The following is a 60,239-nucleotide window of genomic DNA, read 5'->3' on the forward strand; positions in this document are numbered from 1 at the left end:
AATACTCAACATCCTTAGATGCAAATCAAAACAACTCTGAGATTCCATCTTATACCTGTAAGAATTGCAAAGATCAAAATCATTGATGACAACTTATGCTGGAGAGGTTGTGGGGTAAAAGGAATACTCCTGCATTGCTGGTGGGAGTGCAAGATGATACAACCCCTTTGGATGTCAGTGGTGGTGATTTCTCAGAAAATTAGAAAACAACCTTCCTCAGGGCCCAGCAGTACCACTTTTGATTATATACCCAAAGAATGCTCAATCATACCACAAGGACATGTGTTCAGCTATGTTCATAACAGCATTGTTTGTCATAGCCAGAACCTGGAAACAACTTAAATGCCCCTCTACTGAAGAATGGATAAGGAAAATTTGATACATTTACACAATGGAGTACTACACAGCAGAAAAGAATGACGACATCTTGAAATTTGCAGGAAAATGGATGGAACTAGAAAACATCATTTTGAGTGAGGTAACCCAGACCCAGAAAGACAATAATCATATGTACTCATTCATAAGTGGTTTTTAGACATAAAGCAAAGAAAACTAGCCTACAAATCACAATCCCAGAGAACCTACATAACAATGAGGACCCTAAGAGAGACTCACATAGATCTAATCTACATGGGAAGTAGAAAAAGACAAGATCTCCTAAGTAAATTGGAAGCATGGGGACCATGGTAGAGGGTTGAAGGGAGCAGAGAAAAATGTATATATCAAGAAAATAAAATAAAAAAAATGGCAAAACCTCTTAGCTGTCAAACTGCATCAGAGATCTTTGAGATGGATAAAATTTTCCTTAAGGAGTTATTAATTTAAAAAATGACAGAAAACTTACTTGGTTGCTACCTTAAGCCATTCCTCAGGGTCCTCCATGGTCACTGAAGGTCATATTTTTCTTTTGCTGTTTAGCACAGAGTCTGCCAGGCTTTGGAAGATCCTGTAGACTAAGAAATCAGTAGGAAGAAAAGCCTACCTTGACCTGAGCAGCAAGGCTGTCGATTCCAGCAATTCTGTCCACTGTCTGGTGATCTTTAGTTTGGATGAAAGGCAGTTTTGCCCAGTGGTCAGTGTTTGGTAGTTGAAACAAATTGCAGATGAACATTTTTTTGTGCCCATCTGTCTTCTGTCTTCTGTCTTCTTGGGAGGAAGTAGAATGCCGCTGCTAGGAGCCAAACTGTCTCTTTTTGTTATGGAAAGTATTTTAATAATTAAGCATTTAAATGCCATATTCCCCAGATCTCTGAGCAGTTAAGGGCTGTTTACCGGGTATAGATGAGTTATATCTACAGTATAGAATCTGCCTGGAGAGCTGGGTCCAAGCTTGACTATACTGACTCTCAACAGGTAAAGCAGGGTTGGATTAAGAGACTTAAAAGCATATACCAATTTAAAACATGAGACATATTGCTTTGTAGTCTGGAATGAAATACAATGAACAGACAATTATAGCATTTAACAGTAAACATACATGCATTTAATATACATGTATGCACACACACAGAGTGAACAGGAATTGGGTGAAGTGGATGCTTTTGGTGGGCCCTACCAAACGCATGCCACTGCACAAAACACACATGCAACAGAGTCAGCACCGGGGAATTAGGCAGGGATACCTCAGTAAAGATGGCGGGACTTGGTCACCTGACTTCAGTCAAGATGGCAGCAGTAACATGTTGTATGGAAAACCCACGGTTTTTGAGCCACAGGAGTTCTAAATATAATAACAAGACAGAACTAGAGGCAAGATCCCCACTGTTGCCAAGCCACTGCACCACATGCCACAAGCCACAGTGGGGGAGGGGAAATGACTGGAATTGAAAACAGCTACCTCGTGGATTCGACTAATCTTGTAAGTTCCACGGCATCAGCAGTAGTGGTGGCAGGGATAGTTTGAGGAAAAGTGGAGCTGGTGGGAGAGCAGCAGAGCATTCACAGGCGGGTGGCTGATGGTTTGAGGGTTTATACCCTAGCTGAAAACGTGAAAACCCGTGAAAACAACAAATGAACACTGCAGGACATCTCTTCTCTACAGGCAGGGTATTAATGAAACAGTGACACCGCAAAGCCTATAAGAAAAGTCTCTTCTCTACAGGTGGGGTGAGAATGAAGCCTGACTGACTCCCAGTCCGGGCGGCTCAGAAGCCAGAGGATAGAGGCCACTCCAAGTGGTCTTTCACAGCGGGGAGCAATTGCAAGTGGTTCAAAAGAAAAGAGAAAAAAGAAATATCTAGGGGACCCCAGGCCCTAAATCAAATGCACCACACAGCATGTACAGTGCTAGCATGTGAAGACTAACGTGGTTAGTCCAGTTTTTAGCTATGGGAAGCAACCAGAGATGAATGTCAGCAAAGGGCTCAACCATAGCCGTGAAGGCTGTGGTTTGGGACTGTAAGGGGAAAACTCACCACTGAAGCCAATGGTGTGAGTGGAGGTCAGCATTTAGGCAGATAGAATGCAGAAATGTTGTAAAGGAACCTGGTTCCGGAGCACAGGGTTCCATGTTTCCTCAGCCGGTCTGCTTCGGACGAAAAGAAACATGGAAAGAGCATGGCTGAGTCACGGCACCAATTGTTATGGTAAAAATAAAATGGCGCTGTTCCCCAAGTGGCTGTAGCGGACAGCAGGCCACAAGGAGCTGTGGTGGGAAAATGTGGTTCCTTGAGTGACTGCCGGTGGGTCCTAGACAGGAAGTCGGGTGGTGGGTGAGAAACCAAGGCAGATAGTCACACCATGCAGAGAAAATGGGTATTTATTTAGTGGGTTATGGAAGAGAAAGGGGTTAAGGGGAAAAGGGAAAAGAGCAGAGAGAGGCAAAGAGACCAAGAGAAAGAGAAACAGAGGAGGGGGAGGAGAGGAGCCAAGGCAGCAGCTACCTCTTCGGGAGAGAGACAAAAAGTAAAGGAACTCAGGCTGGAAGCAGAAGGAATATCGGCTTGCCAAAGTGGAGGGGGTGGGACAGGGCTTTTTTCTGAAAGGAACAAGACATGACACTGCAGAGCAGTGGTGGTACTCACGTTTAGACCCAGCACTCAGGAGGCTGAGGCAGGTGGATCTCTGAGTTCCAGGCCAGCCTGGTCTACAGAATTCCAGGAAGCTAGGATTACATAGTGAGACCCTGTCTCAGAACCAAACAACCAACCACACAGCAACAACCACAAACAGTAGTGAGGCTGGATGGGGTGAGTGGTGCAGGAGGCAAGAGGCAGTCAGATTTCTGTGATTTGAGGGCCAGCCTGGTCTGCAATAAGTTCTAAGCCACTTATGGCTACATAGTGGGAACTTGTCTCAAAAACAAAACAAGGGCTAGAGAGCTCAGTGGCTAAAACACTGGCTGCTCTTGCAGGGGACCTGGGTTTGGTCCCAGCATCCATACAGTGATACACAGGCATCTGCAACTCCAGTTCCAGGGGATCCATTGCCTTCTATTACCTCAGAGGGTACCAGACACACGCATGCTACACAGACATGCATACCAGACACACGCATGCTACACAGACATGCATACAGACAAACCACTCCAACACAGAAATAATAGATATTTTTAAGGTCAAAACAGATGTGAGTCAGTACTTGAGACTGACTCCTGTCAGTCTTGTGGCCTGGCTCCTCTCACAGACGTAAACCTAAAGTTTTCCAGGGCTGTCACAAACAAGACTCAGTTTTATTCATAGAAAACAGCTCTTCTTGTGCAACCCTGTGACCTGAGTCTTTACATCATGCTGAGATCCACCCAGTTCAAGTCAGGAATTTCAGACAAGCTCCTCGGCAGTTTCTTGAATTTGTTTTTGTTTGTATGTTTGTTCTTTTTGAGATGGGTTTTCCTGTATCAAGGCTGATAGCCGTGAGGACCCTTAACTTCTGACCTTGCTGCCACCTCTTCCCTACTGCTGAGGTTACAGATGGACACAGCCATATCTGGATTATATAGTGCCAGGGATGGGAAGCAGGGCTAGTGCCTGCCGGGTAAGCACTCTGCCACCTGAGCTACATCCCCAGTCCTAAATATAAAATAAAAGAATAAAAATAAATAAACTTAAAAATAAAATTGTCCTTAGTTTTATTCCTCAAACCCCAATCCTCTGCAGGCACCTAGGCATTTTGTTCAGTCCCGTTCCTTCAGTGTGAGTGTTCCTTCATCCACCTATACTACCCAGAAAAGTCAAGAAGATATGGAAACGTCATTTTCTTTCACTAGGTATGGAATTTATTTGGATAATTTTTCTCTTTGCCTGCCATTGTTCATAAGTATCCCAGAAGATCTGAATTTATGGAACAGTGGACATTCTGAAAAACCCTTCACCAAGGCATGCTGTTCCCTCACCTCTAGAATCCTGTATCCCCTACTCTGAAGAGTCCGGAGTCAGTGGCATCTGCCCTTCCCTCAGCCCAGGTACCCAGCTCAGTTCCAGCCCTGGGCAGCCTCCCCCACCTCCCCCACCACCCTATCACCCCACCCCCACCCCAGAGGCACTGAAGCCTTCTGTGTGCAGCAGAGGGTAGGCTCTTTCTTCTAGAGAAGTCTGTCCCATTACAACGTCCCAGAGTGGAATCCAGGGCATATAAGGGGATGAGAAGGACGGCTGTCCTGAGTCAGGGAATGAATGCCCTGCAGACACACCTGCCTACTCCTTCCTGTTCCCTGGAGATATCTCTGCCAACCAAGCCAATGGGTCAATGGTTCCACACCCCTCCTCCAGTCTGCCCTTTTCTCTAGCTTGGACACTCCTTGGACGGCTCTTCTTCCTTCTTTATCATAAGTTCCAAGCTGACTTCCAGAGTCCAACGCACACAACCTCTGGTCAGCCTTCCCAGGAGCTGATGAAATTCGGCTTGGAACTTGGAGGATGAGAAGTAGAAGACAAGAGGGTCTATGCAAGAGTTGAGAGTGCTGAGGAGGATCACATAGCTCCGCCAGGATGGACTCTCACCCCGGACATAGCCCACCACATGGGACATATTGTAGGGGCCAAAGCAGACGAAGAAGATGAGCAGTGTGGCTGCTAGGAGCCCCATCACCCTCTTACGCCTGCGCCGGCTGGCTCCTCGGCTAAGAATCCACATCATGCGACTGTAGCAATAACTTGTGATACACAGGGGCACCATGAAAAGGACCACAGCTGCCTCTAGTCGCACAGGCAGCAGCACGGCCAGCTGGTCCTCCCGGAATTCCAGGTAGCAGGTTCCATTGGTCCCCTGGCTGTAGGTGGCATTTCCCCAGTATTCAGTGACATAAATCACACTACACTGAGATGATGCCAGGAACCAGCAGATACCACTGACCACAGCAGCCTGGGCCAGCCGTGGCCGGGTCTTGTACCACAGTGGGTAAGCCACACTCAGAAAACGTTCGATGCTCACAGCCGTCAGGAAGAGGGAGGTGAGGTAGATGGTAGTGAAGAAAAGGAACCCGGAAAGGGGGCAGAAGATGAAGGGCAGGAGCCATCTCATGCCACAGGCTGCCTCCACCATGCGAAACGGCAGGAACAGTAGCAGGAGCAGGTCCGAAAGGGTCAGGTTTAGCAAAAGTAAGTCCACGGCCACCGGGCGGCGGCGCAGCTTGCCCACGAAGACCACTAGGGCCATCAAGTTGAGGGGCAGTCCCACGAGGAAAACAAACAGGTACACGGAAAAGAAAAGCCAGTGATTGCCGGGAGAGAAGCTAGCCGCCATGTTTATGGGTGCTAGTGAGACAGAGATGAACAGGGGGATAGTGTGGGGAGTCAGGAAGTCTCCTGTTCCCCCACCAGGAGACTTACCCACCAGGCTGGAGTGTTGCCATCACTGTCCACCCCCACCACCCGGTCACTACATACTCTTCCCTGCAGGGTCATCCTTCCTGCCTTCCTGCCTTTCCTATCCCCAACCCAGTGCAGACATCACCAAGATGTCTCCCCCTGGAACCCCCAGGCCCATACTCACCAGCTTATTGGAAAACCGGCGCTCTGCTGCCCTGCACCTCGCGGGCTCCTCCAGCACTGGGCGATGAGCTAGTTGTCCAGCGAGATGATAAAGATTTAGTGGTGCTTGTGACGTCACTCATTGCAGAACTGCACAAAAGATGCTTTGAGCTCTGCTAGCTGGGCTATGCAAAAAAAAAAAAAAAAAATTAAAGATGTGTGCATGGCTGCATGTATACAGTCTTAACTGGGACCTTCCTTCCCCCTACTTTGAATTCATCTACTCCACTTGGGCTTTGTTATGCTTCTTTAGAATGGACATATCGAGGGCTCCTCAGAGTGGGAGACAGGCTGATTGGAGTGAGGGCTGGGCTCTGCAGCTGGCTATTTCTTGCTAACTCTGTGACTTGGGACAAATGAGAACAGCTCTGTGTGTCCTATTCTATAACACAGAGGTAACAACACAGTTTCACAGATGAAAACCTACACTGGTCCAGTTAGGTAGCTCAGTAGCAGGAGCACTTAGACTGAGCCGTAGCTCAGTTGGTAGAGCACTTGCCTTTCATTCATGAAGTCAGATTGTGATGGGCCGGTGATGGACCAGTGACAGACACAAACACACTTGGGACCAAAACTGCTTAGTTACACAGACCTCTTGCCTTCTATTTAGACCTAAACCTCAGGCAGGACCCGTAAGAAGATGGACATGGGGCATCATGGGTCCCCTTTATTCTTCTTACCAATGTAACCACACTGAATAAACAGCCTTTCTCTGCTTTTTGCTGTCACTTGTGGCTTGGGCTGGCCCATGGTGGGTGAATGGCAGGCTCTGGTTGGGTGGGGCTGCCGGGTTCTAGGTTTTCACCCTAAGAGCTGATAGCATTAGCTGTGCTGCTTGGTTATTGTCAGCTTGACACTTATGTAGATGTGTGTGGGAAGAGGAACCTCAACTGAGAATATGCCTTCATGGGCCATTCTGTGAGGTCATTTTATTGACTAATGATTGACGTGAGAGGCCCAGCATACTGTGGGTGTACCATCACTGGGCCCATGTTTCAGGGTTCTATAAGAAAGCGGGCTTAACAAGTCATGGGGAGCGAGCCAGTAAGCAAGCAAGCAGTATTCCTCCATGACGTCTGCTTCCGCTCCTGCTCCTGGTTCCTCTCTTGAGCTCCTGTCCTGATATCCTTCTGTGAGGGTCTGGGACATAGAAGTGAAAGCCAAATAAACTTTTCCTCCCCAAGTTGCTTTTGGTCATGATGCTTCTCTCAGCAATAGAAACCCTAACCAAGATGTTAACTGTGGATATTTATGCTTGCCTTTAACTGCATTGGGTTATGTGTATAAACTGTAGTTTCTGTCCAACCCAGTCCTGCAGCCATTCAGTTCTAAATAAATACACAGTGACTTATATTAATTATAAACTGTCTGATCTATTACTCAGGCGTATTACTAACTAGTTCTTATAACTTAAATTAACCCTTAATTCTTGTCTATGTTTAGTTACGTGGGTTGTTACCTTTTCTCAGTAAGGCATTCTTATCTTGCTTCTTCTGTATCTGACTTGCGACTGCATCTCTATTTTTCCTCTTCCCAGAATTCTCCTAATCTGGTTGCACTGCCTATACTTTCTGTCCGGCTACTGGCCAATTAGCATGTTATTAAACCAATATGATTGGCAAATCTTTACAGTGTACAAGAGCATTATCCTACATCATACATGTGTGTTTAGATTTATTTTTTTTTAAAAAATCTATGTGTGTGTGTGTATGTATGTGTGTGTGTGTGTATGTGTGTGTGTGTGTATGTGTGTGTGTGTGTATGTGTGTGTGTGTGTATGTGTGTGTGTGTGTGTATGTATGTGTGCTACACCTCTCCCATCATGTGCCATGAAGAAGGAGAGAGGGGGCTCATGAAACAGCAAACCTTTAATAACTGACCACATAAGCAGGTCACTTTCCAATCAGGGCTGCAGGACAAGGACTCAGGAGCCTCATTTCTCCTAACATCCCTGAGCTGGGGCAGAAGCAAGGTTTATAAGCACAAAAACCCACACACATTTGTTGCCAAGTTACAGTTACATTTTTTCACGGACCAGAAGTCAGGGGTTAGGGCTTTCCTTCTGTGCTCCGTCATTGTTAGCCGACACAAATGCAAGCTTTTCAGTCCAACCAATCAGATTCATTTGTTCCATCATGTTGTTAGGAACTGCCATGATGTTTCAGAAAACTAGATACATAATGACTATCTCCATGGTTTAGGGAGGGGGTTGATCAGCTATTGGAAAGTTCTCAGCTCCCCAGGGTTTGAGAACCTGAACTTTATTTCACCTTTCAGGTAAAATGGAGTCTGAAGTCAAAATGGCTGTGCTTAGCACAAGGTCTTTTGCCTGCCCCCATCATGTGTACATGCATATAGGTGCCCTTGGAGGCCAAAGACGGTGTTTGTTCCCCTGGAGCTAGACTAACAGGCAACTGGGAGTCACTGGATGCGGATGCTGAGAACTGATCTCAGGTCTCAATTATGGAGCAACTTCATCTCCCCAGTCCGGGTGGGTGTTGGAATATATCTTATACATGTATATATGCATCCTCAGAATTTTTTTTCTTTAGAAAAATATTCTGGGCAGAAGTGGCACAAGGCTTTAATCCCAGTACTCCAGAGGCAGAGGCAAGCCTCTGAGTTCGAGGTCAGTCTGGACTACAGAGTGATAGATAGCCCATGCAGAGAGATAGATAGTCCATGCAGAGAGAGCTGAAGTAAAGAGTTTGTTTAGTGAGTTATTGAGAGGGAAGAGAAGAGGAAAGGGAGAAAGGGAAAAGAGGAGAAGAAGAGAGAGAAAGGCAGAAACTGCCTCTTCAGAAGAAGGGCAGCTGGAGAGAGAGAGAGAGAGAGAGAGAGAGAGAGAGAGAGAGAGAGAGAGAGAGAGAGAAGAAAGAAGGAAGGGGGAGATTGGGAGAACGCAGGACCTGCCAGCTCCATAAGATCCTGTGAGTTAGAAGATCTGTATGAAGGCAAACCTACCTTGACCTGAACAGCTAAGTTGTCGATTCCAGTGATTCTCTCCATGTCTGGAAATCTTTAGGAGTTTAGATGAAAGGCAGTTTTTCCCAGTGGTTAGCGCTCTCACTTGATGAAGCGAATTGCGGGTGGACGTTGTTCAGTGCCCATCTGTCTTCTTTGGAGGAAATACAGCACTGCTGCTAGGAGCCAACCTGCCTCTCTGTTATGAAAAGTCTTTTAATAATTAAACATTTAAATGCCATATTCCCCAGATCTCTGAGCAGTTGAGGGCTGTTTATCGGGTATAGATAAGTTATAACTACAGTATAGAATCTGCCTGGAGAGCTGGGTCCAGGGTTGACCGTACTGGTTTTTAACAGGTAAGATTCATTCTTGTGAAAGACAAAGAAGAAAACGCTGTTTACACTAGAAGCTTAAGGGCAGAAATGGCAATAGTGGAGAACAGCTCAATATATTTTAAATCCATATATTTAAATACATACACAGTATTTTTGTAAGAGTCTTAAAAGTACATACAAATTTAAAACATGAAACTTATTGCTTTCTTAGTCTGGAATAAGATTTAATAAACTTAAAACATTTACCATTAAGTGTACAGACATTTACACACAGTTGAATTTAAGTTCCACATAAAGCTAAATGAAAAGTGAGTGAGAGGAAGCTGGCTTTTTTTATCATGAAAGTAGGGTCTTTCTCTACTGAAAGCTGAGAGGTTTTGTCAGTTTAAAAGGACAGTCTCACCAAACAACTTTCATAGTCTTAAGATATACAAATGCAAGTTATTGAGGTGTGTATCTGCAAGTTATAAAGGTGTGAGGGCAAATATAAGTTATCAAATCTCTCTCATGCTGCCTTTCAGTCTTAAAGATACTTTTTATTGTACAAAAACATCTGTGACGGTCATTCTGACATAAACATGCTGCTGATTATACAATGTATGCATCTAAAACTTATGTTTTCACAAACTCAAGAAATTCTTGTGAGTTCCGGGGAGCCAAATTAAAGGGTCCACCTTAATCAGATCAGATACACTCCCTCTCAATTCCCTGGTCCAGAAGTTTTTTTTCTTCCTAAATTTAACTTTTCCTCTGCTCTGCCAACACCTTGCCACGTCCAAGAGACAACGGACAGTTCCACACCTCAAATCCTGGATAGGAGTAAAGCAATCAGCTACCCCAGGATGTGACCAGCACCCACCTATCTCAGTCCCCCTAGGAAAGACTTCAACACCCAAAAATAAGGAAGAAGCAGTCTTGAGAATCTGCTGTCCCAATTCCTTGAACCTGCTATGCCTAACTCCACATCTTTTTATTATAAGAAAAAAGATGGGAATGTTGTAATCTGCTGGCCTGTTCTGTCACCTGGGTTTCCTGTTTCTTTAGGAGACAGGCCCTACCCACTCCCAACCTCCCCCTTCTCTCTCTCTCTCTCTTTCTCTCTCTCTCTCTCTCTCTCTCTCTCTCTCCTTCTGGAGAGGCAGCTTCTGCCTTTCTCTTTTCTCTCTCCCTTCTCCCTGTCCCTCTCTCCCTTTTCCCACCTCCACAACCCACTCAATAAACTCTAAACCCAAACTCTCTCTGCTTGGCATATCTATCTCTTTGTCACCCACCGAGGCCTCAGGCCACCTGCCAGGGGACCAGTTGAGGCCTCAGCTGATCTGCTGCCACCCCTCGTGGGACTGGTCCCCTACCACCTCTTTCTAAATGATAACACTGATGATACCACAATGTGTAGGCCTGCCAAGCGCCTCCCATGATGCAGCACTGCACAGGCCTGACAAGCACCCTCCCATGATGCAGCACTGCACAGGCCTGCCAAGCAGCCTCCCATGATGCAGCACTGCACAGGCCTGACAAGCAGCCTCCCATGATGCAGCACTGCACAGGCCTGACAAGCACCCTCCCATGATGCAGCACTGCACAGGCCTGCCAAGCAGCCTCCCATGATGCAGCACTGCACAGGCCTGACAAGCAGCCTCCCATGATGCAGCACTGCACAGGCCTGACAAGCAGCCTCCCATGATGCAGCACTGCACAGGCCTGACAAGCAGCCTCCCATGATACAGCACTGCACAGGCCTGCCAAGCGCCTCCCATGATGCTGCAGTGCACAGGCCTGCCAAGCGCCTCCCATGATGCTGCAGTGCACAGACCTGACAAGCAGCCTCCCCAACACAGCACCTAGTCTCCCTTTTGTCACCTTGATTTTTTTGGTGACTTTACCTGACACCATGACTGATTAAATCACCAAGAAAAACACCCTGAGTGGGGACAGGTTTAGTTTGGCTCATAGTTTCAAGAGAATTTCAGTCCATAATGGTAGGAAAGGCTCCACAGTTGTGGGAACTAGCGGTGGAAGCTTCTCCATCACGGTGAGGACTAGAGGCACGTGCCACCTCCCAGGCCTCACCTCCCAAGTACTCTACTATCCCTTCAAACAGTGCCATAAGCTGCAGTCCAAGTTCAAATATATTGGGCCGCAGGGGCAGGCCTTTCGCATATTATAACAATGACCTTGGGACCTCAGTACCCAGGCTATCTGTCTTTTTACCTGTGACTTGGGTTTGGATAACAAAATGGGAATGAAGGGCCAAGTCAAAAGTGCAAGTTTTGAGTTACTTTTGCTTGCTCATGTGTGGGAAAGCACTCATGGCCCAGCCCAGGGGTTGCTGTCAGTGGGGATGGCTGAGTGCCTGGCGTATGAATGAGGGCTAGACTTCTTCTTTTCCCTGAGGATGAACGTCTTTCCAAATCCTATCCTCTTTGGATGTATTCCTTGCTCAGCTTAGATGTAGTAAGGGCCTTGGACCTTCCATAAAGCAATGTACCTTACCCTCTCTTAGGATTAGATGGGGGTGGGGTGGAAGTGTGTGTGGAGGGAATGGGAGGAGGGGAGGGAATGGGAATTTGGATTAGTATTTTTTTTAAAAAAAAATCCAATAAATTAAAACAAAATGTCCTTCCAGAAGAGCCAATCTTACTATAGGGGAAAAGGGGCCACCAAAGAAACCCATCCTGACCCTGAAATCAGAGGCAGTGAAAGAAACACAACCTGTCTCAGAGACCTGAGCCAGTGAAAGAAATACTTTAGCCCTGAACCCAGAGCCAAAGAAATGTACCCTGATCCTGACTCTGAAACTAGTGCAAAGAAACACGCTTTGGCCCTAAAATCAGAGTCAGTGAAAGAAATACGTCCTGCCCCCTAAATCGAGCCAAAAAGCTTGGGCCAGAAAGCTAAAGGCCAGCGAGAGAAACAGTTTAGCCCAGCCCAGTCCCTGATCAACTAAATTTACCAATCCCTCTTCTCCCTGGGAAAACTCTGCCCCTAAGAAGTCCTATTTAAGCTCTGTGCCTGACCCCTTTGCTGTGCTCTCCTTCCACCCTGGGAGAGGCAGATGCTCTCCTGGAATCTTCCCTCCCAGGAAATCTCCTGAACGAGGTTTGGGTGAAGATCTTCTTTCTCCTGAGTAACACTTTCACTGGGGAAGCTTTCCCCTAACAGAGCAGAGTTGTTACAACTTTGCTAGCGAAGTTAGAGAGATCAGAGCTGGGCTGTGGCACTGTAACACTGGGGGAGCCCTCTCCTACCCAAGCCAAGCTGTAACAACGTCGCTGGTAAAGGCCTCTCCTGCCAGAGCAGAGCTGTTACATTGGGGAACCTTTCCCTAGTGCGGGACTGTGATGCTCTGCTTACTGTGACCTGTGCTATTCCCTGGTTCCCGACTGCCAGAATACGCTTCCACCTGAGCTGTAACACTTGGTATTCCTTGGCTGCCAACTGCCAGGATCCCTTTCCATCCGAGCCGCAGTGCTTACATTTCCCTCACTTCAATACTGACACAAGGCACTGACCAGTCCCAAGGGTAGCCAGGAGCCAGCTGAATATCCCATCTGTCTATCTGTAAGACAGTGCCATGCTATTTTGCCCAGACTGACTTTGAACTCCTGGGCTCAAGCCATCCTCCTGCCTCTGAGTAGCTAGGAGATATGTGCATCTGCCCCATCTTATATAAGAAACTTGAGCATTTTAAGTTTGATGTCTTCAGGGGAAGCACTCTGGGAACCAGCCCCTCTTGAATACCAAGAACAACCATTCTTTCTGCGTGTGGGACGTATACATACATACACATATTTGCACCCATGTACAGATAAATGCTTATATATTCACATATGTGTACAGACATGTACAAACAGATGTATACTCATTTCTGGCCTCACAGCAACAGTAAATTGTCATCCCCATTCTATAGATGAGAAACTGAGGCCAGAGAACATGAACTCTCCTTTCGAAGATTATGAAGCTACAAGGGTTCCAGACTGCATGCTGTCTCTAGGGCCCGTTCTTGAGAGCCCTGAAGTGTCCGTCTTTTTGATCAGTTATAGGCTCGGCAACTTGGCAAAGTGCCCAGGTCAATGGAAACTAAGCCCTGAGGCCAGCTGCTCTGACTCCAAAACTTGTCTGTGGTTTGCATGAGAATCTCCTTCATGGGCTCATAGATTTGAATACTTGGTCCCTAATTGGTGGAACTGTTTGGGAAGATTTGAGAGGTGTGACCTTGTTGGAGGAGGTCTGTCATGGGGGTGGACAAAGAGTCCAGGCTGGTCTCAAACTTGATTCTTCTGCCTCAGCCTCCCTCGTAGATGGGATTAGATGAATGCAGACCCCAGCTCGCACCATATTCTCTGTTCTCCATCAGGCTGGTGAGACGGCTCAGCTGGAAAGATGTTTGCTCCCGAGACTAATGACCTGAGTTGGACCCCTGAGAGTCACATAGTAGAATGAAGAAAACTGAAGCTATGGGTAAGCATTTTGGGGCCTGAGAGATGGCTCAGCAGGTGAAGGCACTTGCTGTCCAAGTCAGAGGACCTGATTTTGATCCCAAGTTCAGGCCTGAACTGACAGGAGTTATAGGAGAGAACTGGCTCTAGCAAATTGACCTCTGACCTCCACATACACACTATGGCATACATCCCCCACATCCTAGATAAGAAGAAAGTCCCCTGCAGACTGCGGGCATGGCTCGTTGGCTGAGAACTTTTGAAGCTGGCCTTTCTATTCCCAGCAATGCAAAAAAGAAGGAGGAGGAGGAGAAAAGAAAAAGAAAGAAAGAAAGATAGAAAGAAAGGAAGAAAAGAAAGAAAAGAAAAGAAAAAAAGAAAGAGCAAAAGAGCGAGGCACAGGCAAGCATGGAGAAGACCATCTGCAGAATGGCTTCCGACAGGGGAGATGTGTACACTGGGCAGGGTGGGACCTGTCCTAGAGGTGTGAGGTTCCTTGGTCTTATCAGAGCAGGAGCTTGTTAAAAAAAAAAAAATAGGCTGAACCCGCCCCACAGTCCAGTCTGGGTTGTTCCTTCTCCACCTCTCCACCTGCACCTCTCCTGCCCCTCCTGACTGTCCAGGCTCACCATCTGGACAGGAGCAGACCAGGAACACAGGAACAGAATCCAAGTTGGTCAAGGCAGTGGACAGAGTGCAGAGGGAACTGAGGGTCATGGGAATGCCTGAGGCTTGACCTCTGTCCCAGGGTTGAGAATCTCTGGTCTCCCCTGCATAGGCAACAGTGGGTAGAGAAAGAGGTAGAACTTGGGGGTGCACGCTTCTGGCCTAGGTATTTTCTTGACAGGAAGTTTGTGGCATTCATTCAAATCTAGAGGCATGGCAGCTATAGAAAAAAAAAAACAGAAGTAAGATGGAGGCGGAACACAAGCGTGGTGTCAATCAAGACACAAAGAAGGAAAGAAGAGGTGGCTTTGTGATTAAGAGCACTTTCCCCAAAGGACCCCGGTTCAATTCCTTGCTCCCACAAAGCAGCTCGCAACTCCAGTTCCAAGGGTTCTGACGCCCTCTTCTGGCCTCTGTGGCACTACATTCATTACAGTCAAGCTCTACACAGATAGATGTGGATGGGACACTAGCCCAGTCCATCATGTGGCTCTGGCAGGCCTTGCCTTTCTCCCCATTCCCTCTGCCTTGCTAAAAACCTACTAGATTGCCTTCCTGAGACTAGCTACCAAGGTTCGCCAAGCCCTCAAGCAGTCCAACACTCAAAAGCCCTGTTCGGCTCACCAAATTAACATGCCCAATCAAGGCACGCACTACCATGTACTAGCTGGTCGAACACAGACCTTCCTGTCTCTCTTCATAAGAATGACCCCTGCCAGGTCATTGGCTGCTGTTTTTCTGCCTGAGTCAGAAAGCAGCCACTTTAACTTTTCTTCCCTGATGAATAAAGAATCTCTCTGTGTCGACAGGAGCTTGGACTGGTTTGTGCTTAATCCAGGGTTTGGAGAGAACCCCCGCTTTGTGGGTGGGTGGGGAGCTCCATTTGCTCAGGACTCCCAAGACCAAGTTCTCTCAACATAAAGGAGATTTATCTCCCCAGAAGGACAGAGGGCAGGCAATAAGAGACAAAGACAGGAGATAGAGGAAGAGGAAGAAGGGGAAGGGAGCAAGGGTGTTTGTCCCAGAGGGACAAAGGACTGCGGGTGGATAGAGATTGTCCAGCCATATAGGAAAATGTGGTTGATAAAGATAAAAGAGGAAACCTATGCTAGGATGAGTCGTTTAATCTTAACTGGGCATCTTAATTAGGGAAGTCAAAGGGGGATTTTGATTGCTGGGCTTTCCTCTGATACTTGGTAGTTAGCATCAGCAGGAGGAAGTGGCTAAATAAGGGACTAAACCTTGGTGGCTAGCTTTAGAATGTAATCTAATGGTTTGAGCAAGGCAGAGGGGATGGGGAGAAGAGCGAGTCTGCCAGTGCCGGAGTGGGCTAGCGGACCTTCACAGATATTGCAGACAAAAATGCCCATACACATAAGATGATAATTTTTCAGAGACACAAGGAACTCGTAGATGATTGTAGAAAGACATTATTAGACCTCAGCAGAGGAGAACTTAGACAGTGGAACATGAAGGCATTCGAAAAAAAGTTGTTAGACAGCAGTCAGTGAGTGAGGCACGGTGGAACAGGGGGCCAGGAGGTCACAGTGGTCCTCAGCGACATTAAGTTCAAGGCCAGTCTGGGTTGGGCTTCCCCTTCCTTCACCTGAACTATCTGAAGGATGCTCAGGGAAATCTGAGAAAGCTGGGGCTGGCATTGGGTCCCAAAGCTCATAGAGGACCCTGTGAGGGTCCGCGAGAAGTTCCATTAATAGACTGCCAGTCAAGTATGCAATAAGCAAGAGTGTTTACTATAATTCCAACAAGTTGGGGTGGCACAGGGCTCGCAGGCCCCCCTTTTAGACCAAGTTAGGGGAATTCCAGGGAGAAGAGATGAGTCTGGGCGCTGATTGTGGGTTTAAACAAAAAGTTTACAGGTTGCTGTGGGCTTGGTTGGTGACTCAGCGGTCAGGGGCTTTCAGCTGCAGGGTGGGAGACGCTATCTCTAGCTCTCTGACACTTGCACAAGGCTGCGGGTAGCCCTCTGCAACGTCTGGGTTGCAGCTTTCCCAAGAACTCTTTGCTCAGTTCCAGTAAACTGAAATTAAGGTCAGGTCCCTGGCAGGGGCTATTAGAAGCCTGTCATGTCTCTCGTCAGGCTCTCTGACCCTCTCAGACACAATGGGGACAAGAGGTAGCTGGGGAAAGACTAGGGCACTGGGCAAGACAGTTGGGAAAAGAGCCCCAGACTATCTATGTGGAGCCAGTGATTCAGTCTTTTTCAGGACTCTTTGGACCTCCAGGGATTGAGAGTCAGTTGCTTCAGAGTGTCTGAAATGTACCTGCTACCCTTGGTTCAAGAATGAGAATATAGAAATTTAGATTCCAGAAATAAGAATGTAGAAATAAAAAAAATACAAAGTTGTAAGCCTAGGAGAATGAGAGCAGGCTGTCAGCAGCTTTCTTAGCAGCTTAAGGATTAACTGTTAACAATGGGTTACTCTGCTTTACAACCCATAGCTTTGTCTATAAGGCTGAAGCAGCCCACTGCAAACTGAGGGTCCCTCTGCAAACTGATAGTCCCTCTGCAAACTGAGGGTCAGCTTTTATGACTCCTGGCGACTCATGACCAACGAGTTAACCTTTAAATGATGGGGCATATGTGACTTTTTGATTGTGCATTGTCCCATAGCCTTCCCGGCTACACAAAACCGGCAGTATCAGGGGAAGTGCAGACCTTTGGTAAACACCATCAGAGAGCGCCAGGGAGAAACAGTGGGCTAAAGCCAAACTCTAGTGTAACTAAAAAACTCTGCTAATGGAAATTGCAAAGAATGGCAATTTATATCTGAGTTTTACCTCAAAATCATAAAGATTCCTTTGTTCATGCCTAATGCTGTTGCTTCTTGCTATAAAAAGGGGGAGTTTGGAAACCGTCCTCTGCCACAGCCTTACAAGTCCATCTCTGGCTGTGGTCTCAGCTAGCTGATAAGCTGTGTGTGTGTACCCCATAGAGATTTATTTTTTCCTGGAATAAAGTTTGTTTCTGGTGTAATAGACTTTGGTGGTTTGTTCCACATATTTGCGTGACCTGCGTGGACCCAACACTTGGAATACCAGGTGATGTAAAACTGAGGGGCCTTCTCCTGCTCAGACTGGAGCATTGTGCTGAAGGAACTGGGAGCTGGTGTGGGGAGGGGTGACGAGGTGGTGAGGGACAACTGTTACAAAGAAGGGCACAGACGATAAAGTGGGAGGCCTCTGGGAAGCAGAGGGTGAGCTTACCTAGAGCACAGATGGAAGGGGGCTGAGAGAAGATCAGGGCCCTGAGGGTGTGGTTCAGTTGGTACAGAGCTTGCCTAACAGGCAGGACGTCCCGGGTTCTACCCCCAGCATCACGTATACTCGGCATGCTGCCACACATCTGTAACCCCGACATCTAAGGAGTGGAGATGGCAGGATCAGAAGTTGTCATGGGATGGTTTCCTTCAAGACGAAAACCTTCCTTTGGAAGGAAACTTCTTAGGACATGGTATGTAAAAGGGAAGTGAAAACCAGGGTATTTTAGAACAGGATGTTTACCAGAAAGTGAAACAACAAGATATTCTAAGGTTAAACAATGCACCCTGAAGGGTGCTCCTCACATCACAAAGCAAACAACTCAAAATCGCTTTAGGAAGTCCTGAAAACTGACCAGATTCATTAGGCTCTTCCCTCCACAAGAGTATGTAAGCAGTTAAGACCACTGACTTGAGGGTCATTCTTAGACAAGCCAGGCTGCAAAGAAGTCTCTGAGACAAGCCGGACTGCATAGGAGAGGCTCAGATCAAATGTCCTGGAAGAAACAGAGACCAACTGTGGTAGTCTGAAGGGAATGGCTCCATAGGCTCATATATTTAAATGCTTAGTCATCAGGGAGAGGCATTACTTGAGAAGGATTAGAAGGTGTGGCCTTTGTTGTAGTAGGTGTGTCTTTGTTGGAGGAAATGTGTCTCTGGGGGTGGACTTAGAAGTTTCAAAGGTCAGGCCCAGTCTTTCTCTCTGCTATGGATCAGGATGTCGCTCTCGGCTATTGCTCCAGCACCATGCCTACTTGTGTCGTGCTTCCCATGATGATGATAATTAAGTAAGCCTCTGAGACTGTAAGCAAGCCCCCAGTTAAATGTTTTCCTTTATAAGAGTTGTCTTGGTCATGGTATCTCTTCACAGCAATAGAACAGTGACTAAGATACCAGCCAAGCTATCCACTGAGTCACGGGGAAGGTCACTCTCCAAACTGCTGAGCCACCTACAGGATGTGCAGTGAACTCCAGGTTTCCAGCTTTTGTGAGCTGTCACCCATGCTGGGGTGGGCTTTGGTGATGCAGCTGTCTTTGAGTTATTTGTGTTTCTGTAGTAACCCCTCACCCACATTCCTGACTCACCACAGTCAAACTCATTGATTCACCAAGCTGGGCTTTGATTGGTCCTCAGTCCCCTACTTGGGGTGTGTAGCTGTTTGTCCACAGCTCCCCAGGGATAGTGTCACACAGTTAAGTGTGGGCTCATCGTTGGTTACTCAGCAACTCCCCCTGCTATAAAAAAAATACATGAAAAAAGTACCATGCCTTTAATCGCAGAGACAGGCAGATCTCTAAGTTTGAGTTCCAGTACAGGTGGGGCTCCACAGAGAAACCATGTCTTAAAAAAACTAAAACAAAATGAAACATAAAACATTGACAGTTTTCCTTCTACTTCTGGTCAGCTCTGTCCCACCAGCAGCCACAAAATAACCACATAGAGACCTATCATTAACTACAAATGCTCAACCAATAGCTTAGGCTTATTACTAGCTAACTCTTATATTTTAAATTAACCCATACTTCCTATCTATGCTCTGCCACATGGCTCTGTACCTTTTCTCTCAGTATGACATGCTCATCTTGCTCCTCTCTGCATTTTTCATAACTCTGTGTCTCCTCCCCCTCTTCTTTGAGCTTTCTTTTTGTTTCAAGTCCTGCTTAACCTCTACCTGTCCAGGTATTGGCCAGAACTTGGATTTCTAGGAACCATATATGAGAGTTGTAGTTGGCAGTGTCCTGGGAAAGCAGAGAAAGTTGGGCACCTCTGAGGAAAGCCCACGGGATGTCAGGTGTGATGGAATATGCTTGTAATCCCAGCACTTAGGCCACAGAGCTAAAGGAGTCGGCCTGTCACATGAAATGGCTGTTCAGGTTTGTGACAGTGTCCTTTGATCTTCCCCAGGATGGACTGCCAAAAGCTCTTCTCTGTTGGTTGTTTTATGTCAATCTGACACCAGCTAGAGTCGTTTGGAAAAGGAACTCTAAGTTGAGAAAATACCTCCATCAATAGACCTGTCGGCAAGTCTATAATGTATTTTCTCAATTAATAATTAGTGTGGGAGTGCCCAACCCACTGTGGGTGGTGCTACCCCTCGATTGGTGGTCCTGGGTGGTATAAATAAGCCTACTGAGCAAGCTATGGGAAAAAGCCAGTAAGCAACATTCCTCCATGGTCTCTGCTTCAGCTCCTCTCACGGTTCCTGCCTTGAGTTCCAGGCCTGACCTCCCTGAATGATAGACAGTTACCTGGAAATGTGAAATGAAATAACCCTCCCCAAGTTGCTTCTAGTTATGGTGTTTTAGCATATCAATAGAAACCCTAAGTAAGACACCCCAATTCAGAGAAGTACCAACCCCCCCCACACACACACACCATTCTGCGGCAGTCTGATAGGTTAACAGCATCAAGGCACAGAACATGAGGTGTAAGCAGGAATAGAGGCAGGTTCTTGGATAACGAGACTGCCTGCCCTGCCCTAAACACCATCCACACAGAGACCCCTGGATCCTGGGCACCAGAGGCAAACAAGGTTCCTGGTCACATGGGAAGGATCCGTCTTTGGGAGACTAAGCAAACAGAGGAATGAGTTGATTCAGGCAGGCAGTACTCTCAGACACTTGCTCTCACTGGATCTGGAGGGCGCTTCTGAAGCCTCGGAATCCAGGGGAACTCTGGTCATGTAGGCAGTGAAAGGAAGAGGTGACTGGGGAAACGAGAGGGACAAGGGATAGGACACATGACATGTGGAATATCCCGGGAACACAGGTGTGATGGCCAGCGCTCCGGCTTCATTTCAGATGAACTGTGAAAACAGGGGCTGTCCTAGGATTCGTCAAGGAACTTTGAAAGCATCTGATTCAAGAGACAGGGTCTTGTGATGGAGCCCAGGCTGGCTTCAAACTCTGGATCCTTCTGCCTCCTCTCCTGAGGGCTGGGATTTACAGGTGTGTGCCATAATGTTTCATTTCTACTCCTCCCCCGCCCCCAGGCTAGGCATCTGGAGACCCCAACCCAGGGCAGCATCTCTGACCCCATCTAGTTATACCTCTGCATCGGTGACACACGTCTCTGTGGCGCTGGGCTTTTGACTGGACCAGCACTGATGAACACAGCAGGTTCACTCCCTGTCACCCTTGCTATGCGGGGGTTACTGCTTTGCAGGCAGAGCTCCTGGCTTCTCTGTCACATTACCACGGTCCATCGAGTTCCTAGACGATGAAAGAAATGGTGCTGTGTCTCAGGTTTGCCCAGTTACGGCAGCTAGGGTGCAGCCTCACACAATGGTGGCATCTAATTTTGTGTCTCTGAGGCAAAACTGGAAGCTGCTTTGGGAACTTGATTTTAATCACACCCACCCAATGCCAGGAAAAGATTCCCGGGGCCGTGAAATCCGAGGGCAGTGTGGCTGTCCACTCATGCCTCAGCCTGAGGCTGAGGGTTTCCTTTGGAAATTCTATGAGCTGAAAAGCGAGGTTTTGCTGTAGGTGACACAGTACCATCAGAGAAGAAGGCATGAGGGGACAGGCAGAAAACAAGAGACTGTTCTGCTCCCCCAGGCTTGCTTGCCAATAAGCTTCCATTCCGCAGTAAGTCTAGATCACCATGGCTATTAATGGAACATCGTTAACACAGAGCAACACTCAGCAGCGAGCCACAGCATGGCCTTCCTTCCTTCTCCTGTATTACGGTTGGAATCTGAAATGTCCCCTGGGCTCCTGTTCGGAATGCTCAGTCTCCAGTCAGCTGAGAACTGTTTTGAAGGCTATGGAGGCTTTAGAAGGTTAGGCCTGACTGGCATTAAAGTTACTAGGGGGAGGTCTTTGGAAGTTTTACACCCCCCACCCCATTTCTCATCCCCAATCCCCCACCCCCACCCCTGCATACACATACCTGATTCCTGCTTCCTGTCCTGTGGGCAGTGATGGACTGGGACATGCCTCAGTGGTAGAGCCTCTGCCTAGAATCCCCCAGTGAGGAGCTAGGGTATGGCTCAGTGGTAGAGCCTCTGCCTAGAATCCCCCAGTGAGGAGCTAGGGTGTGGCTCAGTGGTAGAGCCTCTGCCTAGAATCCCCCAGTGAGGAGCTAGGGTATGGCTCAGTGGTAGAGCCTCTGCCTAGAATCCCCCAGTGAGGAGCTAGGGTGTGGCTCAGTGGCAGAGCCCCTGCCTAGATTACATTAGTGAAGGACTGAGGGAATGGCCTAGAACTCATCTCTAATCCGAGAGAGAGAGAGAGAGAGAGAGAGAGAGAGAGAGAGAGAGAGAGAGAGAGAGGAACAAAAGAGAGGGCAACATGTTCTTATTGTGCTGGGTTTTTTGGGTTTTGGTGTTTTGAGACAGGGTTTCTCTGTGTAACAGCCCTGGATGTCCTGGAACTAGTTCTTGTAGGCCAGGCTGGCCTCTAACTCACAGAGATCCGCACATCTCGGCCTTCTAGTGCTGGGCTTAAGGACATCACCACCACCACCTGGCTCACATATGTATTTTTTAGGACTTTTTTAAATGTGTATAAGTCTTTTGTCTGCATATAGGTATACACAGCATGTGTGTTCAGTGTCCACGGAGGTCAGAAGAGGGTGTCAGATCTCCAGGAACTGGAGTTACAGCCAGTGTGAGCCACCATGTGGGTGCTGGGAACTGAACTCAGGTTCTCTGCAAGAGCAGTCAATGCTCTTACCCACTGATCCCTCCAGTCCTCTGAAGGACTTGTTAGGATCTTCTAACTTGAAGCTGACTAAGCAGATCAGAAGAGAGGAAACAGAAAGCAAGGGGTGGGGGAGAAGAGGAGGAGGAAGGGATATAGAGAGCCACTCTTCTGGGAGTGACCACGGGGACACAGGACCTTGAGTGAGCCTCACTGTCTGTCCTCTGTAGCCCAGGCTGGCCTTGAGTCTATCCTCCTGTCTCAGGCCTGCAGTGGTACCACAGACAGCTCTCATCCCCCTTAGGAGGCAGAAGGAACCACCAGGTTCCCTGCCACTGACGCTTACAGTCTTTGGCCTCACCAATCACCCCGGACATCCTTTGCTGTTAGAATTCCCAGGCTCATTTGCAGAAGGGAAAGGAAAGTTCATAAAATTTGATCTGACCCAGAGTTCCCAGTGCGGAGACTTGGACTGCCGCCCATAGCTGCCTGACTCTGTCCACCACAATGAGACACAAGCTAGGAAAAGCCCATCTGTCTCAGCTTTGAGGCCAAAGGAAACTTGGGGTGGACAACGGGGAAGCACAAGGAAGTCAGTAGACTGAAGAATCAGGGAGACCCGAGAGCCTTGTTCTGAGAATAAACTAGATCCACAGAAGATACCGGTCAGAAAACAGAGAGGACCTGATGGGGGTGGGGGTGGTGGCGGTGGGGATGTGGTGAGGGGAGAGCCAGGAAGTAGGGACAGAAAAATCTGTGGAAGTCAGAATAGATCAGATCTCCGGGGAGAGAGCAGAGCAGCAGCCCCCCCTGCTTCGGGTTTGAGAGGAAATACTGCTCAATTACCGACCTGCCTCCCTCTCTGGCCATGTGACCCATGTTGGTGTAACAGTTTCCCACCAACCAGGTTCTTTATACTTTTTAACGCCTCCGCCCTTTTCTGTAGGGCTGCAGCGATTGCTAAAACTCTCTTGGCCTCTGGCGCCAGAAACCCCATGAGGAGCCAGCCCTCTATCAGAAGCCAGGCAAGGCAAGCCAGCTTAGGGTGTGCACTCAGCAGCCAGACGCTGGAGCTGGCATTTGAGGAGCAGGTGTGGGGTGAGGAAGGGGCTGGAGGACGTCTGTCGGAACAAAAAGTAATCACCAGTGCCAAACATTGGGGAGGGGGACAGGCAGAGTGAGGAACCTCAGACCTGGGAATGAAGAAGAAATTGGGAAGGGCCTATGAGTTAGCAAGGGTTACCAACCAAGTGGGAGCAGAGCCACCTGTGTCGAGGTGGCGTCCAGCAGGACAACAGCAGACACACCAGGCTCGGGGGCCACCTGCGCTCGCTGGGCTTCCGTGAATGCGTGCCTAAAACTTGGGGGAACAGGTCACAGAGCAACGTGCCGTCTCAGTCTTCCTCCTTGGCTACAGTAGATCCCCTTTTTGATAGGATCTACAGCACTGGACCAGAGGAGAACCAGGAGAAAGAGACCCTGGAATGGTCTCAAGGAGGTAAGGCGCTGGGAGGCGGGGCAGAGGGCTGGGCACCTGGAGGTGAGGACAGCCAGTCCAGGTTTGGCAGAGGTACCTTCTGGAAGTTTCTTGTTCCCCCAACCCCGCCTCAAGACACACCTTCCTGTCCTCTCCCAGTTTCTCTGCGTACCTTCTTCTTCCACCAGGTTTTGCCACCAGGCTTTGGCTCCCAGCCACAGCCAGCTGTGAGAAAGGGATCTGACTACGGCCACTTCCTATTATCTGTGAAGCTAAATAGGAAAAGGGCCCAGGGAAAGCAGAGGGGGAATTCCCGTGGAAAGTCAAGTTGGTCTCCCCCAGAGACACAGGATGGCAAACGTAATAACTGCAGCTTAATATCCCGCCCAAGGCTAAGTCAATAATTGCTCTGGGCAGTTCTGGCAGGTGGCTCAGGCAAGCGGTGGTGAGGAGCAGACCGCTTTGGCCTGGGAACCAGGGAGGATGTGAACAGCCTGAGCCAGCGGAAAAGAGGGTCTGCAGGCTGTGAGTGAAGGGGCGGGGAGTTCCTGATCCCTTTTCCATCTTCCAGAATGATCCCGGACTGGCACAGCTCCTTGATCCTCACGGCCTACATCCTCATCTTCCTCACTGGGCTCCCTGCCAACCTGCTGGCCCTGCGGGCCTTCGTGAGCCGGGTCCGCCAGCCCCAGCCAGCTCCCGTGCACATCCTCCTGCTGAATCTGACCCTGGCGGACTTGCTCCTTTTGCTGCTACTGCCCTTCCGGATCGTGGAAGCAGCGTCTAACTTTCGTTGGTACCTGCCAAAGATCGTGTGCGCGCTCACGGGCTTCGGCTTCTACAGCAGCATCTACTGCAGCACGTGGCTGCTGGCGGGCATCAGCATGGAACGCTACCTGGGAGTGGCCTTCCCCGTGCAGTACAAGCTATCCCGCCGGCCCCTGTACGGAGTGATCGCCGCTCTGGTGGCCTGGATCATGTCCTTCGGGCACTGCACCATCGTCATCATTGTTCAGTACCTGAACTCAACCGAGCCGGTGGGCACTGAGAACCAAATAACGTGCTATGAGAACTTCACCCAAGAGCAGCTGGACGTGGTGCTGCCTGTGAGGCTGGAGCTGTGCCTGGTCCTCTTCTTCGTCCCTATGGTAGTCACCATCTTCTGCTACTGGCGCTTCGTGTGGATCATGCTCACACAGCCCCATGTAGGGGCTCAGAGGAGACGCCGAGCGGTCGGCCTGGCTGTGGTGACGCTTCTTAATTTTCTACTGTGCTTCGGACCTTACAACGTGTCCCACTTGGTGGGGTTCTACCTGCGGCGGAGCCCTCCGTGGCGAGTGGAGGCTGTGGTATTCAGCTCCCTCAATGCCAGCCTGGACCCGCTGCTCTTCTATTTTTCTTCCTCCGTGGTGCGCAGAGCTTTCGGAAAAAGTTTGCTAGTGTTCCGCAACCCCGGCTCCTCGGTGCTGGGCAGAGGAGCCAAAGAGACAGTGGAGGGGACCAGGATGGACAGGGGTGCGAGTCAAACAGAGGGGGTCCCGAGCTCCGATTTCGTCACTGAGTAGAGTTCCCAGAACCTTCTCCAGTCTCTGGTCACCCAGAAGTTGGGCTGGTTAGCAGAGCACCTGGAACTTGGTGAAAGATTGAAAACTAAAAAAGAAAGACATTCCCCAACCACGCTCCACTACCCTCTCAGCTTGGCATAACTGCTTGACTGGATTTTCCTGCTCCAGGATACAAGAAGAAATGGCTGCAGCCTTAAATAGGGCCAGGGCCTCAGAAGCGAGGTGGCTAATAGGAGGGCATTTTGAAAAGTAATCTTCCTTCAAGCTTGGAAACGCCATCCAGAGACAGTGGTCTGGCTGATGATGCCGCAAAGAAGCCAATGAGAAACGATTGGGGGAAACCTGTGGGAAGAAAAAAAAAAAGCCCCGAAAAGCTCTAAGCCTCAGGAGGGACTGGCAGGGAGGACAGGGGCCGCGTCTCTGGTGAGCTTCGTCCCTCTGTATCCCTTCGAGCTGTCCCTTTATGAGTGTGCTCTGTTGATTTTCGCATTTTGGCCTTGTCTCCACTGTTGCACGTCTGTCCCCAGTCTCATCCCACCCAGGCTAGGGTGTGTCTTGGTGCCGTCAGTCTAACGTAGACACTGACCTGCAGGGGAGGGCAGAAAACCCAGTCTGGTTTGGCAGGTTGAAAATAAAGATGATGACCGCCTAAGGCAGATGATCATAGCTTTTGACACTCGTCTGTCTGACCCAGGGAAGGAGGGATGCAGCCCGGTACCACAGCAGAGGGAGAAGGGATGCAGCGCCCCCCCCCCCAAGACACTTTCAAATGATGACGTTCTGAGGGCAAAGAGAGAGAGGAGGCTAATGGGATCCTGTTTAGCCTAGTGGCTGGGGAGGTTGGACTTCCTCCTGGATGTGGGTGGGTCCCACCTGGGGCCACTGATCCATCAGCGAATTTAGAATGCATTCTATCCTCCTCAGAACCCCCTTGCTCTCTTGTATCAAGCCCCTCCCCCCTGCCCTCGGACTCTAGATCACAGCAGGCCTTTACCTGCCCTGTGCCCTCTGTCCCTTCCTGATCCCTCCTGCCTAACTCCTTTCTCCACCAGGACCCCAGTGACCTTTGTACCCTGTGCAATTAACACTCCACATGCCTAGAGCTGCTGAGGCTGAGACAGGAGGATTGTGAATTTGAGGCTAGTCTGGACTACAGAGTTAGACCCTGTCTTTCAAAAGCAAGAAACAAACTTAAAAACACTAGAAAAAAGATTGTTTTGAGACAAGGTCTCCTACAGGTGGCTGGGTTTGGCTTTGCACACCTCACGTACTGAGAGGGACCTTGAACTCTTTGTCCTCCTGTCCCCCTGCCATCCCCCAGAGTGTAGAATACAGCCATGTTCCGCCTTGACTGTCCTAGAAATAAGGTATTAAACCCAAGGGCCAATAAAATTGGTTCAGTGGGTAAAAGCGCTTGCTGCACAAGCCCGATGACCTGATTTTGATTCTCGGAACAAACAAAAGTAGGATGTGGTAGCATGTAGCCATAATCCCTGCACCTCTACAGCAAAGGAGGTGGAGACAGGAGCCAGCTAGCCTGGGCTACAAAGCATGGCAGAAACAAGAGAGATCTACCTGACCTGAACAAGGTCGAAGGAGACTCCAAAGCTGTTCCCCAACCTCCACATATATGCTCTGTGACTCAAGTGCACCCACACACATGCATACATATACATACACATGCACACACAGTAAACAAATTGAAATAATTATTTCTATTTGAGACAGGGTCTCATTGTGTAGCCTTGGCCAGTTATGAGCTCACTATGTAGACCAGGCTGGCCTTGAATTTACAGAAATACACTTGAGGGCTGGGATTAAAGCATGCCTGGTTAAAAGATGAAAATAATTTAAAAGCTAACTGTAGGGGCATGTGGCAGGAGAGAAAACTTGGGTAGAGGTCTGGCTTACAGTGACTCTGTGATCCAGGGCAGCTTGCAATCAAGCTCAATCGGGAGCTGCCCAGTGGGTCGCTTGTTACCACACTTGTTACCACAGCTGATGACCTGAGTGGGATCCCCAGAACCCACATGGTGGATGGGAAGAAGCCACTCCTGCAGGTTGTTCCCTGACCTCTGCATGTGTACCTTGGAGTGTGTGTACACAGTCAAGTGCACACAAAAGCATACAAAATAAATAAATCAGTATTAAATAATTCTAAAGCTCCTTTGATTGAATAGCATTAAGAGAAAGAATTGAACTAAGTTGGCAAGAGCACCAGCCCACTTAGGGTTGATTGGCAGCCTACTCAGAACTGAGCCATAGCACTGTAAACACACTAACTCAGGGATTCAAGTGCTGGAAAATCAGACAGAGTGTTTTAGACTTAAAACCACGCAACAAGGCTCAGGTCACAGTTCAGTAGGTAAATAGCACCATCTGCAAAAGCCCAGGAGTTGCCTCCTAGAACTCACATGAGAAGGCCAGCTGTGTGACACACATCTGCAATCCCAGCACTCCTGTGGAGAGATGCCTGGCAGAGACTGCCTGGAAGGAGTGGCTGGTCTGCGTATACCACCCGAGAGAGCCTGCCTGGACCAGGCGGACGGTGAGCACGGACTCCTGAAGGTTGTCCTCCGACTGCCTCATGCACTTTGGCACACATCTATCCCTCCTCCTAAGGCCTCAAAGACAAATGGAGGCACAATCCTGCTCGAGTTCACTCTGGGGAGCCAACAAGTTTATTGGGCTTCCTTGCAGAGCATAGGTGAGGGGTCACCTACAGGGGTGTGGGTGCTGCTCTCCCCAACAGGCTGCCCCTGAGAAGCCTTTACCCAGTAGTCACATGGATGGAGACTCCATCCCCTCACTGCCCCAAAGCCTAGCCCCCCATAAGACCTCACACAGTTCAGGCACAGTTGCAGGAAGCAGGTGACAGGGATAGGCTGGATGCTAAGGTGAGGGTCAAGGGACACTCCCAACCCCCCAGGAAGGGTATGAACGGTCAAGAAGGCCAGCTGGCCTGATCCTTTTGCAAGGGTGTGCAGCTGACTCCTCAAGGTGGGGATTGCCTGCCTCAGGTTTGTCTCTCATGACACCCGTATCTCCACACAGTGTGTCAATGTGTAGAATCTAATGGCTGCATAGCAGAAGGATTAAAGTAAATAATAGTGAAAGCTCATGATGACCATGACTGGCATTAACTGCCAGGCACTATAATAGAGCAAGAGCTGGAGACGGTTAGATAACATCCCAAGATCAAGAGTTCAAAACCTAGGCCTCATTCTACAATGCCTACCCTTTTCACAGAAGGAAATAGAGCACTCTAGCTATTTGGCTGGGACACAATATGACCTGTTTTTATAGAAGACGTCATTCGGTGTGGCCCCACAAGGGAAGAGCAAAGAGCATGACAAGAAGTCATGTTCCCAGCAGCTGGGGATGTTCAAACACATTAACTGCTCCAGCAAGACAGTCACTCCCAGTTTCTGCGAATGTTGGAGGAAGAGACAGCAAATGCACACACACACACACACACACACACACACACACACACACACACACCCAAGGACATTGAGTAAGCAGACTTCTGATAAGCGCTGAGCCGACTAACGGCTGGATCTACAAACCTTGCCGTCCCTGGGTCTTCAGCAGCCACAGTCACATCTTGCTAACTGTGAGCTGCTTTTCTGTTGCTATGACAAAACACCAGACAAAAACAACTTAAGAGCGGCTGGAGAGACGGCTCAGTGGTTAAGGGCACTGACTGCTCTTCCAGAGGACTGCTCTTCCCAGGTTCAATTCCCAGCACCCACTTGGCAGCTCACAACTGTCATCCGGCACCCTCACACAGACATGAATGCAGGCAAAACATCCATGCACAGAAAAATAAGAAATAAAAAAGCAGCTTCACAAAGGAAGACAGCCTCGGAAGACAGCTCAGTGGTGGGAGTTCCTGCTGTGCAAGCATGGGGACCTGAGTTTGAATCCCCAGCAGAAGCATAAGATTCCAGGCATAGCTGAGTGTGCGTGTAACCCAGCATGAAAAGGCAGAGACAAGCAGAGCCTGAGAGTTCACTGGCCATGCAGCCTAACCAAAATGATGGGCTTCCGGTTCAATGAGAGTCTCTGTCTCTCCTCTGGCTTCTGTGTACATGCACACTATCCTCATGTGCATATATATCACAAACATAACACACATACTATATACACACCCTCAGAAATGGTTTACACTTTGGCTCACAAGGGGATTCAGTCCATCATTGCAAAGATGCACAGAAGTGTGAGCATGAAGTGACCGGTCATAGTGCATCCTTAGTCAGGAAGCAGAGAGAGATGAATGGAGGCGCTTAGCTCGTTTTCTCCTTTTTATTCAGCCCAGCATCCCTCCATCCACATTCACAGTGGGTCTTCCCTCTTTTGCTAACTCATAGTAGAAACACAGACACTCCCAGTCAGGTTGGCAAGGAAACTTGACCATCACACGAATCGTGTACAAAATGTAGTCACTTTGCTTGCAGTGAGGTTAAAGGAAAATTAAAGTATGTAAGTCTGAGAATGTCAGTGAGAAACTGTAGATACTTGCTTGCCAGTAATTGACCTTTATGATCACCTCCAGTATCATCAGCCCAAGATCGCTGGAAAATAGGGATTTATTTGTGCAACAAGTATGGATCAATTATCTCAAAAATACCTTGTAGCTTAACTATAAACCAGTCATGGTAGCCTGTATCTGTAACTCCAGGACTCGGGAGGAAGCCAGGGCAGGGACTTGGGTATGGCTCCATGGGTCAGGGCTTATGCAAGCCTAAGGACCTGATTCTAGATCCCCACAACCCACATAATAGCTGGGTGTGATAGCTCACATCTGTAACTCCGCCACCAGAAAGGGGGTCAGTCTGGCCAAAACAACAAACTTCAGGTTTAGTGGAAGACCACATCTCAGAAACTAAAGTGGGGGCTGGAGACATGCCTCAGTAATTAAGAACAATGACCACTCTTCACAGCACCCGCATGCTGGCTCACAATAGCTGGAAAGTTCAGTTCTAGGGATCCAATGCCTTTTTCTGGTTTCTGTGGACACTGCACACACGTGCTGCACAAATAGATATACATGCGGCAGGTCAAACACCCACACACATCAAAGAATAATTCTTTTAAATAAAAAGAAAGCTAATGTGGAGACCCACTGAGGGGAACACTCAGGGACCTCTAGGCTATATCCTACTCACATGTGTGACAGTGTTCCCACACACAGATTTAAAAAAAAAAAAAGAACAGAGAGAGAAAAAATGCATTTGCTACAGTGAATAGCTTAGAGGCACAGCACTGGGCCTTGGCTGTTCCCTTCTCTACTCATGGGGCTCTCTAGGAGATAGCTGTGGCCACCTGCCACAAGGAAAGAAAATCACACAGCACACACAACCCAAGAAAAGTCAAAACTCACAATCAGAGTCAAGTTTCTACTAACTAACTGTATTGCTTTCACATCGACTTTGTAACAGTTTTTTTAAAAAAAATTGATTTAAGTCATCTCGGAGCAGGGATCTTCATAGAAGCTGGACACTTCAGTGAAGGACAGAGATCCTGAGGACACAAGAAACAAGGCACCTGTGCTATCAGGCGGCTTCTGAAGTCGTGTAGGAAAGTAGTTAACCCCATTCAAACCCGGGAGAAATGGTGGCTCAGTGGCTGAGAGCACATACTGCTCTTGCAGAAGACCAGGTTCAGTCCCCAGCACCCATGTCCGGCAGGCACAGATGCCTGCAACTTGAACTCCAAGGGTTCTGATGCCCTCTTCTGGCCTCCTCAGATACCTGCACCCATGTGCACAGACACACAGACATAGACAAAGGCACACACATTGATTAAAAGTAAAGCAAAATCTTAAGCAAAAAGAAAAAAAAAGACCCAAGAGCCAGAAAGAGTTAATAAGTAGATGTTTGTATTGGGAAGGGGAGGAGAGACAATGTTGGAAGAAAGGAAAGACCCTAGTTTGCAGCCCTTGTCAGTTTCTGTGACTAAACACTTCATCCCTGGGGCCAGTTTCTGCCAAAATTAGGATGCCGAGCATAATTTTGTCAAGAGATGCTGGTGATCAGCTCATGCACACAAACGCAGCAATCACACCATGGGAGGGGAAACTTCCTCATTCCCTAGCAACAGGCGGTACAAGGTCTAGCAGAAGGCTTCCGACTATAATAAGCCCTAGCTCGGTGTTACGGGCTGCGCCTCCTCCAAGAATATCCAGGCGGCTGCAGAATTCTGGGGCTCTGCTGTATCCTCTGCCCTGCAGCAGGATGACAGATGGGTAAACAGAAATATTAGTGCCTGGTTAATGAATAACACAGACAGCAACTCAGAGTGTTACCAGGAAACAGGTGGAGGCAGCTGGAGCCTGAACTGTTAGAGGGGGGTGACTATTCCTGAGCCCCCAACTTCCCCTTTCAGCTCAGATGCCACCACATCCCCACCTCTAAAACCTCCTCTGACCACAGCAGAACTCATTTAGAGTGTGGGCGTTTTGGTCCATTTCTGTGGTTGCTGAGGGCTGAGGGGGGCCGTGACGCTCTGGAAGAGAGCACACTCCAGTGTTTCATCTCTGCTGGCTTTGGCCTTCCTTCCTCTCAGCTCTGGGCCTCTGAGCACTTTCCCTCTTGGCCTTGCTTTTTACCTCCTGGGGTTAAAGACTTTTGCCCCGTTTTCTTTTCTTTTTCATTATTTTCTTATGGTCACAGGAAGTGAGGCCATTTCTCATCTACAAATTGCACATTCAACCAGGAAATTGGGTCAAAGATCGATGAGCCGCCCGTAGTTGTCCAGTTACCCACTTGGCAGTGGGTGGAGTGTCTGCGGAGGTAGACAACGTGAAGTGGCTGGGATGGGGGGAGGCCAGTTCTGGACACTGTGAGCTGTGGTCTTGCGGCTTCCCCAAGGAGGGGTTCTCCACAGCACCAGGATAATCTCAGGCTCCCTCTCCCCACGATTTACCGCCATCTGTCATCCTGAGCAGTGACCAGCCTCAAGGAAACGGGAAAGCAAACACAGTGGCCACAAACTTAGCCGTGTTCAATAAAAATGTGTGCGACTGTGTGCCGTTTCCATGGTGTCACAGCAAACACAGACCCACCTGAATGTCCACAGTCACAGGCATTCACTCATCCCCCAAACCCTGGCCAGGGTCAGCATGCGGCAGGGCCTGACCTTGGTGCTAGAGACCCAACAGTGGCTAAGGCCAGGTGGATAACCCCTGCTTCCTGGTGGCTCACACTCAGTGGAAAGGCAGACAGACAGAGCAATAAATACCTCACTTCATGGAACACTGCAGGGGATGGGGGAGGGGGAAGGAGGAGGCGGGGGGGGGGGGGGGGGGGGAGAGCACAGGAGACTGAGCGATAGTGATACCTGTGTTAAAAGGTGACTCGGTGATTGACTGTTACTTTGCATGCAAACCTAAGAAGTAAACTAAATTATGAAGATAGAGTCTTTGAGGAAGGAAGAAGTTACTTTGGAGGTGGAGGCAGGAGGATCAGGCTTGGGGTATACAGTAAGAGCTTCTCTCAAGAAAAAAGGAAAAGGAGAAAAAAATGATGCGGAGAAGAGGGCAAAAGGAGAAGGGGGAAGACAAGGGAGAAGAAAGAGATGTGGAGAAAGAAGGAAAAGGAGAAGGAGGCTGGGGGAGGAGAAAAATCCTGGAAGCCTCGGCTGCAACCTGAGATCTTGCCTCAAAGACAAGGAAGCAAGGAAACACACAGAAGATACCCCGAGGAGACACCAGGTACTGTGGAGACAGGAAAGCAAATCGAAGGCAGAGAATGACTTCTCCAGGCACAGTGGGTTGAAAATGATGTGGGGGAATCATGTCTGTTGAGAACCAGATCAATGCTCTAAGCAGAATCTAAGACCCATGCAAGGTCTGAGTGAGGTATCTGTGCTGGGTGGGACTGAGCAGGGATGGCTGTAGATTTGCAAGCTCAGGGGTCAGCAGCTGCAGATGACAGAGCGTCTCTAAGGCCCATGACAAGAAGCATGTGAAGCACCACATCTTTCTTGTTATTTTTAGAAAAACAATATAAGGACCAGAGAGATAGCTCCATGGTTAGTATTCTTATTGCTCTTACAGAGGACTCAGGTTCGGTTCCCAGCACCCGCACAGTGGCTCAGAATCACCTGTAACTCTAACTCACCAGGGGATTCAACGCCCTCTTCTGACCCCTGAGGGCAACTGCACACACACACACACACACACACACACACACACACACACAGAGAGAGAGAGGCATAGTATAGCAGGTCAAACTGTTTGCTGGAAAATAACAGCATCCTTAGCCCTGTCCCTCCAACATGGTCATTTCGCTCTTCTTGGTGGCAGCTGCTTCCACTCCTTCTCAAGGAACTATTTACCTCACCGTATCTTTACGAAATGTGCCAGCAGTCAGGTGGTGGTGGCACACACCTTTAATCCCAGCACTCAGGAGGATCTCTGTGAGTTTGAGGCCAGCCAGGTCTACAGAGCAACTTCTAGGACAGCCAGGGCTGCACAGAGAAACCCTGTCTCTGAAACAAAACAAATAAAAGCAAGAATGGCAGAGACAAGGAGGAAGACGGTGTCTCTTCATACACGCAGTCTTTTCTCAGCCCGTTCCTGAAGGGAAGAAGGATTACAGAGGGCATGAATGGAGCAGGTGGGAATCTCGGGGTGTCTTTGGGGCTACCTTCCACCGGCAACGCAGGGAAAATGGAGGCTATAAACCTGAAAATTAGACTTCTCATAATGTTATTTGACTATACTGTCAAGTTGGGCAAGCTCTGAGGTGCTTGGGTTGTTTCTTCTTGGGTCAATAAGATTTTCTAAAAAGCAATCCTTGAATTTGCCAGGGTGGGGGAAGATGGACTTCCAACAAACTAGGGGTCAAAGAAAGGAAACCAGGAGCCTCAGTATTCAACTTCCTCTCACCCCTTACTCATGGGACACTCTCTGCCTTCCAGCTGTTGTCACACACTCGGCAGCCAGCTTTACTCTCCCTGATGAGAACAACTGACCTCACATCTGACGAGAGGGAAGAGACCTGGGTGTCTGAATGAATGGTCTGGGAATAGAGCAACCATGGAGGGATCAGCTAGATCACCATGGCCTGTGGACAAGTCGGCTGAGGGCCGGTTCCCTTAATAATAGACCCAGCACCATCTCATGGCCCTGAACTATACAAAAGTAGAAAAGACAGGTTGGAGAGATGGCGCAGAGATTAAGAGCACTAGCTGCTCTTCCAGAGAACCTGAATTTAGTTCCCAGCAACCACATGGTGGGTCACAACCATCTGTAATGAGACCTGATGCCCCCTTCTGGCCTGCAGGCATATATGCAGGCAGAACACTGTGTACATAAAAAAAATAAATCTTTTTTTCTTAAAGATTTATTTATTTATTATGTATACAACATTCCTTCCGTGTGTGCTTTCATGCCAGAAGAGGACACCAGATCTCATTATAGATGACTGTGAGCCACCATGTGGTTGCTGGGAATTGAACTCAGGACCTCTGGAAAAGCAGTCAATGCTCCTAACCTCTGAGCTCTCTCTCCAAGCCCTAAAAAAATAAATCTTTAAAAAAAGAGAGAGAGAAAGGGAGAGAAAAGCTAACTGAGACATCCCAGTTTGCTTTCTGTTGTAATAACGTCATAACCAAAACCAATTTAGAATGTCATGACCAAAAGCCATCAGGGGAGCATTCCACAGTGTACAGCCCATCTGTACTGGGAAAGTTGGGCAGGAACCTGGAGGCAGGACCTGAAGCAGAGGCCATGGAGGAGCACTGCTCTCTGGCTTTCTCTCCATGCCTTGCTCAGCCTGCTCTCTTGTACAGCCCAGGATGGCTCCGGCCACAGTGCACTGGGTCCTCCTGCATCAATTAGCAGTTTGAGAAATGAGTCCCACGGATGTGGGCATGGGCCAGTCTGATGGAGGCAATTGCTCAGGTGAGATTCCCTCGTCCCGGGGGACTCTGGGCTGTGTGGCATTGACAGTGAAAGGCAGTTATGACCTGAGCATCAATCAAGCAAAGGTATGTGTAGTCTCTCTTTGCTCTTGACTATGGATAGGATGTGTCCAGTTGCTTGAATTCCTGTCTTGATTTCCCTAAAATGATAGACTGTACCTAAAAATTCCAAGACAAATAAACCCTTTCCTCTCCTAGGTGGACAGAAATGAAACCAGAATAAAGAGTTACTTTTCTGTCATTGCCACAGCGCGCCTCTGCAGCTCAGGAATCAAATGGCTCTGGTGTGAACTGACCCCAGGACCCAGCTCCTATGGAGGCATTTCCTCAAACCAGGTTACACTTTCTAAACTTTCCGCATGGTCCCCAAGTGGCGCTCCCTGCTGGGGACTGGGTGTCCAAACACATGAAGACATTTTGCATTCAAACCTTATTCAATTCACTTTCCACTGGCAAGCCTTGTGCTGTTGCCCCATTTCCAGAACCTTCTGCGAATTTCGCAGTAGGATCTTGGTCAATGCTTGGCCTTTCCCACTATTAGGTTATAGTCCACGCTTCACCGGACACCAAATCCATTACCAATTATTGTTCACTCACCAGTTGGCAGATTCCAGGTTTCTGGCGGTGTTGTATCCTCTTGCATGCTTCCTCAATTGTGGGTAGCTGTTTCTAAACAATTTCTTTATTGTCATTAGATCCTGATTTCAAAGGGCAATAAAGGGAAATTCATGGGGCTGTGGTGTGGGACAATTCTGTATTCTGTCAATTATGTTTTAAATAAACACTGATTGGTCAGTAGCCAGGCAGGAAACATAGGTGGGACAACCAGACAGGAAGTAGAGGTGAGTCAATGAGAACAGGAGAATTCTGGGAAAAAGGAAGTTCACTCCTCCCCAGTCCTGTCCAGACACCAAAGAAGGAAGATGTGACCTGCCCTGCTAAAAAAGGTACCGAGCCATGTGGCTAACATATACTAGAACAATGGGCTAATATAAGTTATAAAAGTTAATAAGAAGCCTGAGCTAATGGGCCAATCAGTTTATAACTTATGTAGACCTCTGTGTGATTTTTTGGGGGGCTAAACAGCTGTGGGACCTGATGGGAGGACAGAAACCCCCAGCAAGCAGGTCCTCCTGTTACAGGGCTGGAGATATGTCTCAGCAGTGATAAGGGTTCACTGCTTTTGCAGAGACCCCGAGTTCATTTTCCAGCACCCACATCAGGAGACTCACAGCTGCCTATGACTCCAGGACAACCAGCTTTCCTTTCTGGCCTGTGCTGGCAACTAGACACACATGGCAAATACTCACACAGACACAGAGAGACACAAATAAAAAATAAATCTTTAAAAACAAATTAATAAGTCAATCAACTCCTTAAATCCTTTTCATTACATGTTATTGATTTATTATGGGGGTGACACACGGTACAGAACACAAGCGGGGGCCAGAGGACAATATGTAGAAGTCCATTCTCCCCTGATACCATGGAAGTTCTGGGGATCAAATTCGAGTCCTCAGACTTAGCTCAGTTCCCGCTGCTGTTGTGCTGTGATTTGCCAGTCTGTCAGTCCATCTACATAGACTTGCTGTCCATCCTTCTGATCGCATGGATTTACTGTCCATCAGTCTGTCTGCATGGACTTGCTGTCTGTCAGTCCATCTGCATAGACTTACTGTCCATCAGTCTGCCCGCATGGACTTGCTGTCCATCCTTCTGCTCGCATGCATTTACTGTCCATCAGTCTGTCTGCATGGACTTGCTGTCTGTCAGTCCATCTGCACCGACTTGCTGTCCATCAGTCTGTCTGCGTGTACTTAATTCCCATCCTTCCCACAAGGACTTGCTGTCCATCAGTCTGCCCACATGGACTTGTTGACCCTTTGTTGGTCTAAACAGGTGCTCTTTCACCTCTGCATCTGGACTCAACTCTGCAGCTCAGTTCTGATCCTGCAGCTGACTAGAGCCAGCAACTGCAGCAGCCTCTCCAGCCCCATCCTGGGCCGTTATCCCTCCTTACAGACTACTGTGTCCCCATTGGTGTCTCTGCTTTGGCTTCTCGGGCCTCTTTGAAAACCTTTCAAGTTCTTTGGAATTTTAACCTTTGTGGTCATTCTGCAACCCACATATGGCCATGCACATGGATATAATTACTGCACGATGTGCAATGTAATAATTATAGTAATTGAGTAATTGAGGTTGGAAGAAAGGAAGAAAGGTATTGTGGTGTGCACCTTTGATCGCAGCACTTGGGAGGGAGAGATGGGTGGGTTCCTGTGATTTACAGGCCAGCCTGGCCTACATAGTGAGTTCTGAGTCACCCAGGGCTACTCAGTGGGACTGCCTCAAAAATAAAAAAATAACATAAAATAAATAAAACTCTGTGCCTTTCTCAGTCAGGGTTGAGGAATAAACTGACAAACTGCTGTCACTGCCACTGCCTTCCCTTCCTTAGTGTCATTGCTGTGGCTATGGTAAGATAATCTAACAAAAATTAACACGAAGCAAACCTTAGGTAGAGCTCAGGGAATCCTCCAGAAGAGAGGGGGAGGAAGGATTGTCAAAGCCAGAAGGGTCAAGGACACCACAAGAAAACCCACAGAATCAACTAGAATCTTATAGGAGCTTACAGAAACTGAACCAACAACTAGGGAACCTGCATGGGACTGACCTAGGCCCTCTGCATATATATATATATTATAGCTTGGTGTTCTTGTAGGACTCCTAATAGTGGGAACACCGGCTGTCTCTGACTCTTCTGCCTGCTTTTGAGGACCCTTTTCCTCACACTGAGTTACGTGGTCCAGCTTTAATAAGAGGGTTGGTGTCTAGTCTTATTGCAACTTGATATGCCATGTTTGGTTGATCTCCATGAGAGGCTGGCCCTTTTCTGATAGGAAACAGTCTAGAAGTGAATCTGGGGGACAGGGGAGATGGGAGAAGGGACTTGGAGGCCATGAAGGAGGGGAAACTGGTTGGGATATAATATATAAGAGCATAATAATAATAAAGTAACGTGGGAGGCAAAGGGTGTGTGCTGTCTCACAGTTCCAGATCACAGTCCTCTCTGAAGGGCAGCATCAGGACTCTGAGATTGAAGCATCTTGTCGACAGCATCCACAGTCCAGGGCACAGAGAAATAAACACATGTGTGCTTAGTACTCAGCCAGCTTTCTGGACTCTCAGGCAGCCAGGGCCCCAAGCCGGGCAAAGGAGCCACAGCCTTAAGGTACAGAGATTAATGAATAAGTGCCTGTGAACTTGACTGTGCTCGCCTTGATTTCTCAGTTCTTACAGAGTTGAGAACCTCTTGGCCAGGGAATGGTGCCACCCACAGTGGGCTGGGTCTTCCCACATACTTAATTGACTAAGACAAACTCCCATAGACATGAACACAGACATTGCTTCCCAAGTGACTACAGGCTGTGTCAAGTTGGCAACTGCAGCCAACCACATACCCGTGAATTTATTGCTATTCAATAAATTCAGACATCACAGAAACACAAAAGTGTTTGGCTATGGTTTTCACATGTTATGCCCAGACTTCTTGCCCCCCAGAGAGACCACCAGGGATCCAGGACTTGGATTTAAAAGAAAGGTTTATCCCAAAGTATGAGCCTAAGCAAGGAACTCGTCCAGCACATTTAACCCAGTGAGGGCAGTAAGAACTGCCATCTAGAGACTACAGGACTTTTTATAGACAATCTTGCAGGACCACCAATTCTCACCTAATTTGTATACCCAGACCTAATTGTGGACAGCAAATTCAAAAAGCATGATATTGTTATGTAAATGAAGTATGGACATGAGTATATTCTCGGTTGGCCAATTCCTATCTGTCCTTGGGGTATGTAGATGAAGCATACAATGGACATATATTTAATTGCTCAGTTCTTGGTTATCTTTAAGGCAATGCTTTCGGTTCCTGAAATGGCCCTTGTAATGTCTGAAGTGTTTTTTTTTAAATAGCCTAGCCTAAACAGTGTGGTTCGGGGAAAAGCAATTAGGTCACTCTGACCAGTTTCATTTCTTTCACACATAGTGTGGCTACCACACCAGGAGGCAGAGGAGAAGCCAGAGTACATAAGGAGATTTTTCTGTCCCACCAGCCAGCTCCCAGATCACAACAAGGATCATAATTACTTATTAATTATGAAAGCTCGGCTGATAGCTCAGGCTTGTTTCTAACTAGCTCTTACAACTTAAATTAACCATTTCTACTAATTCACATGCTACCACATAGTTCATGGCTTGTTACCGCATCTCCTACATGTCACACTTCCTCTGTGTCTGACAGGCAACTCAGCCTTCTTCTTCCCAGCATCATCTCTGCCCCCAAAATCCTGTCGAGGTATTGGCCATTCAACTTTTTTATTAAACCAATCCTAGTGAGACATCTTCACAGTGTACGAAAAGATTATTTCACAGTAGGTAATATGGATAAGAGACTGACCTCACCAAGGTCGTGTAATTCATAGCTCGTGAGGCAGGAAGAAGACAATGGCAGTAACAGCAGTTTCCTCCATTGCTGTGTTCCAGACCCACGCTGTTCAAGGACACCCAGGCTGACCTCTGTCTTGAGAACTCACTTCTTGTCTTAGGACTGCGTACTGTCCTTTTCCTGTGTGACTTTGTCCACTTAAGAAACTCACCAGTTTTCCTTCAGGCTGGCTCATCCTGAATGGCTTCCTGGGCTGCTTTCTGCATTGATTGTAATCTCATTCCTGCCATTTGCAGAGGGCAATTTTTCTTAAAGATTTATTTATTACGTAAACAGTATTCTGGGTTCTGCCTGCATATTTGCCTGCCCACCAGCAGAGGGCACCAGATCTTGTGATAGGTGGTGATGAGCCTCCATGTGGTTGCTGGGAATTGAACTCAGGGCCTCTGGAAGAGCAGCCATCTCTCCAGCCCTGCAGAGGGTGTTTTCTTAGCCTGTGCAGTGGTTTGAACGAGATGTTCGTCATAGTGTCAGGCAATCTGGGGCGGCAGCAAGTGTGGCCTTGGGGAGCTTAAAGACATTTGGAGCCACACTCTCTGCCTCCTGCTTGCGGTTCCAGGTGTCAGCCCTCAGCATCCTGCTCCAGTCACCATGCCTGCCACTTCTCCTCTGAGATAGCCTCTTATCCCTCTGGAACCATAGGTCCAAACAAATCCCTCCTTCTACAAGTCGCCTCTGTCACACTGTCTGATGACAGCGAAGACCGGTGAGTGACAGAACTCCTGGAGCCCCTGTTCTGGGCTGGCCAGAGGCCTCTGTGAGCCAAGCCATCTCCCAGCTCGGAGAGACCCCTTGGCATCGTAAGGAGCATAGCGCGGGTTCCACTGCTCGTTGTCCTTGTTGAACTAGTTTAATATGCTCTAAAAGGATTTTTTTCCCTATTTTATTGTGTGTCTCTGTGAACTGAAGCCACACCCATGCTGAAGACTCTGGGAGACAGGTTGGCTGGTTAGAACTTTCTGATTGTGGAGGGTTGGAACTTTGCAGCTCCAAGAGCCAAATTATGAGCTATCTCCACCTTTAAAAGCCATCCATTGCTCAACTCTGCCAGGTTTAATATCTTTTTTGGTGCATAACACCGTCTCAGTATGTAGCCCTGGCTGCCCTGGAACGCTGTAGACAAGGTGGGCCTTCAAGTTAGAGATCTGCCTGCTTCTGTCTCCCTAGCGCTGGGATTAAAGGCCTGCACCACCATGCCTGGCCAAGCCCTAAAACATTTCCCTGACTACAAGGGAAATCTTTTACAATGTATCTTAGCCGATTCCTAGCTTCTGCCTGTCCAAAGCTAAGAATGCTGCCAGACAGCCTCCGAGGCCCCCAACAGAGACTGCCCTGTTCTATCAACCTGCCTACCTGAGGCTTCCACCAATGTGTTTGAAAACTATCTTGATTTATGACTTTCTTCAGTTATGTAACTAAAAAACTAACCACTTTGGAACATGGTATCTGGGACAAGCCGAATCTGTGCTTCCAGGCCATTGTCATCCATTTAGTTTCTTCCCTTTGAGGTGGCAGGTGTGTTTTGGTGTCAACATCTCCCTCCAACAGCTGAGCTCCAGGAGGCACAGGGTAAAGGATGTTTACACAGTTTTACAACACAAGTATTCCACACCCGTCACAGGGCTGAGAACCTCGTGAAGTTCAGTCAAGCCTGGCGCTACCACAGCCAGAGAGTAGACGCCACTCTCCAGTCTTTAATTGTCCAGCAGTCACATCAACAGGTGCTTGAAAAAAACTGAGACAAAATTAAGATTAATAATAAAAGACCCAGGGCCAGGGGACAGCAGACGCCTTTAATCCCAGCACTCAGGAGGCAGAGGCAGGCAGATCTCCGGGAATTTGAGGCCAGCCTGGTCTACAGAGTGAGTTTCTGAGGGAGTTCCAATATCCAGCACTACACAGAGAAACCCTGTCTCGAAAAACCAAAAAAAAAAAAAAAACAACAGAAGCAAAAACAAAACTAAAAAAAAAACCAAACAAACAAATCTATAAATAAATAAATGAAAGACCCAATGTATTCAGAAGATTGTTATTTCAGAATGCAATAGATAAAGAACTGGTATAGGAGGTCCTTCTGTTTATGTGTTGCTTTCATTGGTTAATCAATAAAGAAACTGCTTGGCCTGATAGGGCAGAACTTAGGTAGGCAGGAAGACAGAACTGAATGCTGGGAAGAAGGGCAGCTAGAGAGAGAGCCACCATGGAGATGCCAGGTCAGACATGCTGAATCTTTCCCAGCAAGCCACAACCTTGTGGTGACATACAGATTATTAGAAATGGGTTAAATCAAGATGTGAGAGTTAACCAATAAGAGGCTAGAGATAATGGGACAAGCAGTAATTTAAATAATACAATCTCTGTGCAGTTATTTCGGGTGTAAGCTAGCCGGGCAGCTGGGACCAAAAGCAGGCCCTCTCCCCCTCCTGTAACAATTGGCTGCCCAGCGTGGCCAACTAACTACGTAAAACCTAAGAGGGCTTTAAAAGGAATTCTAGACACAAATACAGAGTTTAACATAGCTTTTTGCTGTTTGCTAGTAGGATGCCGCAGGGAGAATTTCCTAACTCAATAGCCATAACAAAAAAAAGTCAAGCAGTTTTAAAACGCGGCTTCCTGGGCTGTGCCGCCAAAACAAACTCCAGCTATTAAGCATTTCAACGTCATGTGTGGGCCTGGGTGTTTCTGTGCCCACTCGGGTTCAGGAGGAAAGTATCTGAGATCATGCCCGTGGCTCAGCTCTTTCTGCCTGGGCAGATGACGGGATCAGGCTTGGGCAGGAAGGAGAGCATGGTAGATTCCTGCCACCATACACAGAGATGTTTCCAGGCTGCGCAGTGCTCTGTGCAGATTTGGCTGTATGTGCTGCACGCTCATTTTCTGAGTTAAAGTACTGAGTGCAGCTCCTACCTGGAGGCCCCAGAGCTAGCAGCAATGGTACGTCCACCATTTGAAATTGGAGAGGGGCGGAGCCAACATCCAGAGCAGCCGCAGCCAAGCTGCTTAGCATTTTAAAAGCTCTTCAAGACAGAAGAGAATAACAGGTTCTCAATAGGACAGATTCAGACATTAAAGACCTCTAAATGGGTCACAGTGTTAAATAAATGTGCATAGACTCAGGAGAGAAAAGATAAAGAGTATACAGAGTCATAAAATAAAGTTAATGCTTTAAAAAAAAGGGGGGGTAAAGTCTTTAAAGAGACAGAGTACAGATAATCATAGATTAAAGGAAGTAAAAAAGAATAAGCCACATAAAAATGGAAAATTCATAAAGAGTCTGGATTTTATATATTATTGTGTTTTCTTTAAATTTTTGACTGTAAAGGAACTGAGTACAGAGACACATTTCATTGTCTGGGCTGCTAAGCTAACCGAAATGTGTATTATAAAGGTATTATGACTTCAGAATTTGGTACTAAGGATATGATGCTTTGGAAAAGAGGTTCTTCTTTTGTTTTCACAGAAGATGAGTACCTGTGGATTGTCTCCAGGAAAATATGGTTTGATAGACCACGCCCTTCTGAAAGGTTGTTGTGAACACCTTCAAAAACTTACTTTGCTCAACTGCTGACTGAAATGAACCTAACATACAGGATACCCCATGAAAGACCTGATTAACAGTGCCCTCAATCAGTACAAAGCAGTTTGGAGAGAAAAAACTGTGCCCATATTCCCAAATATTGTTTTTAAATGTTCTTTGATATTTAAAGGGGGATATGATATAGATATGAATAATTTGCTTTTGTATGGATTTTGCTTTATTAATATAAATTTAAGGTCAATCTTGTTATATGTATATTTCTGCTCTTGATTAAGGTATTGTGATTGTGTAGTTTATTTAAAAATGTAATTTATAATTAGGAAATACAGTTTGTTAATAGATAATCATCGATAATAGTCAAGTTTGGAGTCATGTTAGTTAGATTTTCTGGATATGCATAGATATATTTCATATGGCTAGGCATTCTTCATATCTTTCAAAGACTACAGAATATGGTATTTAAAATGTTTTAATAACTTAAGGCTTTTCATGACAATGAGATGCATCTGTTCATGGCAGCACCAGCTACTTCAAGAGGAAGAAGGGCATTGAAGAGGCCCCTTATGGAGTTTGATAGCCATTTGGGCAAGAAACTGCTCTTGCCTGGACTGCTTCACTGGACATGCAGTACCTACAGACTGCTGAACTTGCCTAAAGGTGAAATGATCCTTCAGGGTTCCTGCTTCATGAAAGAGTCTGCGAGACATTACCGCTCCAGCACGGTCTGGAACCATGAGTCTCGGCGGAGGGTGTCCAGGTTGAATGAAATCCACAGAGCACGAGGTTGAGGTGAAACAGCAGCTTGTTTATTGTTCTGCTGGGGCTAGCTTTTATACCATGGCACCAAATGGGGAGGGGGCTGCGAAGGGACTGTCACCTGACCCAAGGAGGGACTCTCACCTGACCCCAGTAGGGGTCAAGGACTGATCATGTGCATTCAACCTTCACCTGTCCCCATTAGGGACTGTCACCTGACCCCAGCAGGGATCAAGAAATAATCACGTGCACTCAAACTTCCTCATCCAACTCCAGGAGCAGAGGGAAGTTATGATTCTTTGCAGATAAGCACCTCGAATGGGGGCAGGGAAATATAAGTTGGGGTAGCAATGCCCACAAGACATTCTTCAGGATACAGAAGAAAGTGACTGAACTGCCTTTGAAATCTCCTGCTTTGTGAAAATGTCTGCTAGATACTATGGACCTGTAGGCTGAAGATGGATGCCCCAATGGTACAGAAAAACTTTGAGTGACTGCCCAGGCAGCAAGATGTCTCTGTCAATTCTAGAGTTTTGGAAGTTGTTTATAATGCACTTCTGTTTACTTAGGTAATATTATATCCTTCTGGAGTCTTTGATGGAGTTGAAGAATTTATAGTTATAGTTATAGTTTTCCTTTGTTGTGATAAAAGATAAAATAGATATAAACATTGTAATTCTTGCTTGATAACTGTTTTGTTATATGTAATTTTACTATGTTAAAGTTAAAGCCTTCTTTTCCTTTTTAAGCAGAAAAGGGACAATGGTGTGGGAGGTCCTTCTGTTTATGTGTTGCTTTCATTGGTTAATCAATAAAGAAACTGCTTGGCCCGATAGGGCAGAACTTAGGTAGGTGAGAAGACAGAACTGAATGCTGGGAAGAAGGGCAGACAGAGAGAGAGAGCCACCATGGAGATGCCAGGTCAGACATGCTGAATCTTTCCCGGTAAGCCACGAACTCGTGGTGACATACAGATTATTAGAAATGGGTTAAATCAAGATGTGAGAGTTAACCAATAGGAGGCTAGAAATAATGGGCCAGACAGTAATTTAATTAATACAATTTCTGTGTGGTTATTTTGGGTGTAAGCTAGCCGGGCAGCCGGGACCAAAAGCAGGTCCTCTCCTCCTCCTGTAACAAAGAACTATCGAGAAGCAGGGCATAGAGCCATAGTTCATAGGCTGAAGCAGGAGGCTAAAGAGTTCAAGACTAGCCTGGGCTACTTAGTAAAGCTCTAGCTCAATTTACAGTGTGTGTGTGTGTGTGTGTGTGTGTGTGTGTGTGTGTGTGTGTGTGTGATGTATATGCTTGTGTGTGTGTGCACGCACACACTCACTCAGACCGTTAGGTCTCAGGACCTGCCTCTAAGTCTCAGGATTTGCAATTCCTTACCTCAGGACCTAATGCTATAGTCCAGCATTCTTCCTTCAGCTCCTGTAGTGGCCACAAGACTAAATAGAAGTTTCTCAGCCTTGTTTATGACTCTCCAGCCTCCCTCCCACCCTACATCTCCAGCCTTCAACACCTACACCAAAACCAAGGTGAATGAGAGTGTTCCCAATGCAGGCCTTTTACTACCAAAGGAGTGTGAGTGTGTGTGTATGTATGCATGCACATGCGCGCACGTGTGTGTGTGTGTGTGTGTGTGTGTGTGTGTGTGTGTGTGCACATGCATGAGTGTGTGCATGTCTGTCTGTCTGTCTTTCCTGGTCTCCAAAGCATTCATTCTTTTTTTTATTTTTTATTTTTATTTATTTACTTTTTTATTTTTGGTTTTTTGAAACAGGGTTTCTCTGTAGTTTTGGAGCCTGTCCTGGAACTAGCTCTTGTAGACCAGGCTGGTCTCGAACTCACAGAGATCTTCCTGCCTCTGCCTCCCAAGTGCTGGGATTAAAGGCATGTGCCACCACCACCCGGCTCTTTTTTTTTAATAGTTATTTTTATTTTATATGTGCATGAGTGTCTTCATGTATGTCTGTGTGTCACATGCATGCAGTTCCCAAAGAGACCAGAAGAGTGTATCAGATCCCCTGGGACTGGAGTTACACACGGCTGTGATCTGCTGCATGGGTGCTGGAAATGAACCCTTGACCTCTGCCTGCAAGAGCAGCCAGTGCTCTTAGCCACTGAGCCATCTCTCCACACTGAGTCTTGACCTCACATTTTTGTTATAAGGTAGGAGCTGTGGTACTTGATAGCAAACCCAGCACTCAGGAGGCTGAGGCAGTCACAGTGAGCATGAGGCCAGCCTAGTTACATGGATTCTTCAAGGGTAGACCAGACTGCACAGTTACATCCTGTCCCAAAATAATCTATGTCAAAAACTTTGATTATAGAAATGTTATAATATATGGAGATTGGAATACAGTGCAGTGAACCTTCGTGAATTGTCATATAGCTTTCATAATGGGTAACTTCGTTAGCCTGGTGCCCTCATCACAGCAGATTATTATGAAACAAATTCCAGTTTGACACTAAATCTATAAACTTATCATTATAAACCTCCAAGGTGAAGATTCAATTGTAAAACTACAATAACTTTTTTATTTAAAAAAAAAGCTAAGCATCTCTCTCTCTCTCTCTCTCTCTCTCTCTCTCTCTCTCTGTGTGTGTGTGTGTGTGTGTGTGTGTGTGTGTGTGTAACATGAGGGACTGGCTTGTTGGGGTTCCTGTCCCACATGGTACCCCACAACCGGCAAGTCCCAAAAAAATCACAGAGTCTACATTAGGTTATGAACTGATTGGTCCATTAGGTCAGGCTACTTATTAGTTCTTATAACTTATGTTACCCCATTATCCTTATCTACGTTAGCCACACGGCTCAGTACCTTTCTTAGCTGGGCAGCTACATCTTTCCTCTCCGGTGGTCTGGGCAGAACTGGCAGAGGGAGCTTCCTAGAATACTCCCAGTCTCTTTGCTCCACCTCTACTTCCTGTCTGGCTTTCCTGCCTATACTGCCTGCCTGGCCAATCAGCGTTTTATTAAAGTATGATTGACAGAATACAGATAATTCTCCCGCACCGTGTGTGTGTGTGTGTGTGTGTGTGTGTGTGTGTGTGTGTGTGTGTGACTAGAGAGTCAACCTGGGTAGGGGCTCCACCACTGAGCCACACCCCAGCCCCTCACTGGGGATTCTAGACAGGGGCTCTACCTCTGAGCCACACCCCAGTCTCCATAGACTTAAAGCTGCTGAAGTCTCTAAGCTGTAAATCCTTAGACTTCGAGGCAGGCCCTAAGCACTTGTGGGCCCAAGTACACAACATACACACACACACACACACACACACACACACACACACACACCCCTCTAAATTGAGATATGGCCAAGTTCATATTTTCTTTAATAACAGTGTGCTGGCCTATACCTTTTCTTTAGCATCTCCTAAATCTTTTTTTCTTATGTGCTGGATGTGTTCAGCCCAGTACCTATACCTTTTCTTTAGCATCTCCTAAATCTTTTTTTTCTTATGTGCTGGATGTGTTCAGCCCAGTATGAAGACAACATGCGTGCTTTGGTTTGCAGCAGGGTGCCCTTAGATGCAGTTCTGGTGGTGAACCTTGCTTTCCCTTTGCTCTTCTTCCCACAGCAGGGTTTGCGGTGCTCTGGATGCCTCGCGGGGATGCCAGTCATCCCCTGGCCTCTGTGAATTCTTCCATTGTCTTCCCCTGCACTCCTCCCCCCCCCCAAATTGGTAGTTAGATCTCTGAAGTTTAATTAAATTTAGACTTGGCCTTCAAAGAGAACACTTGATGGTGTTTCCAGTGGGCAGAGGCTTGGGGAGGTCTCAGAGAGTAGACTGAGACCCTGTCCGGGCTTTCCAGGTTCTTATCACCATCAGACAAAGAAAGAATTCAGAGAGAAGATCAAGCTCGGGACTTTGAAAGCTCATGCTCATGGGTGAGTCCAGGCTCCATGGGAGAGGCCACAGCATCCGGGTAGCAAGCAGCTGTAGACGAGTTTTAATGACAAAAGGGATTTTATGACCAAGTGGCAGAACTGCGCAAATGCGTTCGAGTTTTCCCCAGCAGAGCTTACTCCCATTTTCAGTCTTTATGTGAGAAGTCTCACCTGGAAAGATGGCTAGTTAGGAGTATCTGCTGCTCTTGCAGAGGACCCAAGTTCAGATCCCAGTGTGCACATCAAGAGGCTCACAACTGCCAGTAAATGTAGCTCCAGAAGATCTGATGCTCTCTACTGGCCTCTTGTGGCATTACATGCACCTCTCTCTCTCTCTCTCTCTCTCTCTCTCTCTCTCACACACACACACACACACACACACACACACACACACACACACACTCATAATTACAAATTTAAAAAATCTCATGGGTTTTCACAAGAGGCATGATGTCATATACATGGTGGGAACAGGTGATTTCTCAAGGCTTATAATATAGAAGTGGCATTTTAATGAAATAAAAGGTAGTTTCTCTCATCCCTTGTCATGGTCAACCATGTTGGCCCCAGTGCTTTGGGTGGCATTGGGTCTTCACGGTTTGAACAGTCACATCTTGTTACACATCACTGCTTTGGGTGGCATTGGGTCTTCACGGTTCGAACAGTCACATCTTGTTACACATCACTGTGCCACGTCAGGTTGCCTCTCTCTTTCCCAGACATGTCTGACCAGCCTTAGCAGGTGCATCTCTGCTCTCCCCAGACCTGCAGACGCACGTCTCCTTATCCCCTGTCTCCATCTCAGTGTCAGACAGATCCATGGGCTCCCAGGATGTCAGCCCACAGCCCTGGGTTATAAAGGAGTTTATATCAGGGATTATAAATCATTTTTATAAAGGGTTTATAATGGGTTTATCAAGGGTTTTCATTCCCAGGTTTTTGATTTTAGGTCCTGGAGGTGCTGAATGCATGCTCTCTCACTGAGCCATGTGCCCTTTCTTCCCTTTCCATCACCATTTTAAAACAGGTATCTATAATCTGCTGTGCTAAAAAGCCCTGGCTTCACATTGGGCCCACAAAGTAGCTGAAGCAAGGTGAAGGCCTGGCATTGCCTTCATTTTACAACTGTCTTCTTTACTTTGAGTAAGAAAAATTATAATTTGCTCAAGGAGCTCCTGCTCACACAAGCACCCCACTCCCTTCAAGACTCAGGGCCTCAGAGACAAGCTCTGCCCTGAGTCACCCACACCTCGTTCTGAGATTCCATAGAACTAGGAAGCGCACAGAACCTTGCAGAACAGACCAAGCAAAACAGTTCTCAAGCAAGAATTATAGTTACAGTTACAATATTTATATCTACTTTATCTTTTATCATAACCAAGGAAAACTATAACTATAACCATAAATTCTTCAACTCCATCAAAGACTCCAGAAGGATATAATATTACCTAAGTAAACAGGAAGTGCATTGTAAGCAACTTCCAAAACTTTAGAATTGACAGAGACATCTTGCTGCCGGGACAGTCACCCAAAGTTCTTCTGTACCGTTGGGGCATCCATCTTCAGCCTACAGGTCCACAGTATCCAGGAGACTTTTTCATAAGGCAGGAGATTTCAAAGACAGTTCAATCACTTTCTTCTGTATCCTGAAGAATGTCTCGCAGACTCTTTCATGATCCTGCAGGAACCCTGAAGGATCATCTCACCTTGAGGCAAGTTCAGCAGTCATCTCTCTGTAGGTACTGCATGTCCAGTGAACCAGTCCAGGCAAGGGCAGTTTCTTGCCCAAATGACTAGCAAACTCCATAAGGAGCCTCTTCAATGCCCATTATCCTCTTGAAGTAGCTAGTGCTGCCAGGAGCAGATGCGTCTCATTGTCACGAAAAGTCCAAATTATTAAAACATCTTAAATGCCATATTCTGTAGTCTTTGAAAGATATGAAGAATGCCTATCCATATGAAATATATCTATGCACATCTAGAAAATCTAACTAACATGACTACAAACTTGACTACTATAGATGATTATCTATTAACCTATAATTCTTAATTATACATTATATTTTTAAATGAACTACACAATCACAACACCTCAATTAAGAGCAGAAATATACATATAACAAGATTGATCTTAAATTTATATCAATAAAGCAAGATCCAAACCAATGCAAATCTCTATAGCATATCCCCCTTTAAATGTAAAAGAACATTTATAAACAATATTTGGGAATATGGGCATAGATTTATCCATACTGCTTCGTGCTGATTGGGGCGCTGTTAATTAGGTCTTTTATGGTGTATCCTGTGTGCTAGGTTCATCTCAGTCAGCAGTTGGGCAAAGTAATTTTTTAGGGGTGTTTAAGGAGACCTTTCAGGGGGGTCTTTTTCCATGAAACCATATTAGTCTAGAAGCAATCCACAGGTTCTCATCTTCTGTGGAAACAAGAGAAGAACTTTTCCACAGCAACATATCCTTAGACCCAAATTGAAAGTCATGATACCTTTATAATATACATGCTTGTTTAGCTTATCAATCCATACAATGAAATGTCTCTCTGTACTCAGCTCCTTCATAGTCAAAATATTCAAAGAAAACACAATAATATACATAATCCAGATTCTCTGTGTATTTTCCATCTTTACGTGGTTTATTTTTCTTTACTACTTTTAATCTATGAGTCTCTGTACTCTGTCTCTTTAAAGACATTTTTTTAAACAATTTACTTCTTTAACAACTCTCTATACTCTTTTTCTTCTTTCTCCCAAGCCTACGTACATTTATCCAACACTGTGACTCATTTAGAGTTCTTTTCCATTTGAATTTGTCTTTATTGTGTACCTGTAATTATTTTCTGATCAGAAGCACTTCTTAAAATGCTAAGCAGCTTGGTCTCAGTGGCCCTGGGTACTGGCTCCACCTCTCTCAGGCTTTAAATATGGTGGAGGTAGTTCACCTCAGCTCTAGGACTGCTGGGTGGGAGCCATCCTCACCACCTAAACTCTGGCTAGCACCATGCAACATATAAACCCCTTTTTTCTGAGTAAAAGCTAAATCCACCATGCAGCACACTGCATGGCCTGGAAATATCTCTGTGTATGGCGGCAGGAATCTGCCATGCTCTCCTGCTTCTGCACACCTAGTAGACCTGATCCTGCTGCCTGCCCAGGCGGGGAGAACCGAGCCACGGACATGGTCTCAGGTACTTTCCTCCTGACCCTGAGTGTGCACACAAACAGCCCGGCTCACAAATGCCATTGAAATGCTCCATAGCCAGAGTTCACGCTGGCGGCACAGCATAGCTTTTTTCCGGCTAAGGCTGAATCAGGAAAAACCTCTCTGTAAGGAGCCATGCCTCTTCTTGCTTCTAGCAAACAAAGCCCATCCAAGAAAACTCTGCTAGCAAACCATGCTTAACTCTGTTCTTTTGTCTAGAATTATTTTTTAAGCTTTCTCCGGTTTTACATGGATTTAGTCCACTATGTAGGTGCGCCAAATGAAGAGGGACGCTTAAAAAAAATCCCACACTAGCTCAAAATTGAGAGATAGATGGTTATTTATTTAGGGGTAGACTCACAAATCAGAATCCTCTGCTTGAATGGAGATCAGAAACCAAATTCTGCAGCTGAAAAAAGAGAGCGGATGCATGCTCTTCATCAGCTTATATAGTATAAGAGGACACGCCCCAGTGGGCGGGTAACCACTGGCTGTAAGACTTCCTACAGCAGACCTCTTACCCTCTATTGAAGCGTACAGCCTTTGTCAGGACCCCAAACATGGACTTGAGGCTTGAGGGTTACTGTGCAGTGAATAAGGTCAGGAGGCCCGGCACCAACAGACACACACACATACACACATGCACAGACACACACAGACACACACATACACAGACACATACACACTTATGCATAGACACACACATACACAGACACACACAGACACACACACATACACAGACACATACACGCACATGCACAGACACACATACACAGACACACACAAACACACACACATGCACAGACACACTGACACACACACACATACACAGTCACACACATACATATACACACGTACACAGACACACACACATACACACACAGACACACCGACACATATACACATACACACACAGACACACTGACACACACACACATACACAGACACACACACAGACACACACATACACTGACACACACACATTCACAGACATACACATACACACTGAACCATCTCTCCAGCCCCAATTAAGCAAGTTTCACAGAAGCAGAAAGTGCAGGGGGGTTTTGTTTTGTTGTTTTTTTTTTTTTCATTTTTGCTTTGTCACAACTGGGCAAATGGCAGGATCCCAAGGCAGAGAGCTGCCACTGTTATCTTTGACACAGACCAGAGCTGCTCTTCAGGTAGCTGTTTGTGACAGATTTACACTCTTCCTAAAAGGAGGCTTAATGAGCAGCCCTGACAAGCAAACCTCAAAAGAAACATCCCTGAGTGAACCTAAACTCTGGTTCGCACACGACCTATCTGGAGTTGGATCTGAGACAGAGCCCCTTCAGCTCAATTCTACTTTCATGTAACTTAATATTTCTTCCGCAGGTACATCAGTAAATCTTCTAGGACATCAGTTTGTCATTTTTGTTTTTCCTTCTCCTACCCTGAGGCACAAGAAACTGGAACCCCTCTATGTCACGGGAGCTGTCAGTGCCGGAGTCCAGGCCTTGGCAGCTCTAACAAGCCGGGCTCAGCCACAGGCAGTAGACCAACTAAGCAGAGGAACAGCAGGGGGAAAATGGAAAAAGATTAATTCATTGGGAAGAGGAAAAACTGAAGAGATGTGATCCTCCAACCAATTCATCTTCGGGGTGGCATGAGGGTAAGTTTTAAGTAGAGGGTCAGGCTCAGGTAAGCCTAAGCTGTCCTGCCTGGTCAAGCTGTGGTTCTTGCCCAGAGCTGACCCCTCATTGTCTCACCTCCAGTCTCTCTGGCAAAGTGTGCTGCCAAGTTAATAAGAACTCCGGGAAGTCTCTCTCCAGCTCCTCCTGCGGCTCGGCTGCACCAGGCACCAGCCTTTCCCTTCTTCTAGAATCAGGTTCTTGGGGAAATTGCAACTTTTTAAGGGCCATCATTCCACCAGTTTGAGAGCTGAAGGGAGGGACACAGGCGTCCCTCTTCAGAACACACTCACGCCTGCTAGAACAGTTACATCCTTTGATGCCCAGCAAACCCTGATTTCCATTGGTGTCTGTCTTGGACCTGCCAGGAAATGAGATCTTTGCTTCTAATCTCCCAGATATTCCGCTTGTTCTGGGGGCCTTAGGGGGAATTATTCTCATTTGCAGGCAAAGGGAGAGCTATTACATGCTATCATGGTGCCTGCTGTTTGAAAACTCCCATGGCAGGATAATTTGATCATGATCCATGCTGGAAATGAGCTCTCACCAGAGGCAAGATGCTCCCCCATCAAGATGCATGAACATCGGGGCCTGGTCTGCAGTGATAGCTCCCTAGTAAAGACTGAAAACCAGCCAGAATTTCTCCTTGTCTCTCTCCTAATGACTTTCCTCATTCAGCCGCCACCCCTTTGCTTTGTTTCTTCATTTATTCTCCACAAGACCTGCAGGGACAGCGAGCCAAGGCACAGAGGACATGAGGGTGGTGTCTCTGAGTTGAACTTGAAAGGGAGGGTGCCATGGTCACGCAAAAGCTTCTGGAGTTCGTGGCCTCTTAGGTTTTGTCCTGTAATTTGAAGAAGAAAATGTACAGGCCACAGTGAGGGACTTCTAGGCAGAAATGTATTAGATTTGCAGGTTGGCACTCACGAGACAGAAGGAGAAGAGATCCTATAACAAACAGGTCCCAGAAAATTGGCTTCTGTAGAGGTATGAACTGGGGGCTTTTGCTTCTTAAAGCTTGATTTGTTTTTATTTTATGTGTATGGTGTTTTGCCCGCATATATGTCTGTGCAGCACAGGAATGCAGTACCTGAAGCGGCCAAAGGAGGGGTTAGGGTACTTTGGAAGTGGAATTACAGGTGGTTGTAACCACCATGTGGGTGCTGGGAACTGAGCAACAAGTGTTTGCGTTTCCTTTCTCCCTCTTTTTCAAAATTGATTTATTTTTTTATTGTGACTAGGGATACTACTACCTCTAGGATGTTTGGGATTCTTATTACTTTTTCTCAAGCTCCACTCAAACCTTGTTCAAGATTAGGTTAGATTCTGTGTCTTGGAAATGTAAGTGGTCTCCTTTGTTTATGTCAAGAGCAAGATGGTGGTGGTGCACACCTTTAGCAGGAGGCAGAGACAGGAGGATCTCTGCGAGCTGAAGGCCAGCCTGGCCTACAGAGCGAGTTCCAGGACAGACAGGGGTACACAGAGAAACTTTGCCTTGAAAAACCATACACACACATATACACACAAAGAGCTGTGTCTTTGGAAGTGCAAGTTTGGGATTTAGGATTGCTTGATACTATTCAGGAAACAGACTGACAGTCCAACATTAGAATTAGGAAGAATAGAGCAGGAGGAAAAAAAAACAGGCCAGGAACTGGAGAGATGATGAAAACCTGGGTTTGGTTCCTGGAACCCATAAGGTGTCTCCCAACCATCTGTAACTCTAGGCCTAGAGGATTCGCTGCCCTCTTCTGGCCTCCATGGGCACTGCACACATATGCTGCAGGCCATCTGGGAAAGTGTCCTAGTTGGCAACTACCAACCTGAACTTCTGGTGGATCTGTCTCTTTACCCTCCTTTGCTGGTTTCAAGCCTGAGTGTAGACTCATCAGGAGGACTTGTTAAAACAGATTGCTGGGCCCCACCCTGAGATTCAAATTTAATAGGGCTGGGGTGGGGCCCGAGAAATTAAATTTCTTCCAAGTTCCCAGGTGCTCTGTTGCTACTAGCCTGGTATAGCAGGGACTCTGAGTCTGTATTTGCTCCGAATGGAGCTGCAGATGTGCTGTGGGTTCTGGAGGAGAACTTCCTTCTGCACCTGTCACCTTAGCTACCTCAAGCCTTGAGTCAGAGCCTTCTCAAGTCTGGGCACAGTTATGTTAGACTTTTGAGTTGTGTTTAGGTCTGGGATGCTGGTTGTGCTTGCCTGGCCTGCATCTGGCCTTGGGTCGAGCACCTATACAGCAACAGGGAGTTGGGCTGGAGAGTTGGCTTAATGGTTAAGAGCACTGGCTGCTCCTGTAGAGGACCAGTTCCCAGCATCCGCATGGTAGCTCCCAACCATCCCTAACTCCAGTTCCATGGAATCTGACACCCTATTCTGATCTCTGTGTGCCCAGGCATACATGTAGTGCATATACGTACACACAGGGAAAGCACTCATACACATAAAACTATATATAAATGGATCATTCTCCTCCAGCTGATGATCCTCTACTTCAAAGAAGAAAGAAGCAAGGTGAGCAGCTACCATGCTTCTGAGACTCACAGAGACGTCACAACTAGGTGTCTTAGTTTGCTTTATGTTGTTGTGATAAAAATGTCATGACCAAAAGTAACTTGGGGAGGAAAGGGTTTATTTGGTTTACAGGTTACAGTCCATCATCGAGGGAAGCATGGCAGGAACCTGGAGGTGGGAACCGGGAGGCGGGAGCTGAAGCAGAGGTCGTGGAGGAATGTTCCATACTGGCTTGCTCCTCATGGTTTTCTCATACAACTATGTTCACCTGCCTATGGGTGGCACCACACACAGTGGACTGGGCTCTCCCACATCCATCGTCAATGAAGAAAGTGCCCCACAGGTCGTCTGATGGAGGCGTCTTCTCAGTTGAGGTTTCCCTTTCACACACGGCTCGATACTGAGTAAAGTTGACAAGAGCTCTGAACCACTTTTCAGCAGACCACCATCCGTAGGCTTTGACAGTGTTCTCTTCCAAGGGGCAAAGAGGTGGATAACAGCACATGCTACACACACCTGAGGACCCGAGTTCAGATCCCAGCTGCATGTGTGTCCATAAAAACACAGCATTGTGTGGGATAGAAGCAGAAGAGTCATCAGGGCTGGCTGGCTGCTGGCCTGGCTCCAATTCAGTAAGATGCTGTGTCTCAAAAGAAGGCAGGGAGGGAGCACAATACTCTCCCCGGGCAGCAGCGAACACGCGTCAATATGCATGCCTCTTGAAATTGCACACACATGCGCATGCACATGCCTCTTGAAATTGCACACACACACACACACACACACACACACACACACACCAGTCACATATCTTCTCTCCATATGACTTTCAAACACTAAAAGAGCAAAACTCTTGTCCTGCCCCACCGGAAGACCATCCTGACACCTCTACTCATTGCCTTTGTCTAGAAGAACTAGTTTCTTCTTGCCTTTCTGGCTCATCCCCTGCTCTGAGTCCCTATCTCTTGCAGTCACCCTGGAATCCGGGAACAAAAGATCTGATGGATAAATGTCCCCTGTGAATCAGAGCTTCCCGAAGGCAGTAGCGAGTTTCCTCCTTTGCAAGGAAGCTCCCTGTGGCCATTCTGAAGTCACAGTCAAGAGGCAACAGCTTGACAAAGACTTCTGAACTCTCCCTACTGCCTAGCCCTTTCTAGTCCTTCTGGGTAGAGCCACAAAGCTCTCGTTTGCTTGTTGAAGACATGGCTGGGGATGCTTGGTCCTGCCAGTCCTTCCCACCACAGCTACATGGATGACCTCTTCCCTACACTACCATTCTTCTTTACGCAGATTTACAGGGGCAACAGCCTGACTTAGTGTGTTGGGACCTCCAGAGTCAGGTGTCCCTGGCGTCCAGGAACAGGTTTGGTCTCACACTGGGTGTCAAACTTGGAATCTTTAGTCTATAAACTGGCACTTTACCACAGTGACATTCTTAACCTATGTGGGATGACTCTCAGTTTTCGGAAAGATGAAAAGGGAAGAACCGAGCTAGGACATCAGGCTCCTGACATCATGCCCAGCTACACCTCGTTATCTCCCATCAGTCAGACATCTCCTTGTTTGTTCTCACATATGAGTTCCCACTTTGCCTCCATCCTTGGAAGTCTGGCTGAGACTGTCTGAACCAGTGTCTTCTAAGTGCAATTCCTAAGGCACCAAATAAAATCATTTTTACTTTCGTAGTTTCTGAGTTTGGGTTGATTGACATCCTTTTAAGACCCCCTTTTCCTCCCTTTAAAATCTCATCACTCAGTGAATGTCTTTTAAAGACCTTATCCCTTCTCCATACTTTTGAGTGCCCATTTGTGTGTGTGTGTGTATTGTATTGGCAGATCTTTTGTTTCTTTTTCTGTAATGATCATCCATTTATAGTTTCCTCGCTTTTGTATGCTTGTTACTTAACTAAAAGGAAGCGTGTAAACACATGTATGACCTGGACCAGCAGGTTGTTCTTCAGTGACAGGATCTTAATGGAAAGGTGGTGGGGGAGGGATGAGAACGGTAGATAAGATAGAAGTCGGAGCAGGTGAAAGCTGGGGTCGGGAGGTCTTGCATGAGCAAACAGCATCCTCTGTACTGTTTGCAAGGGGGAAACGGCCAAGGTCAGCAGAAGGCTAAGTCAGACAGTGTTAGCCAAGAGAATGTGGGACACCTCAGACACAGCAGCCTAAGGACTGATATCCACAGCCCAAGGGAAAGAGTCGGGTCCCCAGAAGACACAATCTTGGCTCCTGTAAAAGGGGAGCGGGCTGCTTTTCGTCCTGCCCGGCTCCCGGCCGCTTGGCTAGCTTTACCCAAAATAATTACACGGAAACTGTATTCATTTAAACACTGCCTGACCCATTAGTTCTAACCTCTTATTGGCTAACTCTCACATATTAGTTTAACCCATCTCCATTAATGTGTATTGCCACTTGACTGTGGCTTACTGGCATGAGTCTAACCAGTGTCTGTCTCAAAGAGGAGAACCATGGTGTCTGCCACACTGCCTCCTTCTTCCCAGAATTCTGTTCTGTCTACTCCGCCTATCTAAGCTGCTGCCCTATCAAAAGGCCAAGGCAGTCTCTTTATTTAACCAATGAAAGCAACACCCTCCTACACCAATGAGGCACTGACTTCACCAACAGACAAGTCCATTTCTGGACAAGGACTAAAGTTCCCCTTGTCCCTTCGCTAGGTCCATCTGGTTCCCCACATGCACACGTGTTGGTTGGTCTGACTCCCCACCCATGTACATGTGCTTCTCATTTCATCTACAAGCAAGGAAAGCAGATACCGAATTTCGTCAGTGGATGCATGTTAAGTATGTATGTATGTGTGAATGAATGGATGCAGGAATGGATGCATGTACAACCAACCATCCCTGCATGCACAGGTGGATAAGTGCATGAATATTCACAGAAGCATACGGACATGGATGAATGATGGATGGATGGCTAGCTGCATGAATGGATGATGTACAAATGCATGATAGAAGCCAGGCAGTGATGGTGCATGCCTTTAATCCCAGCACTCAGGAGGCAGAGGCAGGAGGATCTCTGTAAGTTCAAGGCCAGCCTGGTCTACAAGAGCTAGTTCCAGGATAGGCACCAAAGTTACAGAGAAGCTTTGTCTCAAAAAAAAATCAAAAAAATGCATGATAGATGGGTGGAAGGATACACAGGTGCAAGGGTGAATGTCTGGATGGGTGGGTAAGTAGGTAGGCGAAGGAATGCCTCAGTGGGTAGGTCTCTGGTTGAATGTGGGAGCTGGAGAGGGCAGATAATAAAGTGTCTACTGTATGTCTGGCCCTGTACAAGGGAACTTTTTACGCTTATTTCATTTAACCTTCATGCAAGACTACAGTGTAATTGTTAGCATTCTTGTTTGTTCCTTCACTCATTTCACAGATACACACAAGCTGAGAAAGCCCAGAGTCACGGCACTAGTTTCTTTGTTTACAACTTTCCTGAGTGAGAGAGAGAGGAAGACGAAGAAGAGGAGGGAAGGGAACGGAACGGAAGGGCAGGGAAGAGATTTCAAATGGGTCACATGATTTAAGCTGGGTGCCAAACCTTGGGCTCCAGACAGCTCCATCATACTAAACTGTCACAAAAGTGTTTATATTTTCAGAAGGTGGGTGGGGATGGTGTCACAGGTCAGGGAGAAAGTTTGAATTGATGGGCATCTTACTAAGAAGCACATATCTTCATTATGTCTGAGACGGTCAGACAATACCAAAGCACAAGGGAGTCTCTTAATCACTTGGTTTTGGAACCAGTCCCCACAATGAAATTAACAAATTGTTTCTCTTTGAGTCTTTCTCTCGTTCCTGTGAAAGTTTGTATGTTTCTTATTCTTCTCTCCCTCCTTCCTTCTTCCCTCCCTCCCTCCCTTCCTACCTCTCTCCCTTCCTTTCTCCCTCCCTCCCTCTCTTCTTTCCTTCCTTCCTTCCTTCTTTCTTTCCTTCTTTCCTTTCTTCCTTTTTTGAGACAAGGTTTCACTCTGTAGATCAGACTGGCCTCCGACTTACAGAGATTCACCTGCCTCTGCTTCCTGAATTCTGGGACTAAAGTCTTGCACCCTCACACCCTGCCCAAGTTAAGGTTTAAAACCCAGAGGGTGGAGAAGAGAAAGCTCAGTCTGTAAAGCACCTATCACACAATCATGAGGGTGTGAGTGTTGAGATCCCCAGCACCCATCTGAAAGTTGGAGTTGGCTTTGCATGTCTGTAACCCTAGCTAGCACTAGGGGTGGGATAAGGAAGGACAGGCAGACCCTGAGAACTCACTGAATCTAGTGGGTTGATGAGCTCTGAGTTCAATGAGAAGCCTCAAAAGATAAGATGAGAGCCACAGTGGAAAACACTGAGGTCACTCTGAAACACACACACACACACACACACACACACACACACATGCAATCACCCTTCTTAAAGTTTTCTATAAAACTTGAACCTCCACCCCAGCTTCTAGGTGACTAGGGTTGCTACCTTTCACTAGTGATTTTGGAAGTCACTTGGCTAAACAATAAAGTAGTATCTCCCTGCCAGCTCTCCCCTTAGGCACACACAAACCAGCGTGGCTATATAGCTCTAATTGTGGTTGTCCTGGGAACAAGAATCTAGAAACTGTCTTATCAGACTCAAACCAACTGAAGCCACCACCCTCTTCACTTAGGCCTGCACAAGTGTCTTTTGGTCAAAAACTTCACCCACAGGTGAGGCTAATGTGCCATCTGGACCAGCATCCTAGGAAGAGCCTGGAATCTCAATGGAGCATCACATCCCTCATGCCCAGCCAATCACCATCCCTCACTCCTAACACCGCCTGGTTTCCTCGCCTCTTCAACGCTCCCATCTGTTATTCTTGCCGAGGTGGATCCA

At 47.2% G+C, this 60,239-nt stretch overlaps 2 protein-coding genes across 2 annotated transcripts; one reads left to right on the forward strand and one right to left on the reverse strand.

Annotated features, from left to right (window-relative positions):
* Positions 1–4,492: 4,492 nt before the first annotated feature.
* On the reverse strand, positions 4,493–9,343 carry LOC148123354 (free fatty acid receptor 3). The gene is made up of 3 exons (XM_087906383.1): positions 8,931–9,343; positions 5,929–6,091; positions 4,493–5,690 (listed from the first exon to the last, which is right to left on the reverse strand). Exon 3 carries the CDS (start codon positions 5,677–5,679, stop codon positions 4,720–4,722), a length of 960 nt encoding a protein of 319 aa, XP_087762509.1. The 5' UTR covers positions 5,680–5,690; positions 5,929–6,091; positions 8,931–9,343; the 3' UTR covers positions 4,493–4,719.
* A 13,882-nt stretch (positions 9,344–23,225) lies between these two features.
* Positions 23,226–25,992, forward strand: Ffar2 (free fatty acid receptor 2). Its single transcript, XM_085694868.2, has 3 exons — positions 23,226–23,434; positions 23,735–23,796; positions 24,347–25,992. Exons 1-3 carry the CDS (start codon positions 23,294–23,296, stop codon positions 25,338–25,340), a joined length of 1,197 nt encoding a protein of 398 aa, XP_085550994.2. The 5' UTR covers positions 23,226–23,293; the 3' UTR covers positions 25,341–25,992.
* Positions 25,993–60,239: the final 34,247 nt, after the last annotated feature.

The sequence above is a fragment of the Myodes glareolus genome, chromosome 1 (genome assembly GCF_982192425.1).
Source record: "Myodes glareolus chromosome 1, mMyoGla1.1, whole genome shotgun sequence".
NCBI lineage: Eukaryota > Metazoa > Chordata > Mammalia > Rodentia > Cricetidae > Myodes > Myodes glareolus.

Bases quoted from the DNA above. Each gene is read 5' to 3' on its own strand.
- Ffar2 (XM_085694868.2), top strand. From the start codon at position 23,294: ATGAGGAGCCAGCCCTCTATCAGAAGCCAGGCAAGGCAAGCCAGCTTA. The intron at 23,435-23,734 runs GTAATCACCAGT...CCTTTTTGATAG, and splicing joins GACGTCTGTCGGAACAAAAA to GATCTACAGCACTGGACCAG. The intron at 23,797-24,346 runs GTAAGGCGCTGG...TCCATCTTCCAG, and splicing joins CCTGGAATGGTCTCAAGGAG to AATGATCCCGGACTGGCACA.
- LOC148123354 (XM_087906383.1), bottom strand. From the start codon at position 5,679: ATGGCGGCTAGCTTCTCTCCCGGCAATCACTGGCTTTTCTTTTCCGTG.